This window comes from Pseudonaja textilis, chromosome 4, assembly GCF_049901715.1.
Source record: "Pseudonaja textilis isolate UNSWEBS1 chromosome 4, rPseTex1.2, whole genome shotgun sequence".
Lineage (NCBI taxonomy): Eukaryota > Metazoa > Chordata > Lepidosauria > Squamata > Elapidae > Pseudonaja > Pseudonaja textilis.
In genome coordinates this window covers 73076848-73148936 of record NC_141993.1, presented here as the reverse complement: position 1 = coordinate 73148936, position 72089 = coordinate 73076848, and positions in this window count along the sequence as shown.

The following is a 72089-nucleotide window of genomic DNA, read 5'->3' as shown; positions in this document are numbered from 1 at the left end:
CTGAAGCTGCTTTGGAGGGGCAGCGGAGTAAGGGGAAGCCACAAGCCAGGTTGAGGGGAGCTGCATCTGCCCTCCTGGGCTTGGTCTTTTTCCCCCCAAAGATGACTTCAGCGGTGGTTTAAAATGGCCACCCTGAAGAAGAGGATTCAGCTGGATTAAGCTTTGTGAAGGAGGGAAGAAAAAGGCGGATAACATCTGAACCGGGACAATTGGGCAATACAACTAAACAAAAGTACCCCCGGATTAAGGTAACATGAAATTTTTAAGAAAAGAAAAGTGAGCGGTGAAATTACAAAGGAAAAAAAATAAGAAAATATTTTTGACAGCTAAGCGGGGCTACAAACTGGGAAAGGAAGAAGCTGGAACTAAATATTTAACTAAATTGGACTAAAATATTTTGGCAATAAACAGGCATAAAATAAAGCTGGACTTAAGGTTGTCAAAAAATAATAATAATAAAGTTTACAAATTGGAGACTGGACTGTGCTGGAATGTTGAGGTTCGAAAAACCCTAAATAAAAAAAAATAGGGGAAAAAGGTGAAGACTTTGTATAATGGAGAGTGCCACCTTTTGACAAAAACTTGAGCTCAAACAAAAGGGAAAGCATCCTGTTTCTGAATGAACTTGTGTGGATATAACATTAAAGAAATATTGAATCTAAGAATCTTAGAAAGTGAAAGCAGAACTAGAATAAAGGAAAAAGCAAAGAAAGACTGACTGTGGGATTGATTGATGATTTTGGTATAGACCCTGGGCTGAAATAACTGAGAACTTTAGAAAATTGAAAGAAGAAAGAAGGAAAGTAAAAGTGTTTTTTTGTGGACTTTAATGATCATAAAATACAAGAGTGTGTAATAATGATATCTCTTCAGGAATTAAAACTGGAACTTAAAAATATGAGAGAATTACTACAGGAAAGAGGCAAATCACTTTGTTCTGTTTTAGAAAAATGGAAATGGCGATTGAAGAACAAGAAGAAAGAGCTTCAGAGGAGGAGGAGTCAATTCAAGGAGAAGACATTTTAAATAGACAATTAACACAAAGAACACTACAAAGAAGTGGGGAAAGAAGGAAGGTTAAAAAATTGAGATTTAAGAAGGCAATCAAAAGGGGAAATACCTGTGAAGTCGGGAAAGACAGAAAGACTCAGCAGAAAGGGGGAAAGGAAGATATTAAGAGAGGGATATAAATTGGAATAAGAAAAGATATGGGGAAAAGAGGGGGAGGAGAAGCAGTAAGAAACAGTTGCATGAAATAAAGAAATATGGAAAGAGTAAAATGTTGAAAAGAAATTGTTTTTTCAGAGATAAGAGTTGATGAATTAAAAAGGGGATTCTGCAGGGTGACAAGTGGTAATAAGAATATTTCTGCAATTAAAAATATTTAGAAAATAGGGTAATATAGATACTGATAACTCTTATTAAAAATCAAGGGGGGGGAAATATGCTGCGGAATCCAAATGAAAAGATGTAATGATTATTATTGTAACTTCTTAAAAATAATGGTTTATTGGGAATCAAGATGAGGGAATAAAGATATATTTTAACCATTGAGGTGTCACACTCAAAGCAGTAAAAGGAGGGAAACCTATACTTGTTTTTTTCTTGAGTGTTAAAACTTGTATTAATTTAGAATTTATAAAAAGAATGTGTAATGGAAAGGGAATATGACAGACTAAAGAACCAAATAAATTAATAAGTTAATATAGACTATTAAAAGCAAGGAGAGACATTGGTAACATTATTATTATTATTATTATTATTATTATTATTATTATTATTATTATTATTATTATTATTATTACACATTGTTTATCTTTATTTTTAAAATAAATATTAAAGGATTATATTTGAAATAATTGAAATGAAACAAAAAGATGATTCGATTGAGATTAATGAAAAGGCTAGAATTAATGTGTTTGTTTCTTTCCTTACTGAAAATTTGAAATGGAAAAGGTAATAATAGAATTAAGTATGCATATATGAATGTATATGAATGTATAATTGTCATATTTGTATGTAAAGGTGATGACCCAGAAATATGTTGTCCACTAAAAAGAGATTTTTGTTTTTATGTGGAAAAACTGAATAAAAATTATTTAAAAAAAGAAGAAGCAGCTGTCTGAAGTGTGTGAGGGCTGCCTCACAATCATCCCTTTTTCCAGAGATTTTTTTTTTTTTTTGGTCTGGATCCTAAATCCAGCTACAAATTTAAAGCCATAATGTCATCCCTATTTTTTTTCAGAGAAGATGTTGGGAAACACCCAGCCAGGAAGACAGATATTTCAAGTGGGAAATTAGGCTTTAATTGATGCACAGTCAGAATAGAGATTTCTCTAAAGCTCCATAGAGCTTAACCTTTCTGGTGTTAGACAAAGCTTGACAGTCTTGGGAGATGATAAGCAGAATATAATACAGTAGTTGACTTGAACTTTACACATGTAAATCTAGTTGCTTGCACCCTGATAGACGTCTTTAGTTTGCCATGTCCTCATCAGATGTATACACATTGATTTCTCTTGAGATTTTGATCTTGCAAATAATTTCTTGAATGTTCAAGTATTAATCTACCAAAATTCCATTAATAATGCATTTCTTGGTACTAACAGTTAATGAAAGACCCAAGTCAATCTCATTCTAGTTTCTGCCTAAGGAACCATGCTAGTTCTATTCCCCATCCAATTACTGTTTTTACAAAGTGTTCTATATATGCTAACTGACTGAAGGGTGAACTAGAGTATAAAATTTAATTTAAAAAGTGACTGATTCATATATACACAAAGGCATGCAGTAAAGCTATTTGAAAAGGAATAGCCATATAATGTAACTGCAAGGATTTTTAGAGCTTGTGCAAGGCTTCAGATCAAGGTTTCAAAAAGATCAATCAGTGTAAATGGGAATTAAAATGTAATAGATGTCTGTAACTCTAGAGAGCACCCATATCTTTTGCTGAGATTGGCCGGCTGCTTCAAGGAATTGCTATTGTCACAGTTAGCATCTTTTGGAAACTACTGCAAAGTATTCACAGTCCTAGTGGTTTTTATCATACTATTACAAACTTGATTTGTGCTAGTAGTAGGGTTGATGTTTGATAGAATGAGAATTCCCAAAACTGTATGGAAAATGTTGATCAAATTCAAAGAACCATTTTCTCCTTCGATAGACATGTTTTTTTTAATTCTTTCATTATCAAAAAGTACTCTGAGCAGAATGTAAAACATTATCATATGTCAAAACATGTGCAAACTGCAAAGCCAAACAATAGTATTCGCTATCATAGTTATTTTTGAGAACTGATCCACTATCCAACATGAGGCAAACAAGATTTCAATAGTTCTGGATTATATTACATCCTTTCAGAGCCCAAGATTTTTCTCTCACTTTCAGTATGTTCTTGGCTCCTCTGAGCACATTTGAGACTCCACTCCAATCAGTGGCAACTAGCACTTAAGAGTTAAGTACTTTCTCACCATTGTTTCCTTCATTGCTACTTCAGTCCTTCTCAACAGTATGATGTTAGGTCCCAAGACTCACGAAAGACATATGGGCTTAAAGAGTAGTTTATTTTATTGTTCTTTACCTATAGACAGAATCTTGCCTGACTAAAACAACTATTTGCATAGCTACATTCTAGGAAAAGGGAGAACCTGTTTCAACCATCCTTCTGCTGACCAAACTTTCCAAACTCCACTGCCTCTTTGCCCTCTGGAAAGCAGCACTTCCTTCCTTGGAGCTTCTCTTCTCTTAGTAAATCCTACTCTTTGTTCTGTCATCAAATTTAGTTTATTTATTTATTTTGCTTCTCTGTGTTTGGCAGTCATTTTTCACATTAGAGAACATTGTTCTTTAATTGTGAGGTTCAGGATTTGAATCAGTTTCTGATGGTCTCCTTGAAACTGATTGAGATCATAACACAGAAACTATATGGATTTCTTCTTTATTTTAACTTGGAATTTTCACAAGAGGTGTATGTCACTGTTCTGCAGTCATTATCCAAGCAAATCTTTGATGTTATAATTGAACTCTTCCAGTTCCTTTTAGACATAGTATAGACAATTAGATATTTATCTCCATCTTATGCTGTCCATTTATATAAACATTATTTTGGCTGTTTAAAGATAGTGTTAGCTATGAAGAAATAATTGAACTGGAAAAAAATGACAAGTCCTTCTCCTTTACTATTTTGGCTTCCTAAACCAATAACATCCTCCTCCTTGATATTTCTAACATTGGCATTCTAGTCTCTAATCACAATAATTTTCTGCCAATTTCAAATTAAACTTGACCATCAAGCTTATCAACCTCCTCTTCTTCTGCATCATTGGTTCTAGCATAAACTTGAACGAACATCATATTTAATGATTTATAACAAAATATAAATAATATTACTTGGTCATTGGTTGCATTGTAGCCCAAGTTTCTTGCTATAGTCTTCCTAACAATAAAAGCAATATCTCTCTGTGTGTGTGTTTTGTGTCTCAAGTAATAAGTGTGTAATATTCTGACAGAAAGCATCCAATCCCAATCAATCTCAATTTGCTGAAGCCTAACGTCACAATGATTTATTTGATGTTGTATAGTGTTGTGCTTTCCTATGTTGATGCCACTTACATACCAAGTTCTGTTTTTTTAATTCTGCCTTTGTAGCTTTAGCTCTTCTCTTCCTGCATGGCAACATTAGAAACCAGAAAGGCTTTAATCAAACCACATCATAAATGTCATTAGTACTCCAAAAGATCCTCAACTATGTCTCAGTACATGTTGAGTGACATCTGTCCTGAGGAGCCCCATCATCTAACATGATTCTGTTAATCATTTTATATTTTCTATGGATATTATTTTCCTGTTAAAAATACAAAACTGGTTTACCATTGCCTTCTCTCACACCTTTGTCAGTGTAACTAAAGTGATCAACTACAGCCAGCATCTTTGTGATGGAATGTCTATCTGGAACAGAAGTGAAGGAGAGTTTTGGTCACACAGAGCTTTCTTAAAAAGCTTTGGGCTAAAAAATAACTTTCCCAGATTAAGAGACTACAAACCCCCAAAAGGTAGGAAAGTGAGTAAGAGGTTCAGCATAGCCATACCCTACAATCTGTCAGTATATAACTAAGTTATAGCCTTCATTTGGCAAGGTTCTATCCATTAGGTACAAGCAAGAAAAGGACTGAACTCAATTGGACTTTGCTATGTCACTGCTGATCCAGATTCTGATAACTCTAATGATTCGTTTAATGATTCCTATATTGAAATGACAGAAATAAGAGGCAAGCCTTAGCAGGCTTTTTCAGATTTGTGGAAATCATGATAAAGAAATCACTAGTTTAAAGCTGAACATGTGTTCATTACTTCAGAATATGTGCACAGCTCCTTCCATACCCACAGAATAATATTTGTAAGTGGTTCTTACAATAAGTATTTTAAATCAACATTATTATGTTTATAACTTCTGCATCTTATCTACCATGAGCCGTGTTTCCTGTTATGTTAAGTAAAACTATGTATGCTTGTTTCAAAATGCATTTAAAGTTCTTTCAGCCTTATGGGAAGACACATCTTTGTCCAGATCTGAATAATTGTGTAACTTAGAGAGAGAACTTGGACTCTGTCTCACTGTCCATGCCAAGCCACACCGGCTTTCCTACCTAGAATCATCTCTGGGTTTGGGGCTGACAATTCTCCTACATTGCTGCTGCCCAAGATAAAATGCCTCCAAGCAAGTGTGGGATTCTACCATCTCAGACCGGTTCAGTAGAACTGGTTGTTATGATTCTGCAGAGTTCAGAGAACCAGTATATTGCACCCTTGGCTGGCCCCACCCCTTCCTGCCTGCCAACTTGCCCCACCCCACTTAGACATTCCTAATCTCACTTGCCATTGCTAACCTGCTTTCCACCTGCCTTCAGCTGCATTCTGCCTGCTTTTCACCACAGTCCTGATCTCCCTGATTGAGTGAGCCTACAAGCAAGCCCCGGTCAAGTTGACTCCTGGGCCAGTCTAGGCTGCTATGCTATCCCTCCCCCATCCCCAGGCTTGCCTGGATTGCTTTGTGTGACCTAGCTAGCTAGCTGCCTCTCTCCACTACAAGGCCATGGCTGCACTGCCCGGGACAGAAGGGAACATTCTCCTTCTCCCCCTGGTGCTTCTGGATCCAGCCAGGGGGATGCCCCCAGTGTGCTCTGCTGCCGCTGCTGCCAAAGCTCCCCAAGGAAATTCCCCATGACCAGTAGGTTTCCAGGATGCACTGCCACCTCTCTCTCCCCCTCTCTCTATCTCTCTATGTGTCTCCCTCAAAGCTGAGGCTGAACCAAGCAAGCAAGCTTTCCTTGGCGCTCTTTGCTACTTCTTTCATTTCTTTGTTTTGGAACCCAGACTGGCTCAACAACGATTGCCAGCCACAGTGGAAGTGTGAACGACCTTTCTCCTCCTCCTCCTGTCATGACTGGTGGCTGTGGTGGGGCAGGGGGTTTGCATGTGTGCGGGGACACTTCTCAAGTGAGTGCCAAAGCACAGAAAAACCGGGCACAAGACGGGCGGCCACTTGCTTGACGAGCAGTCCATGTGTGGGAAACCCCCTGCCCCAACACAGCCACTGGTCATGAGAGGAGAAGGAGAAGAAGGGTTGCCCAAAGGGACACTTCCACCACAGCTAGCGATTGTTGTTGAGCCAGTCTGGATTCCAAAATGAAGAAATGAAAGAAGTAGTGAAGAGTGCCAAGGAGACCTTGCTGGCTTGGCCCAGCCATGGCTTTGAGGGAGACATACACACACACACACAGAGAGAGAGAGAGAGAGAGAGAGAGAGAGACAGAGAGAGAGAGACAGAGACAGAGACAGAGAGACAGAGACAGAGACAGAGACAGAGAGACAGAGAGAGAGAGACAGAGAGACAAGGGGAAGAGAGGGGAAGATAGGAAGAGGGGCAGAGAGAGAGAGACAGAGAGAGAGAGAGATGGGGAGAGAGAGCCACAGAGAGCCACAGAGGGGGGGAGAGAAAGAGGGAGAAAGAGAGAAAAAGAGAGAGAAGAAAAAAGAGAAAGAAAGAAAGAAAAAAGAGAAAGGAAGTGAAAGGAAGAAAAGGGATAGACAAAGAAAGGGAGAGATGGATGGAAAGAACAAAGAAAGAAAATGAAAGAAAGAGAAGGAGGAAGGAGGAAGTGAATGAGATACATGAATGGATATATACATGGAGGGAGGGAGGGAGAAAAAAAGGAGAGGAAGGAAGGACACAAACCCTGGCTTCAGAAGACTCTGAAACAGTATAGCAATCTAGGGTTGAAGGGATCTCAGAGGTCAACTTCTAGTCCAATCCCCTGCTCCAGTAGGAGATCCTTACAAAATCATAGAATTGCAGGGTTAGAAGTGTGCGTGTGTGTGAGAGAGAGAGATAGAGAGAGAGAGAGAGAGAGAAGAAAGAGCAAGAAAGAAAGAGGAAGGGAGAGAAACAAAGAAAGAGAGAAAGAAAGGAAAAAAGAAGGAAGGGAGAGAAAGAAAGAAAGAGAAAGGAAAGAAGGAAGGAAGGGAGAGAAAGAGAAAGAGAAAGAAAGAAAGAAAGAAAGAAAGAGAGAGAGAGAGAGAGAGAGAGAGAGAGAGAGAGAGAGAGAGAGAAAGAAAGAAAGAAAGAAAGAAAGAAAGAAAGAAAGAAAGAAAGAAAGAAAGAAAGAAAGAAAGAAAGAAAGAAAGAAAGAAATAGGAAGGAAGGGGGGAGAGAGAAAACTCTGTGCTATTATTTTTAATTGTACCATTTTTATCATATATTAATAGTTTGCACTGTACCTACATGTAGAGTGATTTTACTGCCTTTCTTTTGCCCAGATATTTTTCAGGGTTTACATGTCTATAGTTCAGAGCATAAATACATGTGTGTTTAACAGAGTTGAAAGTGACTATGGAAGTCTTCTAGTCCAAACCCATGCTCATGCAGGAAAACTGAGGATGCTAAACTATGAGTAGAGGTTCTGGAAAAAGTGTCAGAATAACAGAAATACACTTATAAGGGATCTTGGGGAGAACCCTGTACCATTTCAGAGAAAAAACATCCCGTATTGGAGCATCCAGAACTTCTGGTGGCAAGCAGTTCCACTGGTTAATTGTTCTCACTGTCAGGAAGTTTCTCCTTAGTCTTAGTTTGCTTCTCTCTTTGTTCAGTTTCCATCCATTGCTTCTTGCTTGCCTTCTGGTGCTTTGGAAGATACATTCCCCCCCCCTCTTTCTGGCAGCCCCTTAAAAGCCTGTTGCCTATCACACTCTTGAGCAAAGCGTGTGAGCCATTTCCTTTTTTCAGTGGTCCATGAAAGTACATCTATAGTACATAGATAATAAAGTCAAAAAATGGTTGAACAACATTTTTACAGAACTATAAAGTTGAGGCTGGGTATGACAAGGATGGCTGGTAGGGAGGGCCAGGGCAAGGCACTCCTTGACATGAGTGACATTGAGTTAGTCACACCCATAAGGTCACATGACCACCAAGCCATGGCCAAGCCAATCATGTGACCACCAAGTCATGCCCAGCCAGCAAGCCACACCCACAAATTAAGCCATGCCCACAGAACCAGTTGTTAAGAAATTTGAATCCCACCCCTGCCTCCAAACCATGAGAGACCTTGATGAAGATATATATTCTTAGAGTATATTTTTGACATTCTTCACTTCTCAGGAATACTTTCCAAAAATAGATGAAGGAGATGCTTGGTTCAACCTGGCCTTTAAATGCTAACCTAAGAATCTAAAATAGTAGTGGGTGAAAAAACAAAAACTGATTTATTTCATTTAAATATCAATGTGTGATTAATTCACTCAATTAATTGCCTTTTCTGTGAAATTAATTAACTGTCCCTTTTGCCACATTAAAAATTAATTCAGAGGCAACTTTTGGAAGAGGTTGAGGTCTGCACCTAAAGCTTTTAGGAGGTAATATGCAGATTTAGGACTAAATATTGTGGCTCTCAGTGATGAAAGATGAGAAGATTTTGCAACTTTGATATTTTATATATAAACACCAGCACACAGAAATAGCTGGTAAATTAATTAGAGGCCAGTGGAGGGAAAAAAATTACAGGCTGGAATAATATACTATAAAACTGCAGGCATTATTTTAAAAATGCTATCCTCTGTGGGCCTATTTTCAAGGCTGTTTCAGATATATTTAACCATCATTCATTAAAAGATAGGATTTAATTTTAAAAAAATACATTGAAGGGGGAACATGCTCTAAATGTCAGCATTGTGGATATAGATGATGATACATCATTTATACAATGAAATATTAAAATACCCAGCAGGAGCCCTGAAGGTCTTTTCAATTAAAAAACCCTCTGCCTAATTTACAAAGGTAAAAAAAAAAGAATATCTGAAGAGTATAAACTTACTGTTAACTCCTTCCAAATCTACAGCATTATAATATTGTGAATGGTACTTTATAATAATATATTTTAAATCAACATTAGTTGTTGAGTTCTCATGACATCTATTTGATCTTTATCTATTTATATATAGATAACTATATCTATCTATCTATCTATCTATCTATCTATCTATCTATCTATCTAGCAATCTATCAATCATCTATCTATCTAGGATCTTCTGCTTGAGCAGGAGTTTGGACCAGAAAACTTCTAAGGTCTCTTCCAGCTCTATTCTGATTGACATCTTCATGTACATTATTTGTTAGCCATCCAGGGAAGATTAATATCCTATAGATTCTGTTACCTTTACTAGGCTGCAGATGTAATTTTTGACAGCATTATCTCTGAGTGAATTCTGAGAAACATATCAATTATGTGGGAAAAGTGGATAAATAGAAGCAGCACTTCCCTCTCCGTTGGATTATTAGTTTTCTGAACAAAATTAGAATCCTATGAACCACGACATTCTAACTCCAAATTGTCTAATGCAGAAGGAAAATGTCAGCCATTTTTAAGCCTAGAGGACACCAGAGGATAGATATCCAGGCAGCCATCTGGTGTAGGACAACCTGTCTAAAGCCAAAAATAGATGTCTCTGCAGAAATAAAAAAAACTCTTCACGTGTCAGTGTTCTCTGATTTGTTTATTTACATCCAAGCATTTCCAGTGGCAGGAAAGCACATATACCACATCACATATTCAGGTAGGAATCTGATGAAACCTGATTCCATAATATCACACAGTGGTCTCTTGTGCATGTTGAATAGGTGTAAAGAAATCATTGAGATTTCAGTGCCACCCAATAAAGGGGCTTAGGAAGATGGAAAATAATAATACAGTGCCATCCACTGTGAACTCTTAGAGATGGCTTAGGAAATCACTGATTATAAGACAGGTGGTGTTGAATAGTGGCTAGAGATCATGCAGATACCAGGTACATTACACTACGTTATCCTGGTTCTGCCAAAGATCATCCCCATGTTGAGCATGGGCCTAAAATTGGAATGAGATAACCCCAATTTCCTTCACCATCCTCTGCAATTGCAAACCAATTGCTTTCCCCAAAAAGAAATGGTTGTATATATATCAATAATACTCTGTATATCTGGATTGAGTCAGTGGTGGTATGCTACCAGTTCAGCTGAACTGGTAGTAAAAAAAGCCTCCAATGATCAGCCGAGAAGAGAAAGAAGAGAAAAGTGCAGGATCAGCCCTCTCACCCACCCCTATGCTTTTCTTTTCTTTAGCCTTTCAGCTGATTGGCACTGCAGGTCTCAGCTGGTATGTGGAAAGCTGCATGCGTGCATTAGGTGTGTCCATGTTAGATGCATCTGTGCCACTGGTGGGATTCAAATTCTTTTACTACCGGTTCTGTGGGCATGACTTGGCGAGCGTGGCAGGGGAAGGATAGTGTAAAATCTCCAGTCAGAGGTAGGATTTGCCGATTCTTTGAACTACTCAAAATTTCCGCTACCAGTTCTCCAGAACTGGTCAGAACCTGCTGAATACCACCACTGGTGTGTGTGATCACCAAATTGGTAGTGGAACGGGTAGGATCCCACTGCTGGATACTCTTGATTACATCAGTATTTGTCAACTTTAGCAATGTTAAGGTATGTGGAATTCAACTCCCAGAATTCTCCAGCCAGATAGGAATTTTGTGAATTGTAACCTACGTATCTTAAAGTTGCTAAGGTTGAGAAATCCTGGGCTAGAAAATTTTCAAAGTATAAAACTTATTGCTCCTAAATAATTTTATTCTTGAGGGACTGTGTACAATTATATCTAAATGCAAAAACATTTTGGGGTGCATCTTTAATTAAAGTGAAATGCATGCCAGCTTGTTGACTATCACTTTCAAGTTCCTTAAACAAATGGAACCAGCTCCTTCTATGGCTGAGAATTGCAGGAGGTTAATAAAGAAAAGCAAGCTGTCTTGAGGAATAGCAATAGCATTTAGATTTATACAACGCTTTATAGTGCTTTACAGTCCTAAGTGATTTATAGAGTCAGCTTATTGCCCTCAATAATCTGGGTATTCATTTTATTGTCCTTGGAAAGATGGAAGGCTGAGTCAACCTTGAGTCATTCAAGATCGAATTGCTGGCAGCCGGCAGAATTAGCCTGCAATATTGCATTCTAACCACTGCGGCACCACAATTCTTAAGGAAACTTGAATCACCATTTTAAATTATTTAATGCTATTCTACTGCATGGATTTGCAGGATCAAAAATCGGTTTTTACATTTGGAACTCGTCTCTGCCTTGTGGTGCAAGCTGCTCATCTGTATGTCTATGGTGCAACTTGTTTGTCTTTTGTACCCAGGCAGGCTTTTACAGCCAAGTAACTTTTTGTAATATTAACACTTCTCTCTTCACAACTGGGACTGATGAATATATCCATTGAATGTCTGGTTTTAAATATACATATGGGGGTGGGGGGGGAAATGACAGCATTCTACTTCTACCTCTACCTTGAAGCTTTTGTATATACAGCAGGGAAGTCCCAAAGTCACTGTCTTGAGTCTTTAAAAACTTTTGCTTCATTGATTGCTTTAAAATGGGTCAGTTTTTGCCTCCATTACCCATGTACACATGGAGTCCCAGCTGTATCAGCCTGTGAATAGGTAATTAAAGTTTCGCTGTGATATAGCCCTTTAGGTTTATTCGAATCGATCCTCAAGGTCCTTAGGCAATGTACTGCCATGACACAGTGGGAGTCTATTATTTTCTTTTTATATCTAGTATGTTCACTGGGGACACAGCCAGAAGCTTTACTGAGGCAATAACAATGCTGCCACTTTAAAATTCTAATGGACTCAGAGATCCCACTGGATCTAGTCTCTCTTATATCCACCCAGTGAGAGAATTAATTATATTGTCTTCTTTAAAAGCTTCTCAAAGGGTGCACCTGAATTTCACCTTATTTTTGTTTTTCACTTTCCACTCTGGGATGATGTTTATTTTACATCAGGAATACAGGGAAAAGTTCTTATAGTGCTGTAGCAAAAGGACAATATGTAAACTAAGTAAAAGATTAATCAAAGATGCACTCAAGGCTTTGTTGTTGTCTTTTCATATTCTGATGGTAGTGGAGCTCTACCACTAAACATCAAACTCTGAATGCTTGAGGCAACTTTTCCCCTAAACTATGCTTCCCTTTGAAATATAAAACTATGGAAAATGCAGGGCACCACTGGAGTTCATTTCAGACTCTCCTTTGTGAAATATCTTGTTTGGTGAAATTCTGCATAGCATGTGAAAAGTGGCAGCTGTTTGCTTTTATTCTGTGCAGTGAGACAATGGGAATCCAAAATAGAGAGATAAAAGGGCCAGGATAGAAATATAACATTAAAATTCTTCAAAAACAAAAAAAGCAATATATTAATCATCAGAATTAGGAAAAGACCAAAATGGTTGACCACTTCATAGGCAAACTGAATTTTCTCATCTGGTGCTACTATCTATTACAGAGGTGAACAACTATGGCAACTTTATGACCAGTGGACTTCAACTCCCAGAATTCCTAAATTTGGCTGGCTCAGGAATTCTGGGAGTTGAAGTCCACAGGTTATGAAGTTATTATAGTTCCTTTCCACTTCTGTTTATTGTGTAGCATTAATTTAGAAAATGGGCCTCTTTATTTCATAGCAAACCATCTATGAAGGCTAATGATTCTTTAATTGGAAAATATACCCCTTCTTCTTCTTATTTCCACACTATGGCAAGGTCTTCTGGAAAATGCACCTGCTCAGAGAGAATATCAATTGATACCTTGTAAAGCATATATGAGCAGATAATCACATATCTTACAAGTACCTTACATGCATTTTGAATAAATTCTGTCCATTACTTAATGTACCCTTCAGGACATTCGGTTATTCAGTGATGTAATACATGATTCTCACACAAGTACTGGATTTAGTACAAAATAACTAATGATATTTAATTATCATTTTTAGACACTTTCAAAAGTAAAGTTTCAAAAGTGCATCTTTCTATCTTTAGTGATGTCACTGGTATTGCTTTATTTTCTAGACATGTTCTATTCTTGGATTTCCAGAATGAAAACTATTCCCACTGCTACTGAAGTTTGAGGAGTACAAACAGGCAATGCAATAACATTACTGTAATACTATTTCCACAGCAGAGTTTTTGGACGTATAATGAATATCTGATACTTGCAGTTTACCCAGAGGCATATTTGGATAGCCTACTGCTAATGGAGTTGTGATGAGTACACCAGCCAAAACCAAACTGAACTGCAAACTTAGCTTTCTTATCTCTCCATTTAGAAATCTTTTACTATAGAAATAGGAATGGATGAGTAATTTGAAATCTGGTATCATTTTTTTCCCCTGTCACTGTGGTAGTTTTCTTCAGACCTAGAATGCAGGATCATTCTTTGCAGCAACACGACAGGAAAAATAAACCATAACCTTCAAAACAAACACTAAAGAAACGGTGAAGTTTATGGTCCCCAGTCGAGACGAAAGCAGTGACAAAGCTGTGAGCAATTTTCACAAATTACTAGCAAGTAATTCTTATTAGTCTTCAAGCATGTTAGCTCAATTGTATTAACAAATTCCTGTCTTCAACAACAGTGACATCCCACAAAAGGGACCCCTCAGAAAATCCATGTCATATGAAGAAGCTGTTCAAAAATAAAAGTAATAAAAATAAGGTACTCCCTTGTGATTGATTGCTCTTCATCAGGTACAGACACTCTGACATGCTTAGTTATCTGTCAGATGCACTTCTTTGTTTCCCTCACTCCTTTTTATTTCATCTCATTGTTCCCACATAGCTTGAAAGAATTTCATATGCTTCGCTTCCTTTATGAATACAGCTAAACTGGAGCTTGCCTAATAGCACTAACTTAACACAAGGATGGTTATCTTCTAAAGGTTGTACCACAACCCCCATAATTAGCATTATTGATTATTATTGTTAGATTAATGGAACTAAGTCTAAAATATCTGGACATACCTAATTGTACATCCTTGAGATAAATTAATTAATGGTAATGTAATATGATGAGAGGCAGTTTGGTATAGTAGTTAAGTAGACCATGAGTTTTGCCCCTGCCTAAGGCATTAAGCCAGCTGGGTGGTCTTGGGCCAGTAACTTTTCTCCATGCTAAAAAGGAGGGAATGGCAAAACACTTCTGAAAAGCCTTGCCAGGAAAATCTCAGGGACCTGTCCAGGTATTATATGAGAATTGGACACAACTGAATGGGGGAAAATATGTAATATGGCTTTGTAAAATTTGAAATCACTTCAGTTCAATAAATCTTCAACCAAAGCAACTTTTGAAGCAAAGTGCTAAATTTCTGAAATGAAAAGTTGCAACTCAACTTGCAACTCAATTCAAACAGTTGTATTGTTTTATTCTGGACAATACAGAGCCTTTTTTACAAATACATGTAAATTACATTTACATCTTTTTTAAAAAATCTGGATCATAGTGCTCATTGAAACAAATCAAAATGACTCACTTTTTCAAAATGAAGCTCTGCTTTAAAATGGATTGTTACTGATCTGCACAACTGTATAATGTAACAAAACTGAATTCTATAAACAGCAAGATATCAACTGAATTGTCTTTTAGACCCAGAGGAAAAGATAGTAACAGCAAGAACTCCAGAGGAGTTCAGACTCAAACAGTGTCACACAAACACTCCTGAAATAACATATTTAATTGAAATTAAAAGCAGGAGGAAAAGAGCTAAACTACCTAAGGCATGAACAAAGTTATATCACATATAGAATATATTGATTCTAAGTTAGAGATATTACTAGGCCTTTACAGAAAACTGAAATTGTTTTTATTAAAGTAAGCAAAATGAATATTTTAGCTAAAATGTTGAGTGTGCCCCTGAAGGAAAATTTGAACTAAGAATTTCTTGAGTTAAACTTCTATCAATTAAGCTGCTGTACACCACGTGGACTTCCAGTTCGCTTGTATTTTTTAAAAAAGGCATTCTCAGAGCCTATTTATAAACAACATTTATTAATAATATTAGCTCCTTTCTTGTTTTTCTTTTCTGTCTGATTTGTAAATGTAGGATATTAAGCTCCATGTTCCATAGGAAGATAGAAATGTTTCCCAACACAAATATATAATGTTGTGTGTACAATATAGTGGAAACCAAATGTTACTGAACTCTTAGTCACAGTGTATAGGACTGCAGAGAGTTATAATTTAGCACCATCTAAATAGAATACATATTTGTGAATCTGTATGTTATAACTTGTACATACAAAGTACAATATAGTACATAGATTAATTACTGTGTACTTAATTAAAGTACATAGTATTTGGACTATTTATTTTGTTGGATATGTTATACCATAATAGCAAATTACGGTTCCGATAGTGACTTGGAAATGATATCTTTGATAAGACCATGCTATCTGAGGGACTGCCTCTTTCTGATTACATCAATCTGCCCTGTTAGATCTGATAGAGAAGGCATGCTGCAGTACCATCAGCTAGAATATTTGGAAGGTTTCAGGAGATATGCCTTTTCTGCTGTGGGTTTTGCCTTATTAAGCCTTCCCTCCCCCCCCAAATTAGATTAGCCCCGTTCTTTTGAAGTTGGAAGGTCTTCAAGATTTGGTTAATCATCAGGCCTGGTGATCCCAGGACAGTAAAGACACACTTAGGTGGTTGTTAAGGTGGCAATTTTTATTCTCCCTTTCCTTGGAGTTTGTATATTTGTTTTTTACAATATATATATTTTTTTAATATGGATTTTTTTATATACATCTGTTGCTGTCTCTGACTGTAGTGTGCCACCCAGAGTCACCTTTTGTGACATGGGTAGCTGTATAAACCTGATTAGTAAATAAATACATAAAGAAATAAAAATGTAAGGAAATATTTGTTGCAAAAAAGATTCTTGATAATAAGGGCTGAACTTATAAATCAGTTGGACAATCCTAGGACTGGGTGCCCAAGCGGAATTCAAAATGGGCAAGACTTCTTTATGGATTCTGCTTCAGGGTCTGAATTAGTCAAATATAGGAGGGTTTGCATGCCACTTCAATTTGCATAGCTATATTCCTGCTTTATGGAAGTTATATGAAGGGCTTTCAAGGGACAGTCCTCTATTTCAAATTGGGATGATTTAGGACAGAGAAAGAAAATACTTTTCAGATATAGTTGAATGAAATAATTTACTGCCAAAAGATGTAGTGCTTTATGTAGTGCATATATCATTCTATATGACTTTAACAGTGGATCATGGACTATAATGTTGTTAATTGCTACTAGTCTTGATGGCTGCATGATGCTTTCAAAACCTTTCTATATCAGTTGCTGGATCTGTAGCAGGAAGGAACTATTGTCCTCATTTGGCTGGACAATATGGAAAAGAATGACGGACTACATAGCCACCTGATCTAATCAATAACAACCCTAATGTTCTTGGTATATTCCATGTCATCCTGATATTCTATTTCAGGAATGTCCAAATGATTCCATGGACTTACAAAATTTCTAGAAAGAGACTTCAAAGAGTTTAGAGTAGGCTACAGAGACTAAGAAGACTTGCTTTAGTCTTGCATTATAGCTTTTTTTGTAACACTGTAAGCAATAATGTTCAGTAAATGTATAAGTACATTGTTAAAACAATGTTCTGGCAAATTCCTCATTTAGATCCCAATAGAAAAGTATTGAAACCCAATGATGGAGAAAGTAGTGTAAATAAAGTCAATTCCATCTTGATCTTGACTGCGTAGCAAGATCAAGTTTATTACAAAATACATTTACTAAATATATTCAGACGGACAAATGGCACTGCATTTGGAGCATTTGAATTCTAGCATATTCTATAAATGTGGTTTAATTTATTTAAAAATAGGATTGTTAATCCTAAAAATAGGATTGTTGTCTACGAACATGATATACACTAACAGTGGTTGCTGAAGAAACTTTTAGGATTTCTATAGATGTCTCAAGAACAGTATTGGACCAATACCACAGAGGTCCACATTCCTGGAAGTAGAGAATAGTTTGTGAAACACAGTGTAAAGAAACAATATGGAATTCTTAAGCAGATTTTCCTGGATGATTCATAGCCAAAGTTATTTTTAATAATGTGATTTTAAAGTACTTAGCATCCATTTTTTTTATTCTTATAAATAGTTTTGTTCAGTGCACACTACACTCAAAGAACCATAAATATTAACTGTAAATCCTTGCCTTCAAGGCATAAAGGGATATTTCTTGTCACAGGAGATTATCTCATAGTTTCTCCATTTGTTATACTGTCAAAACATATGCCTTATTCTACAGTTCATTTCTGCAGTACTTTAGAATTTCCACAAGGCTGACTAATATGATCAAACTGAAATTTAAAGAGAATTGTCATTTAAAAATCTCCGCTACAAAAAAGGACTTTTGAAGTCCTAGTTAAGAAATGTGTTCTTTAAAGAGAGCAAGAGGGAAAAGAGAATTAATTCAGAAAGGCATCCAGCTTTTTACAACAAAGTGAACCAAACAACAGTCAATGCAATTAATTAATTCATCTCAACATTTACTTGCAGATAATTTCCATTCAGTGAAACATCCACACTACTTCTTTGATCAGTATTCAGAACTGAGAATGTAGGAAACCTAAACCAGATTAGAAAACCCATAGAATTCTCTCTTATTTAGTTTGAGGATATGTTACACTCTAGCCAACTTGCAAAATAGGACAGCTGCTTTATTCTTTTTCACTGTCCATGTATCTGACGAGATGAAGCATATCCACAAAAAAGAAAACTCTGTATTGTATAATGAAATGCCTTTAGGACTTCTGCTTCTATTGCACGTGCAAAAGATTAAAACATCTGATTTCTAAATGAGTCAGTTTTCCTCGTTTTTGAAGTTGTGCAGCATACTGTATATAAAAAGGTAATTGGACATATATGCATTTTGTTTAATGCAACAATATATTTGATTTTGCATCCTAATGTATCCATCTAAATTTCTGAAATTTGTCCACTGGGATGTATTTTTCTCTTTTCCCATTCTTTCTTTATGAGTTTATTCTCCTTTCTCCAGAATCACAATAAGGATGTAAGTACAATTGAGCTTTTTGAGCTTTTATGGACCCACAGATACACCCCTAGAGAGCCATTTTCTTTCTTTTGTTCTCTAGACAGCTTAGTACAGGTTTTCTTTAAAAACAACAACAATCAGATTAGATTTCTTAAAATATATAGTTTTTTAATGTATAGTAACAATTGTTTTATATTTGGCTATTTGATGTATACTTAATTCCACAAATCAGTAAACATTTTTAACATAAATGTTAAAAAAATAAGATTTTTTTAAAATAAATCAACAACACAATTTACATTAAGGAGAAAAATCTGTGCTGAAGTACAACTCCTAGCATTCTTCCCCTTTAGCTGTCTAGGCTGGAGTGAATTTCAGCAATAAACCAAAAAACGTTCCTAGCCTTGACATCAATTAGGCCAGGTACCTTCCTGCACTGGAAAACAAATTAGAAATTGGCTTTATGATAATGCCACAATTTTTTTCCTCGGATTGAACTGACATAAAGGAAGTGACAGAGGCCCACCTATTTTAAGAAGTCTATTCATCAGAATTTAATGCAACTCTTAAAACAGTGCCATCTTTTTCTTTTGTCATACTCACATGGGAGTTTCAGAAAAGTCAGCCTGCTTTAAAGAAAATCAGAAAGAAGTTGTACTTATATGAGGTCTGTCCAAACCACTTTTTCTGAATAATTTTTGAAGTCTTCACTGCTTTAATATATATCAGTAGGACAGCCTTCAACTATGAATGCCCAGAAGACAGGACCTTTCTCTAATGCACAAAGCCTCTTTGTATTGTATAAATAACACAGCCTAACAAGAATATTATTCTGCAAACCTTTTCTTCTAAAATATGCCATTCAGCAGCTCTTGGGAGTTTATGACAGTCAAGCATTCTGTATCCTAGATTAAAAGAGGAAAAGCTTTGCAATCTACAATATAGAAGAGACCTTTACAGGAAAGCACTGTGTTTACTCAGAGACATTTGCCCAGTCTGAGAAAAAATTATACTCAAGGTTTTTGTTCCTCTAAGAATCACCTTTTATATATCCTCCACTGTTCCATTTTCCAGCAATCAATACTGTATGTGAAAGGTTTCTTAAAATATGATCACGTCAATTATTATTAGCATATGGCGTTGTTACAGTAGCCAGGACACCGCAATGTTATTGCAGAGTAATTGTTTGGCTTGCCAAGATCCAAGCCCTGCTACAGGAAGTGCTCTCATACTTCTCAAGGTGCATCAACAAGAGGCCAAACTGGCTTTTCAACAGAGAGAAAGACAAGTGGCTCTTCCTGCAATGTCATCCAATTCTCTCTCCCTTCCCAGAGCTGCCTCTCAAGTGGGTGCTAATCAGGAAGGTTCAGAACTGACAGGAATCTGACTGACTGCACAGAGCAGCAATTCATCTCTCCACCAAAGTGATATCTTTGGTGGAGGTGGATAGAAGCTAAGGTGAATGACAGGAGCTCATCCTGCCATCCAAAGGTAGGGCTTGAACTACTAGAGCTGAAACCATCTCCAGTATCATTAAGCCACTGAGCCACCGTGGCTCATCATTTCAGTTTGACAGACCTTATTTTCCATATTGTAGGAACCAGCTCAGAATCCACAACATTATGAGCCACGGTGGCAGAGTGGTTAGAGTGCACTTACTGCAGGCTTCTTCTGCTGACTGCAGGCTGCCTGCAATTTGGCAGTTAAAAACTCACCAGGCTCAAGGTTGATTCAGCCTTCCATCCTTCCAAGATGGGTAAAATGAGGACCCAAATTGTTTGGGGCAATATGCTGACTCTGTAAACTACTTAGCTGTAAAGCACTGTAAAGCGGTATATAATTCTAAGCGCTAAGTGCTATTGCTATTATGGTAATAGATTGCTGTGTTGATCAGCGATACTACTCATATACAATTTAAGTTCAAAACATATCCAAATAACTTTGTGCAGCTTTTTAAATGGGTCTACATTTATTGTTTCTGGGTAACCTCATCTTGCTATCATGCTGATTTACAGGCTTCCAACTTCTTGATTCAATTCCTTTAGTTCCTTCAGAAATAAAAAAAATAACTGCTTTTAAATGCTCTGTTTAAATTATGAATGCCAGTATAGATTCTTCTGATCTTCTTTTGCATTCTTTGCAAGTGTATTTTTTAAATCACTTATATCCTTCATCTCATAAATCGTCTCTTCACTGTTTGCTGATAACTCTAGAGATTCTGAAAATGAGAAGTTATCAGTCATGCTTCTCTGGTTATGCTTCCCACAAGAAACTTGCCCCAAGGAAATGTTTGCTCAACTCTCTTATTCCCAAATTCAGACAGATGGACATACACAAACAGATTGCTATGTGCAGTTTAGGTGGTCAACTTTCAAGGAGGCTTTTTTTAATATAAATTTAAGAAAAATATTTGAAATGTATATTGCAACTTAAAAAAACCTCTTGCCTCTGTTATGAGATTCCAGGCTATAATGTTGTATTTATAATCTTCTTCACCTAGAAGTCTATAGAGTATGATATGTTTGTGCAATTCAAAGGATCTCAAAGTCAAATAGAAGACAAACAGGAAACATTTTTAAAGATGAGCGGTTTATATCCTATGCATTCCAAAGGAAAAAAAAATTAAATGCCTAGATTTTTTTTCCATAAACACATTTAAATCACAGCTTGGTTATATCCTAATTGTTTACTCTGCATCTGAATGAAACTTAGTTCTGGAAGCTGCTATAACCTTCTTCTTCTAATGAGTTTTTCCATTAAATTTCACTGATTAAATCTTAGTTTCTTATGGGTACTCTGACCAACAGATGTAAGTACAAGTTCAGAGCCATTACATTAAAGAAAGATTAAAAGCTATATATTTTAGGGCAAATTTATAAATTTACCTATGTTAAACAAAAAAAATTACAATATACATTTTATTAAGCTACTTCTATCATTGCAAAGCAAATTTCTGTTCCCCAACATTCTTGAATAATTTCAAAAAGCTAAGCCAATCAATCATAATTATTTATTACTGATATAAGTTGTGCAATCATTTCTTGAGGGACAAGAAAGAAATTGCAAATGTATGGAAAAGACAGAGTTACCTGGAGGTGACTTTTTCCCCTAAAGGGTAATTAATTTAATATAGAATTATTTCTCCCTAAAGGAAAATTAAAGTTACCTTATTACCTTTGTCCTTTTCCATTTCCTTCATTTTTCTCTGTTTTATGAATGGTAGATCCCAACTGTGCACAAAAGAACTTCTTTGAAATAGAAAAATGTTACAGACAACCATCAAGGTTAATTCTACTCATAGTGGTCTATTGGGCGCACACTTTAGGCACATAGCCAGTTGCAAAAATTAAAAAAAATCCTTAGGTTCATCGGCAAGTGAGTACATAGGCTTTGTAAGGAAAAAAGAATAAAAGAAGCCAGACCAGATAAACAGGGTGGGTGGGTGGGGAAGAAGGTTTTACATTTAGCAGGAAATGCTACTGGAGTGACAAGGAAAGGCATGAAGTGACGAGGAGAGCCAAGGGCCAGATGATCCATCTTATGGGAGAAAAGTCAGAAAAAAGCCCGAGGCAGATAAAGTGAAAGAAGGAATCTGCAAAAAGTGAGCAGAAAAGAAAACAGAGCCTTGGGCTATAGATGGTTCACAGAAAACTCCAAGTAGTTTAGCTGCTGGATACTTGGACACAGATGTGCTAAGGAGATAAGTGATTAGCTTTGCCAAGGCCATGTTGTACAGTTCATGCATTCATGCAAATGTTTTCTGCTAACTTCTCAATTAAAAAAAATATGAAAGCAAAGCACAATGTAGTTTCCCTTATGAAAATATTCCATAGGGAGTAGGTGCTGAGCTGGGCAATAGGTACCCTTTCCCTCCTGCCCTACTACATTCCATCACAGAATTCAGAGAAGCCAGTCACATACAGATTTGGATCCACTCTAGAAGCACAAAGCAACCACTATTCAACAGAGTAAAGGAAAGGAATAATTTAATTACAATTAAAAACTAACAAACTAATCAAATAAAGAATAAAAATAAAAGCTGCAGAAAAGAAAAACTAGAGAAATTTGAAAGAAAGAAAAATAGGAATTTAGTAAATAAAAATAAATATGATTTCATCATAAGTATAAACAACTTTAATAAGATAGCACCTTCTCTTAAATACAACAAATGATTTATGCCTTCCAGTTCCATATCCCAGTTCTTTTTAAGGAACATTTCCATAAATCCTGATTTCAGATAAAGTGTATTAATGGTTATCAGATAATTTTTAATCACATCAATGTTGCAGAACTTTATTTCTTTTCATTTTTTTTCTTTGTTCCCCAAGTTCGTCCAAAATTTAACAAATCTCTTTTGTAAATCCAATGAAATATATTCAGGTTATTCTCTTGGTTTATTGTTTGCATATCCATTTTAAGTATCAAATCATTCAACATTTACTTTGATATGTCCATGTGATGACCCCGGGTGTGGCACAAAGGCAACACAGCCAGATAATAAGTAGGAATCCTTTGCCCTAACGTAGTGGTTACCTTCTGGTCTGGAGAAAAGCTCTCCAGGAACAGACTTTGGCTGCAGAGATTCAAGTCCAAAACATTGTCAATAGAAAACTTTAACTATAAGCCCAATCAAGGCAAGATGAGGTAATTAATCCAGCAGGACAAGATAAGAAGTTCCAGAAGGGAAATAGCACAACAGTAAATCCAATCCAGTTGGGAGGACGCCAGGAATGCAAATAACCACAATCAACACAAGATAAATTCATGTTTGTTCCCAGCAAATGCAGCTCTCAGCTGCCTCTCATTTAAACGCTTTTCCCAGGTGTGCCTAGTGAAGGGAATCAGGGCCCTTTCCTCCCCTGTAAGCCACACAATCCACATTGCTCTCTTCTCCATTCTTCCCTGTATGCCCTAGGATGAAGAGGGGGTGGGCCCAGGTCTTCCTCTAAACTCCCTCTCCCTTGTTCTACCTCTATCCTGCTCTGCCCAGTCTGACTTTGCCCTTCCCCAGTTTTCTCCACAGCCAATGGAGCCACATATCCCATTACCTGTCAGCTCTTCGTCTTCCTCCTCGGGTTCAGACTTCAACATGGTCATGACAGTCCAGTATAATATATTTTCCATATAATTCTTGTAAATATTACACCTAATTTAAATATTTTATTTTGCTTTAAACTAATTGTCCCTTTTCTCTCTTTAAATAATCGAACTACAATCCTACTCAAACAACATTTAAACAATACCAGAAATATTTATGGAGATTTTCAATTATCCAGGTCATTGTTGTCCCAAACATACTTTTTCAACAGGCAACTGAACTTCCTTTGTTTTCCCTTGAACATATTTTACTACTTATCCCAAAACCTTTTTCAACTTCTGATTGAATGGTGGAGAATGGAAGGAATTGTATGCTTGCAGTCATCTCATCATTAGCACACTCCCTGAGAATCGTTGAGGCCACTTGGAGGTTTATCTCTACCCTCAGAGTCAATGGGGATAGTGAATAGTGCAAATGGGTGTGAAACCTTCCTGGAAGTGCTGAAAGGACTGTTGTCCATATCTGTTGTGAGAGGCTGTTAGATTTTAATGTAGATGTGCTCTTTGATTCCTCTTTCAAATAAGTGGTCCTCTCTGTCCAGAATGTGGACTTTATTTATTTATTTTTACTTGCTGTCTTCAGTTGTTCCTTTTATAGACCCTCTTCCTAAATTCAGTTATTCAAAGGAAATTGAAAATGTTGCACACTCATGTGTATTTCTCTTAAAATCCAAATCCCACCAATTGCATTAGATACAGTTGCACTAGAAGCTAAAAGAAAAAAATAATAATACAAGCAAGCAAAGATAAACAGTACCCAGAGAAGCTGTATTCCTTTCAATATTATGCAAAAGACCTTGGAATGATCTTCTAAGAATGTTGCCAGAAACAGTGAAAATTAGGCTGCAAAAACAAATCTCAATGGATCAGAAGTTGTATTGCCAAGTAATAGTTCCCTATCTTTTCTATCTTCTCATTTCATTATCAAACAATGGGGGTTGTTGACTTCAAAGAAAATTGTTTAGGGGAGTTTTGCTCAGACGTCATTCTCTTTTTCTTAGAGATACTCTATGTGATGAAAACAACCACTTGTAGTTGTTGGATTTGTGGTATAAAAACTCACATTTGAAGGGAAAAGTTTTCATATTATCCTCAGCACATGATATATGCAAAGGTGACAGGTGAATTATAATGTCAGAAAAGAATCTAAGTAAAAAAACTACCTTTTTGTATGATACCTGGTTTCTACAAGAAAGAATGAATTTATTCCAAATAAATATTTTATAAAGCTGACAGCCTACTATTTTGCTGTAATATTTTATTTATAGAAATATTTTGTTTATTTTAATGCCATTATTATTTAAATATGATTTTTTTGCAATTATAAGAGATTTAATTTCTGTCATGAGTACATGATCTACTGAATTTACTAATTTACTGAAGCAATTGCAAATGAAAAGAGGATAAGAAAGAAAATAATGGCAATAGTATGAAATATGACATTAAGATTACTTAATTTCCTTAGTTGGCATTAAGCATAAGATAACTAATGAGTTTACTTTTGAATATACATTTATTTTATTGTGAGCACAGTTTCAATATAGGTAGTCCTCAATTTACAATCACAGCTGAGCGCAAAATGTGAGTTGCTAAGCAAACCATTTGTTAAATGAGTTTGTCCCATTTTATGACTTTTCTTGCAACAGTTGTTAAGTGAATCATTGCATTTGTTAAGTTAGTAGCAATAGCTATGACCAGGTCTTTGCTTCCATACGGTGAGCTTGTACATGCTAATAGCAATAACACTTATATTTATATACCACTTTGCAGTGCTTTATAGGTCTCTTTAAGTGGTTTACAGAGTCAGCATATTTTCCCCAACAATTTGGGTACTCATTTTACCCATCTTGGAAAGATGGAAGGCTCAGTCAACCCTGAGCCTGATGAGATTTGAACTGCCAAATTGCAGGCAGCTGGCAGTCAGCAGAAGTAGCCTGCAGTACTGTACTATAACCATTGTACCACTGTGGCCCATAGTAACATGGTTGTTAAGTGAATCTGGCTTCCGCATTGACTTTGCTTGTCAGAAACTGATCACTTGACTCCTGGATACTGCAACCATAATAAATATGAACCAGTTGCCAAGCATTGCAATTTTGATCATATGACAATGGACATGCTGCAATGGTTGTAAGTGTGAAAAACGAGCATGTCACTTTTTTTCAGTCCAGTTGTAACTTTGAACTAAATGAACTATTGCAGGTCAAAAATTAGCTGTATAGGGATTTAAAAAAAGAATTGTGTCAATGGCATAGCAGAAGAAATGGATGCATAGTAAGATTTTTAGATGGGATTGGTTTTCTTAATTTTTTTCTGAATGTCCTTTGAAAACTCATAACATATCCACTTTCCAAGAATTTGGTCAATGAAGAGAATGGTCAAATTGTAAAATATACATGTCTAGATCCCAACAAAATCTGATATTTTTGATATATTGACAATATATTGTTATTAATAATAGTGTCTCAGACTAATCATAGTTATTTTCATTGTTAAAATGAAATTATTAGACTTACTGTCAATCACAGTTCCCTAGAACTTGATAATATTTCATTTTGTAGAGAGATTAGTGTCTGCAAGCAGCTCAGGCTGTAGTTACTGCAGGATTAAAATGAAGCTCTCAGAAAAGGCAACCTACAATTTTTAGATATAAATCTTCACCAGCACTAAGCTGGTATCAATGTGTTTTCCAGATGAGCCTTCTTAATGTCAGATTGTATATTGAGACCACAATCATTACATCTCTAATTGTTGGAATATATACTCATTGATACTCTGGAAAAATGTCTCTAAAGGAGATCTAATAAATCTTTAGTAGCAAAATATTTCAGTTAGATATATTGTTAATTTGAAAAATCTTGCTTTTTTCCAGATTTTTAATTGATTAAATGTAGTCCTTCAAAAGTGTTTGTAAGGTCCTTCATTAATGAACTGACCCTGTCTATTCAACTGTTCATATACTTAATGTTATAGGACAAGCAGGAGAAACAACCAGATCTTTGGCAAGGACTGCTAGAATGTGTTGCAATTAATTTGTTCAGCATATTCCAGCCTATTTCCTGATTAAATCCTCTGTAGCATACCAAGTTAGGGCTGGTTATGATGATCTTTTGTCAGAGACATCTGTCAACCAAAAACTGGCTTGAGACAACCAATATTTTAGTCAGGTTGCTGAACAGCACACATACTGTAATGAATTTCACACAGCTGCTTAGAGCTTTGACTTCATATGGTATATTGAATTTAATATTCCCTTATGTAGTCATATAATCAATTTTGAGACTCCAAAATTTATTACCTCCTGTCACCGGAGTAATTTTCCTGTGTGGTGAGGAACACAGAGATAGAATTTAGACACTGCTTTCAACATTCCACTCCCCAGCTGTTATTTTTTTGGTTCAGAATGCTAAATTTCTCTTATGTAAAGAGCTCTAGATTGAAAGACATTCCCAGAGAAAAAGTGAAAAAGGAATCCTTGTTGTACAACATTGAAATGCCATTAAGGGCCCCTAAATAGTGAAAATAATATTTACATGCCTAGTGCAATACTGTGGAACACCTCAAGAAAGGAAGTTCATATGTTTGTAGGATGAAATTTTATTTAAGGTGGGAAATTTTTCTGAAACCTGAAACACAGATTACCAATTTAAACAACAGCCAATAATCAGTGGAGAAAAAACAAATGTCAACTTTCCCCAAAATAACATTTGAAACGTATGCAAAGGTCTATCTACTCTTTTTAAATGAATATATTTTGTTGCAACAGGTAGTATCAGTTAGTCAATCTTCTCTCAACTTATCCCTTGACCAGGATCATGACTAGTTAATACTTGAATACCAAGGAATACAAGAGCTATAAGCAAGATTAGAAAATAATAATAATAAAAAAACCTCCTAGAAGGGCCATAGCAAATCACTTTCAGACTGTTGCCAAGAAAACATTATGGATGTATACATTACTCATGAAATCAAGAGCTTGTCTCAGAGGAGATTTAATGTTTTTATATATTTGTCAGGTAGCTGAACAAATTTAATTCCTCAAACATTGAATTTGTTTTTAGTTGCATTGACTCATAAAGAGACCTTAAGCTTCCAGCCCCCTTTTTCCATATGAAGGTGGAATGTGGGGGTGCCAACTACATCAGTAAAATCTTTCAAACCTTTTTTCACCCAGTTGCCTTTAACAAGAAATTAAGAATGATTCTGCCCTTCATCTTAGCCAGATAGATGATCCAATAAATTGCCATGAGATACATTGAAAGCTAACTGAAATATATCATTATGAAAAAGCAAAAAGTTGTGAATTGATGTTAATGCCTTATTTACTGCAACAGAAAGAGTTGAAAATCAATGCTTCTTATTCTTTCTTTTTTTCTTATCCTTCCTCACTTCTCTTCCCCCTCTTCCTCCCCACTGCGTTTCTAATTACTTTTGTCTTTTACAATATTTTATAACTCAATAAAATGTTAAATTGGAAGGAATAATAGAGGAGTACTTTTTGCTAGTTTTCATCACTTTCTGTTGCCATGGCTGGTGTCATTCCCTGACAAGCTGGCCCCAGAAGATTAAAGAGAAGCTGGAGGTATGGGAAGAGGACAAAAACTAAAGTAACTAGAGGAAAGAAAACAGTTGATGGATGAGGTAGTGGATGTGACCAAAAAAAGGACAGTTTTGTGGAGCACTTAGAAAGAAAGTAATGATAAATTGAAGAACCAGTAAAAGGAATCCCAAGGGAGAGTTCAACCATCAAAAGGAAAATGGGTGACAAGTTATTTTCCCCAAACCTTTCTTCCTATATACAAACTAAGCAAGTAAGATGCAAGATGGGGAAATTAACTTTTATAGCAGAGATTACTAGACATCATTTTAATTATTTATTTTATTTATTTATTTGATTGATTTGTCAATTGCTTTCAAGATAATTGGTATAAGGATAAACAATAGTTATGAATACAAGAAATGAGTACATATAAGAAAAATAAAAGAAAAGAAACAATAGGACAGGGAGGGTAGGCACTTTGGTGTGCTCATACACGCCCCTTACAGACCTCTTAGGAAAGGGGTGAGGTCAATAGTAGAAAGTCTAAGGTTAAAGTTTTTAGGGTTTGGGGAAGAAACCACAGAGTCAGGTAGAGTATTCCATTAGCTGAAACATGTAAGCCATTTAAGAAATAAAATATAGAATCAATGCAAATAATACTTCATCATTTGTCCTTATATGTACTAATTTTGAGAAAATGTAAAAGGAGAACCTATTTCATGCTGGCGTTCACACAGAAACCTGTCTCCCTCTCTTACACACACAAATACACATATAAAGTCTCACCAAAAGTCTCTGCTACTGTATCAGGTTGAACAATAGAAACAGCTGTCTTATTCTTGATCTTCAAATAGTGTTGATAGAACAGGACATCCATTGCTAACAAATTATATTGAACAGATGGTTTGCAGTTCTTCCTGTCTACAACAACTAAAAATGTAAGTCCTTCTGGGACATAAACCAATAAAAGAATCCAGTTTGGAAATCAGTTCTTAGTGATTATCGTTGTCCATATGGGCAATACTGGAAAACTTGTTGAATGAAAGGGGAAAAAATGATGCTGCATGGCTGCATATTGCTATATATTTAAAATGGCAATAACAATATTTCCTGTGAAAATCAGAGAGTAGTAGAGGGCTCCATTACTCCTGTTATAGCAAATGTTGGAAAACAGTATTTCATAGTTAGGACCCTGGACAAAATTTGTGTCAATCTAATAGAAATCTGCAGAAGACCTAAGATGTCTATCATTGTATCCACAAACTTATCTATTTATTTGAATTACTGGGATTTGACTGCAGGACTATATCATGAAACTAACAAAGCATGAATATAAAATACACTGTATTTATTCAGCACTATGACAGTGGAAACATTTCATTCCTATTTACACTCTTGCATTCTAAATGGAATCACCAAAATATTTTTTATTAATACAACTCCAAAGTATTCCTCAATAAATCTTTAGTACCTATGAACAGAGCTTTTCTTATATGAAATTTGGCCAAAGAAACATTTCTGTCTCTATGTGGTTTATTAAAAGGCAGTAGCAGTAGCTTTCTGCTCAGTATGTAAGACACCAGTTCCATACCTGAGTTAAATTTAACAACTAATGCAGTGAAGTAGCAGTATATACACATTTCTCAAATCATTGGGAAACTATCCAAATATTTCCCCAAAGTGTAAAACAAATGTATTGCTTAAAACTTTTTCTCCCCAATAAACTCCAGTTAGATTATTTACTGGTTAGAAGATTTCATGAGCAACATCAACTATAAATAAAGCAGATTGAAAATTGACTTCTTTTGAAATTGCATGAGATCACAGATTATAAAATGAGGAAAGTAAGGAAAGATGTCAGCAGTCTCCATCTTTACTAAAAGAATTATGGAAGAATTATCGGAGATTTCAAAATCCTTAGAATGGCAAAGGATATGCTTCCTTCACTTGAATTTGCCATTTAACCTCATAACATTCTCATCAACAAGAGCATTTTAATTATCTCTCTGATTAATATCCCATTTTTTTTTTTGTTCTTAAAGCCCAAGATGGCATTCTTCCACCAATTATTTCTCACAACAACTGGTAAAGCAGATGAATTCAGGATTAATGAATGACCCAAAGTCATACAACTGAGATTTCATGGAAGAAGGTGATGTTCAGTTTGGTTCTCATTAACTTGTAGACCTCTTGTGTGATACTGCTGCTCCTAGAAAATCAGATTTCACACAGCTGCAACTACATCAACAGGGTGCCTTGCACGCAGTCCTTTCAATTTTGTGTTTCTGTTCTAATGTTTTATTTTCAATTGAATGAAATGTTTTCACTTTCAAATTTAGAACATCATTGCTGTATTTGGCAATATTCACGTTTACCATAATAGTATGAATGTCTTTACAATTAATAAAACATACCCCAAGTGATATCATGTTTTTCTTTATCTAAATCGTAGATAAATAAAGATACTTATTCCTACCATGTATTTTTTTCTGTTATGTCACACCCACTCAAAATGCATTTTGAAATCTATAACTTGGTAAAAATTGTTCAAATGCTCCTGAGAAATTATTACTATTACTATTTAGATTGCTAATTATTCACCCATGGTGACTCAAGGTAGCTTACAGAATGTAAAACCATATTTAAAATGAAAAAAATACAAAACAATAAAAATTAACAAAAAGAATTAAATAAATTAATAAAGTACAATAGAACAAAATCTGGGGAAAATAAATAAATAAATCAACCCCGCCAACTCCCCCCACCCTGACAACAGCAGATGACACAAGCCATTTGATGGGCTTTATCCCGCTCTGGGTTCCCCATGCCCACTGGCAGAACCAGGTCTTCAATGTCTTCTGGAAGAGTATTAGTAAGGGGGGCATTCTAATATTTGGGGGAATGATATTCCAGAGAGAGGGAGCCACCACAAAGAAGACCCTTCTTCTGGGTCCCACCAGGTGTATCTCCCTCAGGGATAGGATCCACAACATTCCCTGCCTCCCTACTCTAATGGGTCAGGTAGATGTGACCGGCAAGAAACGTTCTCTCAGATAACCTTGTCCCAAGCCATGAAGGGCTTTAAAGGTGACAACCAGCACCTTGAATTGCACCCGATGTCAGGTTTCCAAGTGATGAAATCCATTTAAAAAGAAAAATACAAAGTCCATCTTCAAAAAAGATTTCTTTTATATAGGAAAGCATCAAATTGGCAAAGTCCATGATAATTCCGGATCTGACACAACCCGGAATTACTCCACCATATTACAAGTTAGAAACAACCCCAAAAGTCACATTCTCCAATAGAAATAATTCAATGATGCTTGATGTCATAAATCTCCACCTCAAGAGGCCCAAACAAGGACAGATCATTTCCCATGGAAGGAAGATCACCTAACCAAAACACTCTCTTTATCTCCACTCCTCCCCCCTTAGGAATGTGGCAAGCCTGAAACCCTTTCCCCATGACTGCCACAGAGAAAGTAAGGAAAAGAATATATATTAAGCCTAACTAAAATGGCTACACATATGTCAATTTCAGGCTTGACAGGCTGCCCTCCCTTATTCAAAAAGAAATCCCTGCAACGACATAAAATACACAAAGAATGAAATTAGGTTAAACACAATCATACAACGCACATTTTAACCTCCTCTGCCACCTACAGAATTCAGTTTTGGATTGTGTGGATATTTTTCATGCAATTTCCCCACCAATCTATCAGCATTTACTTTCCAGCTATTAATTCAAGTTGCTTGTGATAGCCTTTCCAATAAATTAAATATTGTAACTTCTCCCTGAAAATCCTAGAATCCAAAATTTTCATAACTTCATCATGTTCATGCCCTGCAATAACCAAATGCAGTAATGAATCAGCCTCAAATGGTCTTGGCATATGCCAGACCTCACGTAGGCAATGTCTTCGATACATGCCAGGCCTCACATAGGCTGAAAGCAGGTATCAGAACAAAAGAACATCACCCAGGTAAAACAGGTATCAGGAACAAAAGAACGTTACCCGGCTACACGACACCAGAAGCTACTAACTGGACTGCAGGTGCTGATTGGTTACTTTGTATCCATTAAACACTGTGATTGGATGCTACAATGTATCCACTAAAACTTTTACTCTTATGTTATGTTGATGAAATGAAACTTTCTCCTTTGTGACGTATCCCCATGTGTATTCAATAAAAGAGCTTCCCCGAGAGCGTGGTCGGGGCAGTTCACCTGAGATAGAACCAGCCTGGTGTCTTTCTTGATGCATTTGATGACTCAGTGAGAAGCCCTCCAAATGCGGAGAAAAGCCGCAACCAAAGGCTTCATTAGTGCATATTCTGCTGGCCTCAAGGAAGAATCGACAACTGGCTTTAATAAACTACTATGAAACACCAGATATACCTTCCCCAATAACCTAGGGAGATTTAGTTTTACAGTTACTGGGTTTATTACTTTAATCATCTGAAAGGCCCTATAAATTTTGGACTTAATTTTCTAGAAGGTAAATGTAACTTTAAATATTTAGTTGACAAATAAACTTTATCCCCCACTTTAAATTGTGGCTGCTGGGAACGGCGTTTAAATTCGGTTCCTGTGCGCAATGCCTTTTTAACAATTCAAATGGCTGGATCTATTTCTATCCCCTGAGTTGAAATGTGGTAGCCAAGATAACCCAAAGACTCTTTATGGAATTTGCATTTGGATAGCTTTACATACAGTTTTGCATCTAACAGTCTTTTTAATACTTTTCTCACTGACGTGATGTGTTCTTCTAGAGTTTCATTGTAAATGAGAATGTCACCAAGTAGACCAGGACCCCTTTATACAAACATTGATGTAACACTTCATTTATGAGCTGCATGAAGACCCCTGGGGCTCCTTGTAGTCCAAATGGAATGACTCTGAACTGAAAGCTGCCTAAGGGGGTGTTGACAGCAGTCTTCCATTCATCTCCTCATCCGATGCGGATTCTGTAATATGCTTCATGGAGATCTAATTTGGTAAACATTTTCCCTTTCACTAGGTGCCCTATCATGTCTTTCATGAGTGGTAGGGGGTACGTGTTGTGAATACTCACGCAATTAAGCCCCTTGAAATCAATACAAAGATGAAAAAGCCCGTCTTTTTTTCTTTAAATAGTACAGCCACTCTGGATTTTGCAGGTTGGATGAAGCGTCTGGCTAGGTTTATGTCTATATAGTTTCGTAGCTCCTTCATTTCCTTGGGAATCATGGAGTACATTTTTGGTTTTGGTAATTTCGTCCTTTCTATAAACTCTATGGCACAGTCAGTGTTGCGAGTGGGGGTAGCACATTGTATTCTCCCTCAATGAAAACTTGAACCAGATCATGGTACTGGATTGGGATTTTGGGAATCCCTGGGGATTGATCAGCCAATGATACTGTTCTATCCTCCTGGCTTTTTTGTATTTCCAGTCTGACAATTTGGCTGTTATCTTGTTCAGGAGATGGCTTAGGACCAAGTGCTAATTTGATTCTCCTAACCAGGTGAGACCCAGGTTTACTGATTGGGTCATCTTTGGGACTACTATGAATCAGATTATTTCCCAGTGTTCCTCTATGGTTAGTTTTACTTTTTTCAGTGACTTGCATAGCTGGACTTCCCCCTATCATGGATCCATCTACTTGTTGGAATCCAATGGGGGTAGTTAACATTTTAGTTTCCATACCTAACCTATACACAATCTCAGACCTGATAAGGCACTGTGAACTACCGGTGTCAATGATAATGTCTATGGGCCCTTTTAAACCCGTGTGTGTAACAGTCAATGTCCCTTCAATTTTAAAAGGTAGAATGGTTCCACTTACCATCAGGTAATCTTCTTCACTGTCTGCATCTTGCACAATGGGTACTCCTGCTGCCAGAGTTCCCTCTCCTGTTGTTTTTTGGGGGTTGGGGACCTCGATGGCTTGGCATACAAATTTGCTTTTTCAGGAGGTTTTCTAGGTGCCTTTTTCCATTTGGGGGAGTGGGTGCTCTCCCTTGAGGTACTGGGGCTGGTGCTAAGCATTCTGATGCTTGATGCCCTTGCTGAGCACAATGGAAACATTTTATGGAGGTTGGAGGGGCTCCTGTTTGACATCCTTCCCCTTGGCGTGGAAATGAGTGTTGTGTGAATTGCCTTTTTGGTTGTCTCTCAGCATGGCTCTTCCTATGCTGTCTAAGTGCATTGTCCATTTTTATGGCCATCCTGTACCACTCATAGGTTCTATCTTCAGGTAACCCACAGCACAGACAGATTTTAACAACTCCTCATCCAGGCTTTCTTGGAAATAGTGCACAAGTAATCTTTGAGACCAGTGCCTGAGATTAGTGGCCAGGCATCTGAAGCCAAGCACTAAATCTTTAGTGGGTCTACCCTTCTGCCTGATGCTTTTTATTTCAGCTTCTGCTTCTTGTGCTAGGGAAGAATCCTCAAAATGTGAGCGGAGCTCTCTTAGGAAGTCATCCACATTATTTAGTTCAGGGGCTCCTTCATCACTGAGTTGGGTGAACCATTCAGATGCCTCTTCCTCCAAATTATCTCCAAGGAATGTTGGGGCATTCGCATGTGGAGCTGGTTGTGGTGGAGGAGGTGGGAGGGGCAGGGCTGCAGCATGGGCTGGCCTCATTTGAGCTTGCTGCCGAACCCATCCTCTGCCTGGATAAAATGCCCATCCCAGGGGGATTTTGTCAGCTGGAGGTAAACAAGGGGGAGGCTTGTTCCTTGATGGATTCTTTGTGGACTCCCCCTCCTATTCACCCCTCTGTGTTCGACTCTCGGAGGCAAATGATATATTGGTGGAAGGTCTCCTGCAGCTGTAGATTGCCCTCTTCTGGGAAGAGATTATTTTGTCAACAACTGGGTTAAACCAAAAGTTGATGGGCTGGAAGCTCTTGTTTCACGATCTCCCTGAGTGGGAATTTGCCTTCTTTGCTGGCCCCTGCCTTCGCATCCGATCACAAGCTGTTCCAGCTGATCAAGTAGATCCTCGAAGGTTTGGCTGCACATTTCCATTTGCTATTGCCATTCAGCTGGATTATTGTGGTCTCCCATAGGTCCTAAGGGTCCTGTTGCAGCTCTCCACTCTAAGATTGTGGCTCAAGACTCTCTGGCTGCCATTAATGGCTGATCGATGAGTGGGTCTGGAAGGGTTGCTTGGCCAAGTAGGTCTCTTTCCATATGCTGGATACTTGTGCTTCCAGACCACTCACTCAGAGATTTTGGACGGGCCTTAGTTGGCATGTAATATCCCCCACAACTGCCATTACTCTGATGATCTCCTAGGGAATTCTTTGGGAGGCTTGCTGCTCAACTGGCAACTTAATACAAGCCCCCCGAGTTTGCATTCACATTCTGGTACCCCTGGATCCCATCCTTCTGCCATCTTCCCTGAGTCTTTACTGTTACCCAAATTGCCAGGTAAGCACCCAGGGCTTACCATAACTACCCCTTTATGGTTTTTGTGAGATCTAGAATAATGTCAGGTTTCCAAGTGATGAAATCCATTTTAAAAGAAAAATACAAAGTCCATCTTCAAAAAAGATTTCTTTTATTTCGGAAAGCATCAAATTGGCAAAGTCCATGGTAATTCCAGATCTGACCAACCCGGAATTACCCCACAATATTACAAGTTAAAAACAACCCCAAAAGTCACATTCTCCAATAGAAATAATTCAACAATGCTGGATGTCATAAATCTCCACCTCAAGGGGCCCAAGCAAGGACATCTCATTTCCCATAGGAAGGAAGATCACCTAGCCAAAACACTCTCTTTTTCTCCACTCCTTCCCCTCATGGGAATGTGGCGAGCCCAAAACCCTTCCTCCATGACTGCCACAGAGAAAGTAAGGAAAAGAATATATATTAAGCCTAACTAAAATGGCTACAAATATGTCAATTTCAGGATTGAAAACTGGAAGCAAATCAGCAACCAATGCAGCTCCCACAGGAGAGGTGAAACATGTACACACTGGGACTGCACAAAACCATGTGGGCTGCTGAATTTTGCACCAATTGGAGCTTCTGGATGTTCTTCAAGGGCAGCCCCATGTACAGTGCATTGCAATCATCAAGATGGGAAGTGACTAGGACATGAGTGAATGTGGGTAGGGATCGTTGGTCCAGGAAAGGGAGTAACTGGTGCACAACTCTTAAATAGAAAATGCAAATCAATAAATTGAACATTTATATAAAGAAACAAATCATAATTAATTTAGTATGATTATTTATAAAGACCAATGCAATATTCACAAGTGTTTCTTCAGCTGCTTAAAACAATATCTCTAATTACTTTAATTGTTATATAATTCTATTTTTATGTGCCAGGATATGCTACAATTCCCAATCATTCTGTGATTGAAATAGTGAAGGAAAACAGATAAACAATAATTTATCTTGCATTGTTTATGTAAATACATTACTCTATCTGCTAGAGACATTCTTTCTAAACAATGTCTTATTCTGATCACTTAGTGGAAATTACCAGAGTTTTGCAGAAATTCTATCAAAGCTTTGTCTTAGTCTTACTTCTCAGCAATGTGTTCTACTGATGGCAACAGATTCCAGAAGGTAAATGGCATGGCAACATTCAGATCATGAATTTCTTCCATATATCCCCATCTTGAACTAATTTATTAAAATAATTGGACCACCAGCATCTAGCATCCTTAGGCTGGAGAATTAGTTTTCAAACTTTGACCACACTTATATTTCTTTAAAAAAATAGATCCTGTTATTTCCTTTCAGCTGGCTGATACTTTTCCCCCTTTTCTTTTTATAAATATTATTCTGTTCTTACTTTTACTTAGGAAGAAAAAGCTGGACTCTAAAGACATCTTTCCCAAGTTTTTTCTTAATCACTCTCCACTGTAAAGGAGAATAATGCACAACAGAAAACCTTATAGATACAAAGTTAAAAGTGTATGGCTTGCTGTGATGATACCTATCATACAGGAAAGCTTATGCATCACTTCTAAGTCACCTTCCTCTTCTTTAATCAATTGGATCATATACATGAATTTAATCCTTATAAGTCAATTAAGGGTCTCAACTGTAGCACTGGCACGGATCCAAATGATTACATAGTCCAACCTCCTAATATTCCATCCAATCTTTTCTTAGAAACCATCTACAAGAATCTTTCATATTTTGAAAGCCACTCTTACAGTTCAAGAGTCATAATCCATCAAAAGTTAATCACACTATGTTCCACTGAGTGCTGCAGAATGGGTCTCAGTTATGATGAAGATTAAATAAATTACTCTACTCAAACTCAAAGATCATCTTAAAAAGGTACTGCTATTCATATCAGGTCTACTAAATTGAATGGACCTCAATCCCAGAGTAAGTTTAGGATACACCAACTATTTGGAGCTCATTGGCCTGTTTGATTTTTTGAAAAATGTTATCACTTTGCTCCCATGGCAATATAGTTAATTAGAAAACTGTACAGAACTCATTTTCTCCCTCCCCCCCCCTCTCTATGTGTGTCTCTGTCTCTCTGTCTATGTCTCTCTCTTTCTCTATCTCTGTCTCTCTCTCTCTCTCACAGACACACACATACACACACACACACACACACAGACAGAGATTAGCTTGGATTATAGCAATTATCATTTTATTGTACTACTAATGCCTCATTGTTTTTTGTCAGTGTCAAAGCATATTGGAGCAAATGTTTATCATCAGGAAATTTCTTAGCAACATTTTTGGAAGTGGTTTACCATCACCTAAGAAAGAGTCAGTAGCCCAAAATCAATTAGCTGATTTCATGTCTAAGGCAGGATTAGCATTTCTATTCTATTTGCCATTTTAGTCCAGTTCCCTTAATCACTACACCAATGTCAGCATTCCAGGAAAACAAACTCACAACACCAAAACTCTGAGACAGGCATTCCTGTGCCTGGGAAATTGGGACGGGGAATTTTGTACAGTGCTTGTAGTTACACATAATAGCATTCCTCTTTACAGTCAAGGTCATGTTATTCCTGCACCTGGATGGGGTGGTTTAAGGAATGTCTCAAGTTGGAACTGAGGGTGATTGGGCCATGTGATGAAGTGATGTTCCATTTTATTAGAGTTGTCTGAGGAAACCCAAATCTAAGAGTTCTCAGTTTTCATCCAATAATTAAAAATAAAAAAATCCATCCCCTGCACCCATCACTTCATCACATGGCCCAATCACCCTCAGTTCCAACTTGAGACATTCCTTAAACCACCCCATCCAGGTGCAGGAATAACATGACCTTGACTGTAAAGAGGAATGCTATTATGTGTAACTACAATCACTGTACAAAATTCCCCGTCCCAATTTCCCAGGCACAGGAATGTAGCAACCTAGAAGCTTCTGGTGTTAATATAGCTTCCAAAGCTGACAACCAAATTGTCTCTGTATTGCCAATTTTAATATTCTTCAAGATTCTTCTGCTTTAAAGATAAAACGTACTTAAAATGTAAAAAAAAAAAAGAAACTTAAAAGTCAAAATTATGCTTATAAAAATGGTCACTTTAAATCTTACTGGTGCTTTTGAGGCTGCAGTTAGGGTGTTAGGGACTCCATGACTGTCACAGAAAACACAAAAAATGTTTGGTTCATTTCTGTTATGTATTGAATATGTATAGTTGTGTTAAGCCCTGATAAAGTGAAGCTAACCTAGTTAACTCCAACTGTTGTGGAGGGAAACTTAGAACAAACATATTTGGGTGGGCTTTTTCAAGTATTATGATTGGCTAAGGTTTTGTGTGCCTAGAGTATAAATTACATGCATTTGCCTGCTGTTCCTTAGTTCCAGATTTGAGTCAATAAATTCTGTAGTAGCTATGCTGATCTGCTTCTTGCCTACTGAAGCCCACTGCACAATAATTTCTTTATACTGTGATATATATAATTTAGACAAAAATACTTGGCTTGCCTCACCTTTCTAAATCCTCTGAAAAGAGAAGTAGACATGAAATAATGGCAGAATTGTTGTTAATATTAGTTTCTTCCTCAAAAGATCTCAAAACCTGCTTGAATAATCACACTGTTGAATGAAAAATATGTTCTAAACAGACAAAGACAATAGAGACCAAACAATCAGGCTTTGAATTTAGGAGAAATAATAAAAAGACAGGTAACAAGAAAACTTCTTGATTTTACTACCAAAAGGAAGAAAGCTGATATATTCATAAAGACACTTTCATTAATTCTAACTCTGCCATTAGTAGACTTTCCAGGAGAAATATAAGTTGCTGCTAAATACCCAGACATACAGATACAAATTGTTTTTCTGAAAGTATGTTCTAGGATCTACATTATAGGTAATTCTTGATATATGGCCATTCATTCAGTGATCTGTTTAAATTACAATAGCAGCAAACAGGGATTTACAGCTGGTGCTTTCGAAGTTACAACTGTTGCAGCACTCCACAGTCACATAATTGTGATCTGAGTTCTTGGCTATCAATTTGCTCTTAAGTTGTGTTTCCAAGCCCTTTGGGATCATATGACCATCCCTTGCAATCTTCTTTTCCTCAGAAAGTCAACAGGGAAGGTGGGAGGAAAAGTCACAAGCCACTTCCTTTGTCCATAAAGACCTCTAATCTATGTCAGGGAGGGGAACCAGCATGCTGTGTCAGAGAAAGGAAGATCAAAATACAGGATACTGGTTCTCTCTTGCACATGGAGAGGTGAGGAAGGCCTACAGTGGGACAACAAAATAAACATTTCTCTGGTCCATTGAAAGAATCCCCTTTTGTGCATGGAGGGGAACCACCTGCCATTTTTGGGTAGGCAGCTCTTTTACTCCATTTGTTTAATAACTTCATCTGGGAGAGCTGGGATAGTGGTAGTTACGTGAGCAATCATGTGGACGCCTCACCTAATTTATCTATTTATTTGATTTGTCAATCGCTTACAAGATAATAGGTATAAGTATAAACAAAGTTATGAATACATGAAATGGATACATATAAGAAAAAATAAAAGAAACAATAGGACAGGGACAGTAGGCACATTGGTGCGCTTATGCACTCTCCCTACAAACCTCTTAGGAAAGGGATGAAGTCAATAGTAGACAGTCTAAGGTTAAAGTTTTTGGGGTTTAGGGAAGAAACCACAGAGTCAGGTAGAGCATTCCAAACATTGACCACTCTGTTGCTGAAGTCGTATTTCCTGCAATCAAGTTTGGTGCAGTTACCCTTGAGTTTTTATCTTTTGTTTGCTCTTGTATTGTTATGGTTGAAGCTGAAGTATTCATTGACAGGTAGGACATTGCAATATATGGTTTTATATACTATACTTAGATCGGACCAAAGGACGCATAGTTCTAGGTTTTCTAGGTCTAGAGTTTTGAGTCTGGTGGCATAAAGTATTCTGCAATGATTACCTAATGACTGTAACAACTTACAACTGTAATGAACAGGTTCCATTATGGTCATAAGTCAATGACTACCGTATACCTTTATTTATGTATTTAGACAGTTTATATGGCCAACAACTCACTCTCAGTGACTCTGGGGTGGCTTACAAAAAATAAGATCCCAATATGCAACAGTAAAAACAATAACAGTTTGTTGTTGTACTGTTTTAAGTACCATTAGTTGCTCAGAATTGTATGTCACAAAACAGGGCAGCCATTTAACTTTTAAATAAAGTAATAAATAAAGTAGATAGGTACAAGTATAGATAGATGAGCCATGATATGTTTACAGCATTAAAAATATCATCATGTGACCAGACCAGATTTAACAACCATTATCATGTTGAGTGAATTGCCATGGCCCTTAGACAAATCATGTGGTCATTAAGTGAATCCAGCTTTAGACGAATTTATCCAGATTTTTCTTTATATTGTATACAGTTTTGGTAATCATACCTGGGAAAAATTATTACCGTTTTCAAAATGATAAGATGTATTGATTGATCTCACAAAGCTTAGTATAATCCAACTTTGTTAGCACTTGGAATAGAGTACTAGTGAATAGACATTTTTTATTCTAGAAAGTATTTTTCTAAAAAGAACAAGAAAACTACAGTAAAGGCAATGGCAAACCATTTCCATTTTGTTGCTAAGAAAATACACAGATCCTTTAATTGAGTTATTAGATGTTGACATCACCTCAAAGATTTTTACTGTATTACCATGACATAATATTAAATTATTGCTATCAACAACAGGTCTTAATATCAATCATAGATTAATATTGGTTGGCAAACATCAGGTCCTTGAGACACCAATCATTCCCCAGCCCAATTTTAAATACTGTCCTGAATCACTTTAAGGAAATACTCAAAAACCATAACATAAACCTTAAGCTAAGCAGGCACGCAAGCAGACAGGACCCAACTAATCCATTAAAATGCAGGGAAAAAAAATCCTGAATCTACCCACATATGGAAGATGCTCTTGCATCTTGTAATTGCTTTGATGCCTACAGCACTATCATCCCCAGTGGCTCAACCAGTAAACTTATAAATTGACATCCCCGGTCAATACAATCTTAGACACTATCAAAGAAAGAGGAAGACCTCATTGATTATATCGAGATGTACTGCCAAAGATTAGTATAATCTGACTTTTTTTTTAGCACTTAGAAGAGTACTAGTGAATAGACTTCCATCAGTTGACCTTGTAAGAAGCTGCCAGAAGGCAAAGTGTAAGGAAAAATACATATGGCTGATTGTATAAACAATAATAAGATTTGTTCTCAGTGTTCTTAATTAGGTTTTAACTCATACAAGTTTGACATTTGAAGAAAAGTAGCACTGCTTTTGGCATGTAATTAAATAAGTCACAATTAAATGTTAATTGTGGGCAAAAATTAAGTGAAGTAGAAATCAGGACTTCAGTAGCCTGTCCTTGTTTGTAATGCTTATTTCCAGGTAACCTTGATTTTAATAAGCTTTCTTAGATAGCAATTTCTAATAAACATTCCAATTAATATCCAATAATACTATTTCTGTGATTAATGCAGTTGTCAATCACCTAAACTCAACTATACAATAATGATTTCATCCAACATGGTAGCATAAAATTGTTTCCTCTTGTTCTCTAATCATACCATTTGTTTCGAATTGAAAAATCATGACCTGACAAAATCCAACTTCAAACCTACACTCATTGCCACTGATGATTATGTATAGTTGGGTAATGAAATCTCTGCATGCAAATAATCAAACTCAGAGAGCACCAAGAACTTTACAGGGAGCCAATGACAGCATATATTATCTCCATTTGAAAATATAGCTGTATAGTATATATCTAGAAAATGTTATCAATTATTTGGGGTGCCATACCAAAAAACATCTTAAACAGTATGTAGTAGACTCTGAACTCATTGTTGTGGTCTGCCAGCAGCCTGGGGAGCTGGCAGCAGAGTCAGACAGTGGGGAGGAACATGAGCCAGTTCTGGAGTCTGGGGAGAGCTCAGATGAGGGGTCTGCATCCAACACAGAGATGGGGCCAGGGTCATCTGAGAGTTATGTGCGGATTTCAGAGCCTCCAGTATCTGACACCAGCAAGGCAGAGGAACAGGGGGAACCGGTTCCCAGTGTGCGCTTGCACAGAGCTGCCAGAAGGCAAGAACAATTAAGACAAAAGGGGTGACTCGGGAATAAGGCTTGGAGGTGATTGGCCCCTCCCATAAGACATAAAGGAGGAGCAAAGGGACATGAGCCTTTGCAGGAAGCAATTTTGTTCATTGTGGTTGGTTTAAATTCTGAAACTCTGTGTTGCCTTTGTGCTCCGATGGCCTTGTACAGGTAATTGGCCATTTAGACATTGGCAGGCTTTCAAGGGAGATAAGGTGGGTGCTTATCAGCCTTATCCCAAAAGACTGTGGCAGACTTCTGTTGGACTATTCATAAATTTTTTTGGGACTCATTATGGGCTGTGAATGCATATAACTCACTGCCTTTGAAATAAAACAAAAGGGTTTGGGAACAGCATGTGATTGTTATTGTCTCAGGAAGTCTTGGTCAGAACACTCATAGGCTTCTGGTTTCCAGGTCAGCAGCTTCACCAACATAACAAAGTGGCTCTATTTTAGCATCTTGTACAATATTTTTTAATATTTAAACCTTCAGCTCTTGCATTTATATTCTGTTTCAGCTATGTCTTTATATTTAAAAATTTATATTCTGAATTTTAATATTTTATAGATTTAGCAGGTTAGCAATCAAATCATTTAAGGGTGAAGGTTCATTCTCTGAGCTTATGGGTTGGTTTCTGAACATTTTGTTACCAGGCTAAGTAGTATCAACAGTTTACTTTGCATTTTGGGTGACCTTAAACCAATGTAAATAGACTTAATTTTTGCTTTCCCAATTTCTTCAATAAACCAAACTTTCTTTTCTTTTCTTTTCTTTTCTTTTCTTTTCTTTTCTTTTCTTTTTCTTTTCTTTTCTCTTTTCTTTCTTTCCTTCTATATCTTTCCTTCCTTCCTTCTTTTTTCTTTTTTCTCCTTCCTTCCTTCTCCCTTCCTTCCTTCCATCCTTCCTTCCTCATTTCTATTGCTCATCTCCTTTATTCAGTTTTAGCATAAGCCATGTGGACATAAAATTGTATGAATATTTAATCTGTATGTGTCTTAATAGGATATGTGTAAATGACCAGTTACTGTGACATAGCAATGGAAGCGTAATGGGGGTGGTGGTAGAACAAATTACCCACAACTTTTGGCCTTGTCTACTATTTTTGTTCATTTTATAATGTTTTCAATACTGTGCAAACCAACTCAAGAACATTTCTTGATGAGAATGACATGACTATTCCAAACAAAATCAGTGATCCTATTAAGGAACCCCTTCATTTATTTCTAAAAAACAATTATTTAAAGAGATACACTTTATCAGTTTTCATTGAAGACATCACTTTAGTAGCAATAAATCTGACATGGAATTTATAGTGGTCAGATTCAAAATATGGCAATCCCAGCTATAAATTCTATATTGTTTAGTCTGGTTAAAAATAAAAGAGTAGGCATCTGAAAGAAAAGAGAAGGAGAGGCAAGCGAAAGAGACATTTTGTGTGTGTTTTAAATGAAAATGTTATTTCTCCCACTTCTCCTGCTAATGGAAGGAATTTGCTTAATTTTTCCCTAATTAAGTTTTTCCAGATAGTAGGATATATTATTTAAGGACAGAAATAAACCGACTTGCTTTTTAATGAGAACTTGTCTCATTTACACTTCTCAAGCCTATATATAAAACTCAGTTGCAATTATATCTCATTATCTACATTTTTCTGGCTTCTGTGATGCATTTTTTCAAGCACAATTTTCATTAAAACAACATGTTAGGGAAACTAATAAAAAAAACACAAATAAGGAAAATATGTGTAAAAATATGTCGGTTAATGAAATTAGTATACATAATGGCGAAAATGCTTTATATATTATAAAAGTCTCATAGAAGAGCAGTAGCACTTTCATTAAAGCAACATGTTAGGGAAACTAATATAAAACAAACAAATAAGGAAAATATGTGTAAAAATATGTCTGCTAATGAAATTAATATATATAAAATGGTGAAAATGTTTGCAGTAAGTGTACATTTTAAAAATCTCATAGAAAAGCAATAGAATTTTCATTAAAACACCATGTTAGGGAAACTAATATAAAACACAAATAAGGAAATTATATGCAAAAATATGTCTGTTAATGAAATTGGTATATTTAATGGTGAAAATGCTTACAGCAGTGGTGGGATTCAGTTTTTTTTACTACTGGTTCTGTGGCCGTGGCTTGGTGGGTGTGGCTGGGAAAGGATACTGTAAGAGGTGGTATTTGCTGGTTCTCTGAACTACTCAAAATTTCCACTACAGGTTTATTTATTTTATTTATTTTATTTTATTTGGTATGTCAATTGCTTACAAGATAATAGGTATAAGTAAAACCATAGTTATGAATACAATTTCAGTTTAGGTACATATAACATAGATAAATGCTCATTTACACATGAACAATATGCAGTACCTTCACCAGACACTTTCATCTTCCATCCATTTGCTAATGATACATGTTGCTTACTTCTGGACATCATTACAAACCTCTCTCTATTTCTAGTAATGCACTGTGATGTTCCACTATCAACAACCCACAAATCATGGTTTACAGTTGAATTGCTAGACATAGCTAAACTTACATTCTTTTTAGCCTTCTGGTGATTACCAGTATTCTGTCGTTTTCCCTCTAGCCTCACAAGAAAAACATTTCCTAACAGTATAGGCAGTTGAACAGAAATCCTCTTCTTGGGTTGTTCCTTTCTCAGTTGGTCCCTATCCAGCCATCTTCTTGCCTCTTCTAACAACCTTCCAGTTATGTCAGTCAATGTCAGTTTATCTCTGGGCAGGACTTCCAGTGAAGATACATAATCATCATAAATTTCGTCCAATGAGGAAAGAATGATGCAGCTCTGAAAATATCAGTTCCTTTTCATGTAGCTCTTGAAAAGTTATTTTCGTGAAGTTCAAATGAGCTAACATATCCCCACCTTTCAGAAAACGTGCTCTAAACAGTTTACGTGTAAGATGTATGTGTCACGAACATAAATCCTCTTCAAATTCTCCCAACACCTAGCAGCAGACTCTTCTCCATGAATATGGACTAGCTGCTGGTCACTCAGTGTTAGTCCAATTATACAAAGAGCTCGTTGATTGTTCTATTTAAACTCAGCAAGCTTCTTGACATCGTCCTCATTTTCTGGATCCCAAGCATTTACATCTGGTGGGTCTTAAACTACATGAACAAATGGGATGATACCTCCTGCCTACCAGACATCTGGAAACTAGCCCTCACCAACAAATCAGTCCCAGCCATAAAAACCAACACCAGACCCAAAACAACACGGGACACCACCGCCAATCCCCTTCATCAGACCCAGGCCCAAACCCATCCTATAAATGAAGGACATCCACCATCCAGATACCAGATCATGGCTGCTTCACCAGCTGTCACACACCCTGACCCCAAAACCGAACAGGCTGACATACGCCAAGAACACAGTCCCAGACCCCAAACTCGAAGCAAGACCAAAACCCAGAATGCTACCTCACAGCCACCCACTCAGGATATCACATCAGAAAACTCAGGAAATTATATCACAAGAACTCAAGAAGTTGCAACACAGCAAACGACTCAGGAAATCACAGCACAAGCCCAAGGATACCACAGCAATAAATCTCACAAGGTCACCACACAATCCATTACCCAAGCTGTTACAACACAGGAGGCTAATGGAAAAGAGATCAAAACACAAACGACCCAGGAGATTAACACACAAGATCCAGGATATCTCCAGAACAAAACTCACAAGGCCATCACACAGCCCATTATACCAACATCAACTCCATCAACCAATCAAGAGACAGCAGCACAGCCAACCAGCCCTGCACATCAGTCCCCCCACCACCAGTATTTATAGAGAGATAGTAGCTTGATAACTGCTTGAATTGGCACAAAGCCGAAAGTACCAGCCTGAGGATGGCGAGTGGGACCTTGCCAAAACGTCACCAAGATAGTCTTAATCTTACACAGGAAAAGACCCAAACACACCTAAACCTACATATCTGTACCTGTGAAAACCTATGAATATATATGTATATGTATGTATGTATGTATGTATGTCTATATCTATCTATCTATCTATCTATCTATTTATCTATCTATCTATCTATCTATCTATCTCTATCTATCTATCTATCTATCTATCTATCTATCTATCTATCTTTCTATATGTTATTCAGCTTTGTGCAGGTATTTTCCTACGTCATTATAGTTGTGCTTTTAAAGTTGTAGCAATGTTTCGGCAGAATCTCATCTGCCATCATCAGGCTTCTGTATTGTGTTCATCTGTGAGTCAGACTTTTACAGTTGTTGACTCACAGTTGCTGATTCACAGATGAGCACAATACAGAAGCCTGATGATGGCAGATGAGATTCTGCCGAAACGTTGCTACAACTTTAAAAGCACAACTATAATGACGTGGGAAAATACCTGAACAAAGATGAATAACATACATGTAAGTACCCACGAAAACTTAAGAAGAGGTCTGTAGGGGGCGTGCATAAGCGCACCAACGTGCCTACCATCCCGGTCCTATTGTTTCTTTTATTTTTATTTTATTTTTCTTATATGTACCCATTTCATGTATTCATAACTATGTATACACTTATACTTATTATCTTGTAAACAATTGACAAATAAATAAAATAAATAAATAAAAATAAATATATATATATGCTTCACCACCATCGAAGTTATTTTTTCTCTTATATTCCATATAATTAGGATATGATTTCAAAGAGAGAAGAAGTTGCTAAAAGCTATAATTCTGAATCAGTTAAGAATACCAGGATGTTAGCTGATGATTTAAAAAGATCCTTGTTTAATTTTCTGCAAGGTAGCAAAGATGCAAGGAGATAAATTATAATCTTTATCAAGCTATTTGTCAAAATCAAGCACAATACTGATATGGAATACAAGGACCTTAGCAAAAAAAAAAAAAAGTAATTTTAGCCTTCCATGAACTTCAATAGAAATGTTCACTATATCTAATATTTGCTGATCCAATATATTTATGTTTCAAAAATGGCTAGAGAAGCAGTGAAGGAGATTTTTTTTCTTTAGAAATTGTGAGATAATTTAGTCTCCTCCCAAAGAAATTTCGAGAAATTTCACTGGCCCTAAATTTGGTGGGACAATTATTCTTCTATTTACACATTTCTCTACATTCTAAGCTACAGTTCCCAGTCAGCATGCTCCAAAGTCAATTGCAGAAAATACGACTTCTGCAACAGAGTGTTCAATGCCTGGAACACCCTACCTGACTGCATTGTTACAGCCTCAACCCCTTAGAGCTTCAGCCTCAAACTGTCTACCATGGACCTTACCCCATTCCTAAGAGGTTCTTAAAGAGGGCATGCATAAGTGCACCAAAGTGCCTATCATCCATATCTTAATGTCCCTATTTATCTCTATTTACTCCTTGTTCTTGTTTATGTTCATATTTATACTTGTTATCTTGCACATGCTTGACAAACAAATAAATAAAATAAAAATAAATAAATAAACATTTTTCCATGTTAAACTTTAATTTGTTAGAAAGGAAAATTATTAAATATCAGCCATAATCATAGCTATATATAATTATTTTGGCTAATTTAGCTAATCTCAGAAGCTAAGTAGGGATAACCAATTGGTTAAAATAGAAACAAAATAATTCTGGGATAAGATAAGTAGCAAGTCAATTTTCATAATGCATAGATACAAATACAAATCTAGACCTGGACCTGGTTTATCTTATTCCCCCCATTTATTTATCAACAGCCCCATGTCTAATCTTGAACTAAGCTTCTTGAGTTTGATACAATTAGTATTTGGAAATACTAATAGCTTATGAATAATATATGTATAGCCTACATATGAGGCAAGTATCCACATTTCTGAATATGATTATAACATATTGGCAGTAATTCAAAGAACTAAACTGACAGATGTGACCTATTAAGAATCTTATGTCCAATGTTGACATCAGCCACATAAACAAACAAGTGGATCATCAAATAAATTACAGTTCTCACTCAAGTTGTAAATAACTAGGCTCAAAGTATTCTATTTTGAACATATTATGCAAAGAACTATTTTCTGGAAAATGACATAAAGATGGGAATGGTGAAAAAGAAATTTGGATAGACACAGCAGTGATATAATTCATCACTGGAAAACCTGAAGGAACAAATTTGAGAGTTATAGTCATGGAGAAAATTTATCTATGGAGAAACTATATTTGGTTGCTAAGAGTTAACGCTGATCTTCTGGCATATAATAAATTAATTAATGTTGAGATATGATAGAATGCAGCTGTGAAAATTATTTTGATCCCAAAAATATGGATGAATGGATTCAAATACGGGAAGGTAGGAAGCACCACTAAGTGCAACTTAGAAATTAAAGATGGCAGGGGAGCTTTACCACTATGGACAAATAATAAAAGAACTAGATACTTTGCTAACATTATACTATCCTGCATGATATTTTTCTAGGTTAGTTCAGACAAGTTCTCATTAGTATTTTTTGCTTCTTTGAAAAAGCAGCCTTTTTTTAAAATTCTGAGTCATGACTTCCTTTTAAATCAAATTTAAGATTTGTGTTCAAATACACATGTTTCTGTGTATGAACATTTTTTAATCCTGCCAAGGCACCTGTACATGTAATTTGGATGGCAAAATATAGGAAAGATAACTATATTGGTCATTTAATGATGGTATGCCTAGAACCATATAATATACTTCATCATGAAACACAGTGGCCTCATAGCTGATTCCCCAGAATTTAATCGTTAAAATTAAAATTAACAACAGAATGGTTAATCTGATGTTAATACATGGATGATTCAAAAGTAATCATATCTGATTCCAGATTATTAAAATAACCTCTTGCAAAAATCAAGAAATAATTGAAAAATATCCATTTGATGGCATACACACATACACACACACACACACACACACACACACACACACACACTTTTCTGATACTTTAAGGAAGAAAAGAGCAGCTTGACGCATTAGGAGGTTTTCTGGAAAATGGTCATAAATTATAATCAACAGTATTATTGACAAGAAATGTTCTGAAACATATGCCAACAATATATCTACTAATGCTTTAGTTGATTATACATTAAATCCATGGCAATCAATCTGGATAGATGTGTACATGAAACCTTAACTGAATATGCTTATCTATTAAAAGAATCATAATTAATTATTAAATAATGAATGATAAAGGAATCATAAAGCAGAAAGTCTGAAAGAAAATGGTTGTTTGGGGGGACAATTATAAGCTTCCTCCTCTGTATTGTTAACAAGCAACTAAAAGTCATGGTCCCCTATTGCTTTGTAATTCACTCTGCAGAAGCTCTACAGAGAAATAAAATTTCTCTCTTCTGTTGCTAATATTTCCACTTGCCTTTCTCTCATATACCATGAAAAAGCTCATCATTCTAAGAGTGCAAATATTTGAACATCAATCAAATGACTACATTTCAATAGATTGAAGTGCTCCTTCCCTTATTCACAAAATGCATGACTTTAGATCTAGGAAGGCATCAAATAACTTATTCTGTGCAATCAAAGGGATTCAAGAATAATCATTTGCAGGTATGTACCTCAATCAATATCACTAAGATTAACGGGAAAGCAGTGAAAAGCTGCCATCTCTCTTCTCTTTGAAATGCATGTTCATTCTGTCATTGGTATCGTTCCAAATAAACTTAAGGCCAAGCTAAACAAATGTACAAAATAATTCCAGCAAATGTGAGGAGGTGGAGCATTATACTTAAGTACTGAAAGTGTTTGTACTACTGGTAAAGTTGAGAATGCAGTTGAAAAAGTCAATTATTATCTTGTTTGGGCTGTCATTTTTATTTGCCATACATCTGTTTAACTAGCACAATATAAAGTAACCATTTATCCATCTGTTCCTGGGTCAGCTATAAATGCACACTATGAGCCTTTTTTTATTCATTTGTATAAGCAAGCCTGCTCAACATGAATATATCCAAGTTTTAACATGTGCTATCAAAATATGAGCTGATTCTCACAGAATGGAGAGATTGAGTCTGATGAACTTATTGAAGAAGAAAAAAAAACCAGTGAGCATCTGAATGCCTGGAACAGACCTGATTTTCTTAAAATGATGCTTTCTAAATGAAATTTTTGTATACAATTCCTATGAAGCATAGCCTCGGAATAAAGGATGGCAATGAAGGGTAAGAATTTGCTTTAAGGACTATACATAGAATTTTATGGTTAGCAAACTCTAAAACCACCCTATATGGGATATCTAAAAAGGCTAATAATGAGAGGAAGTCCCTTTTCACTCCAACTTAAATTGATGCTAATACACAATATTTTTTCTAATATTTAACTAAAACTTCATCTGCTGACCTTTTTCATGCCGTATGAGATCAAATGCACTTTGGATCTTAACAATATTTGGAAACCTTAAAGCAGTGTGTCCAACCCTTGGCCTGTGAGCTTCCCTGGGTAGCTATTAATGGGACCCCAGAGGATTGTAAACTTTTAACATTATGTGATTTTATTGTCAACTCGTAAAACATTCCTATGCCTGTTTTCGAATTGCCATAAACAAGGAGGGGAATTGAAGGACCAGTATGACAGTTTAAAACCAGAAGTACATTCCACACTTATATTACAAAGATTTTAGCTAAGCTACTGGATCTTCTGCCCGCAAAAATCCTTCATTGGAGAACGTGATTGATGACACCCAGCCTGTGAACATGCTTCATTGGAAAATCTGATTTATGAAACACCCCCGGGGGGGAGGGGAAGTGTCACAGGTGACTGTAAATTATGTATGCCAGAGTTGGCTTCATATAGGTTAATGCCGACATGTTGCTCCTAATAAATATTTTGGATTCTTTTGAAGCTTGGCTCTAGGCTCATGATTAAAATAGGGCAATCTCCAGATCCCTGACATTTATACTATAAAACTATATTATGTATTTTATGTGTGGCCCACGGCAATTTCTCCTTAATCAATGCAGCCAGATAAGCCAAAATGTTGGATACCCAGGCCTTAAAATGAAGTCTACAAGCTTAGTGTCTAACACTAATACTAATTGTGATAAAGCATCATAGTATCTTCGTCTTTCCATTATTTTTTTATGGCTACTTTACTTCCAGCAGAAAATCCTGCCCTCTTCCTTTCCCATTATGTTTTTTGCCTTTTTGTGACACAATCATTGCAAATCTGATTTTTATGCAAAGCACACTGTTACAGTACCTTATTATTGCTAGATGTGGAATATAACTTTGTTATTCTTTTGTTTAATTTTATTGAATGATGAATGTACATAAAGATGATCTTCTACTTTGATACTCTTTCAGCCCTAACTGAATTTTAGGAATGATGGAAGTTTTAATCCAAATATATGTTGAGAATCACACATTACTAATCCTATTTTAAAATGAATGCATGTATTTCCCTTCATTATCATGAATAGTGAACCTTTGACAACCAATAAATTATATAGAAAACCAAAGTACGCATTGGTGGCAGTGATACAGAAACTAAATTAGGCTACTCGTATGTAGAAATAAAATACATTTTGAACTGAAAAAATGCAAATTATTTATCCAGCAACACTACTATAAATAGATAGTCAAGGAATCTGTGACTGACTGGGTTTAAAATAAAATTAATCTCATAGTGTTATTGGGGGTTGTATTCTTATGGTTTTCATGGATCAAGATGATAGAATGAAGCCATGCAGGAATAGCAATAGGACTTAGACTCGCAGTGCTTTACAGCCCTCTCTAAGCAGTTTACAGAGTCAGCATATTGCCCCCGACAATTTGGCTCCTCATTTTATACACTTCTGAAGGATGGAAGACTGAGTCAACCAGAAGCAAACAGAAGATGTTGTGTTGTCTTGAATGCACCAAATAATATATCAACAAGGGCAATGTACAATGAATAAGGTACAAGGAAATCTCCATTTAGTTTGACCTGGTTGCATTTCTCAGCCTAAATTTAACGAGAATAGGATAAAAATACAATAACAGATGATAAACTGCTTTTTATCTAGATTAGCATGATGTAATTTCTAAGCATTTATTTTCTTAATTTAGATTGCTGCATCCAGAGTCAGGAATTGGAAAATTGGAAGGACTCTGAGCACTTGCAAAAGTTCGATTTCTATTTTATCAAAATTCTTGTTCTTAGGATGGAATGCCACAAGAGAACTTGCCTAAAACAGCCTGTGCCTAGTTCCAAACTCCTTTTTGTACAAAATTTATCAACAAAAATTATAAAAAAATAATTAACACTCATTTCTGATCCGTATTACTTTTAAACATACAGAAATGTATTTTGCTCTGCTCCAGCATTCAATTTATTAATCTACATGCATACATAAATTCTTATTAAGACTGTCTCCAAAATAGTTGCAGAAATTCATTTTTTAAGCTAAGTGCACCTGAGCATTTGGATAATACAAAGAAAATATTACCCTGAGCCAAACTTGATATCTGATGACTATATGGGCATGACTATTTAATTTTTTAGCACTCCATGGAAGTGGTTTGCATCTGACTTCTTCCTAGAAGTTTGTTTGGTTTTTAACTATTTACTGTGATAGCAGGGAAAAATGGTAGAAAATTAAGTAGTGAGTTCCCTTTAGTCCCAAAAGAACTGATCAGATCAATCTGCACCAGAAATCCCAAATATTAGATTCCTTAATAGCTTTAGAAATAAGCAAGGATTAGAGGAAAAAGGTTCCCATTTTAATATACACTGATTAACATTACATTTTCCTAGGTGACCGAAACATAATTTAGCTTTCCATTTTTTGTACTCAGTGGGGATGTGGTTGATTTTAAAAAGTACATTAATTGGTGTACAAAAGAATATAGGGAGAAGTAACCACGAATATGCTTAAAATTGAAAAAAAAATATACAAAGAAAAATGTAAATGAAGTTTTGATTGAATTATTTATACATGACTGCAAACTGATGTGGAATCAGTGGAAATAAAAAATGGCTTGAAAGAATGACAGAGTTAAAAGAAGCTCAGTAGATAAATTAATCAATCCCTTTGTATTACATATATCCAAGTATTTTTCTTTAGAGTTCGAATCTGAAGTCAAAATTTGAATTTGAGGACCAAAATTTGGAAGTAAGTTTCCATCCTGAAACCATATTGACTACTTCGTTTATTTGCAGAGAAGCCTCTTTGCAGGAAAAACAATAATTGTTATTCATATTCTTTTTCACAACAATACAGCAAATAATTAACTTCTACGTTTGGAATTAAATATTGTGAAGTACAACTATCATCCATGCAAACTAGTTTATGCTTTTTGCAACAATGTTGCATTTTAAACATTACATAAATTTTGCAGGTGGACATACACTTTCCTCCTCCCCATTTTTGCATAAGGTAGACTTCAATTGTATTGATTGTGGGAGGGTAAGTTTTTGAAATTTTCTTCCCAATAAAGAGCTTATTTATGGCAATTGAGACTGTGGCACAAGAACTACTAATGTGTAAGAAATGTGATAAGTATGGCTCTCACTTGTATTACGCCTAGTAAGGGGCTGTAATCCTTTTCATAGACAAGCTAGCCTAAGGAATTCAGAAAGTTGGCAGAGTGGAGGAATGAAAGGTCTTTCAAGTAAGTAGGAAAATAAAATAAAACTGTTCTATCTGAAGAGTGTGGGCAGCAAGATTTTAACTTGAAAAAAGTTTTAAATTGTTTGATAAGATTTTGGAATGACTAAGACAGAAATATATATCTGGAATTACAGTATAATATAGCTAAATCAATCTTGGGGGGGAAATGTCTGGAAGGAAAACACAAGTATTGTACTCTGGAATAAGAAATTTTAATTATAGTAACAGTGATTTTAAAAAATCAAATGTTGTAAAAAATATACCCTAAAAACAGAAGTTCTGATAAAGAAAATTGTGAGCAACTCTGTAACCATATGTCTTAAAGAAAGAAAATAATATTATTTATTGTCACTTTGATTAATTTTAATAAAGGCAACTTTGGTGGGAGATCCGATTATTGGTCTTTGATTAATAAGTTCACACCTAGTTCTCTTACTACTTGACAAAATAATATCCCTCATATGGAACTAAAGTATTTCTAAGTAGGCAAGTTATAAAAATAAAATGGATATCTATTTAGCTAACAAGGAAAACTGATCTAAAAGAACGAAAACTGTTCTGAAGGAACAATTTGATTAAAGGGGCGTCTGATTGCCTCATTTTTCACATTAATACAGTTTTACCACATATACAAGGGATATAAATTTAACAAAAAATAGCAAATTTCACAAGAAAGTAAATGGATACCTCTTTATTAATGTTACATTTTTTATGTGCCGCCATATAGTATCAAGCTAGAAAAAAAGTGGAATAGATAGCACCACCATTAGATGGACTCACAACTGGCTGGCAAACCATACTCAATGAGTAGTCTTTAATGGGTCTAAGTCTACATGGAGGGAAGTAAACAGTGGGGTGCTACAAGGTTCTGTCTTAGGCCCAGTACTCTTCAATATCTTCATTAATGACTTAGATGAGGGAATAGAAGGGGAACTTACCAAATTTGCAGATGATACTAAGCTGGCAGGAATAGCTAACACCCAAGAAGATAGGCTCAAGATCCAGATGGATCTTGACAGACTAGAATACCTGGCCATATCTAATGAAATTCAATATAGAGAAAAGTAAAGTCCTATACCTAGGCAAGAAAAACCAAAAGTACACATATAGACTGGGTGAAACCAGGCTCAATAGCAGTAACTGTGAGAGGGATCTTGGAGTCTTAGTGGACAACCAGCTAAATATGAGCCAGCAGTGTGCAGCAGCAGCCAAAAAAGCTAATGCAATCCTAAATTGTATTAACAGAGGGATACAGTCAAGATCAAGGGAAGTACTAATACCACTCTATAAAGCCTTAGTAAGACCACACCTAGAGTACTGCATCTAGTTTTGTTCACCACACTATAAAAAGGATGTTGAGACTCTAGAAAAAGTACAGAGAAGAGCAACCAGGATGATTAAGGGGACTGGAGGCTAAAACATACAAAGAACGGTTGCAGGAACTGGGCTTGGCTAGTCTAGTGAAGAGAAGGACCAGGGGAGACGTGATAGCGGTCTTACAATATTTGAGGGGCTGCCACAGGGAGAAAGGGGTCAAGCTATTTTCTAAAGCACCTGTAGGCCAGACAAGGAATAATGGATGGAAACTGAACAAGGAGAAATTTAACCTGGACAGTCAAAGAATGGAACAGCTTGCTCACAGAAGTTGTGGGAGCACCATCACTTGAGACTTTCAAGAAGAGATTAGACTGCCATTTGTCAGAAATGGTGTAGGGTCTCCCACTTGGGCAGGGGGTTGGATTAGATGACCTACAAGGTGCCTTCCAACTCTGATTATCTGTTAAATCTGTTAAGTATACATATTGCAGTAAATCTTGAGATTTTGAGGAAGTTTATCTAAAATATAGATGGCTTTTTATACTGATAAAAAATCCAAAGCATCTACTGGCTCTCCTTTGCTCTGAACAAAGAAAATGTCCACCGATAAGGCTAGGAACAGCAGTCTATTGGAATACATTTTTTTGGATTGAAAAGAAGTTAAGTCTCTTTCCAGGAGTTTATTTAACAGCTTCTGCAAATTAAAAACAAAAACATTCTTTCAAAAGTGTGTTCATAGTTGGCAAAGTATGAGAAATAGTGGTTCAAAGTACCTCTGACATTTTAAATGTTCTATATAATTACTTCTTTTTAACTTGCAGCCTGTGGCTATAAATACATGCATACTTTTCAAAATTGAAAAGACCTACTAGGTCACCTCAAGTTCCTGACAGAAAATTATGCTGTTGAGACAGTCCAATATACAGTTTCATTGACATTGGACAAGGTTTGGAGGGCTGAAAGCTTGTAATAGAAATTTAATTTCTTGATTTCTCGTCAGGAAGAAATATTTTTGGCATAATCTTCAATCCAATATTTTTTGCCAATGGAGAGAGAGAAAGCACAGGAACACAGAAAGTACAGTTGAACTCAGTGAAAAACTCAAGACTGCTTCCACATTTTTTTTTCAATCAGCATATATCTTAAGCAGTCTGCATCAAAGTTTTACAGTATGTCCTATGATTTTCTTTTGAAACTACTTGAGAATGAATGACAGGTAGGTGATTTAAGCATCCTATCTCCATTTAATAGAGCATGGGTATATAACCAAGAACTTTGGCTTTTTGATCATCATGCTTGATCATCAAGTGGCATGTCAGGAATCATGCTCTGAAAGGTGAAGGGACTATTTCAAAGAAGTAGATATTTGGGATACTAAGAATTTAATTTAATTTCATTTAAATGTTATTTTTCAATATAACAACTGTAGGAGGTGTCCAGACTGAGCCTGACAGAGTGGTCCAACACATCATCACTCTCAAGTCTCTTCATACCCACAAGAGATCTAAGTCCAGACCACCTTGAATTCCTTTGATTTTTATCTGTTAGTAGTTCAGATTCTTGTAGACAGCTTAATCTTACAATAAATCTTTACACACATGAACTGTTCATGCATCTTAAATTTCCTTTCATCAAACATTTTAATTAGCATAAATGTAGCTTTTGTTTCAACTACTGAAACTTAATTTATTAATATAAACTTAATATATATCCATATTGCATTTATCTGAAAAGAACTGGTCCTTAATATAGGATAATTCTATATTAGAAGGAAGAAAAAAGAAGAAAATTATAAATAGAAAAAAATCCTGTGTAGCTTAGCTTCCTCACCTTGTTATCTCAAGTTACCATTTCCAAGTCAATTCCAAGACTTTACTTCAAGGACAAGACAAATAAATCCCATATTAATTATGAATATTTCTGTAAAATTAAGATTTATAACATTTACAAAATAATTTGATTCCCAAATGTCAACCTTTCTGAATCCAATATGAGCCAATCTTGCACTCAGAAACACACAAATAGACACATTTCCTTCCCCTTTTCTAACAGATACAGCATATAAAGAGAAACACAACAGAAATGGCAGGAGTAAATAATAATGGAAACAAATAAAGGCAATTGGAAGAAACTCGCCTAGGAAACTTAGAAAAAAGGAAGTCTGTTTAGGGCTTACAATTAAGAATTATAATCACTATACAAACAGTCTTTCCTTGGTTTCCAAAATAATTTTCAAAGGCAGGCATGCTTTTCAGCAGCAATGTTTGCCATCACATCAATTAATACCTACTAACTTATTTTAATGTTTTCCATTGCTCTGAAGGATATTAAGTTACTTGTAGGAGAAGAGCAGCCACAGGTAGAAAGTGGAGTAAAATGTGTCATCAGTTTGGAATCATTGCTTGTCACAAGAAACCAAAGTCCCTTGTGAATTCTACTGACTTTTAGTTGGCTATTATATAGATAGTAACAATAAATTTTAAACCCTATGAATGCTCCTAGTTATTTGTGTCTGACAAGATTCATCCTATGCACACGTACTTATTTATAGAATATAAATTTGTCTTCCTTTTGGATAAATACAGTGTATAAAAAATAAACTAAAGGCCTTGGAATCCTAAGCAATAGCACTTGGTCCCTTGGTGTGCTAGTCACCTCTGAATGAACAAAGTCAAGCTTATTCCCATCTTGTGCACTTTGTAGTTTATCATTGTATTGCTGCATGTATCTTTGCAAAAATTATCATTTCCATTCCATTGAGAAGTGCAATTATGCATAGACTGACTTTAATTTCAGTAACTATTTCTGTTTCCACTTCTTTAAAGGCCAGAAAGCAAGAATTTATGAGAATCTGCATGGCAGAATGGGGCTGGGGGCTGAGATTGCCTGGGTTATCATTCCTCAGAATGGATTTTTCTAAATTTAGACAGGTGTGAGGCAAAAGGTTGAGCTTTGAAGGACACTAGGGTATAATCTGATGAAATGTCTTCTAATACTCATTACTTATAGTAATGATTTCAAATAAGCATAATTCTACCTATTATTATAAGAATGGAAAATTATTATTTCAGTATTTGTAATAATTGTACTGTTATTCTACATCTAGGTTTGTAAACATATTGAAAGCATAATTTTCTCAGCATTTGGTGGTATCTCAATCAGAACATTGCTCTCAGGACTCCAGACAATATCCTGATTTAATATTTGGTAATAAGCTTTTATATTATTTATTTCAACAGATCAATAACTGAAGAATCAAGAGGGGTAAAAAGAAGTAAAAATAGATTTTTTTTATATGTAGCAATTTTAAGTTTTAATTAGACATATAATTATCTGAAATTGTTATCTTTGAAATCTATTTATTAAAGAGAAAATTAGAAATAGAGGTCCAAAATTCATATAATTAATTTTACATGTATATGCTGTTCAAAAAGGGGTTTATGCAGCACATATGTGGAAGGAACTTCATTAGAATTAAATTGTATTTTAATTTTTAAAAATCTGCATTGTCTTAATTTACAATAACTTAAAGTACATGGCAGTTCATTCAGAATTCTAGAAAGCAGATTGGCTTATGTGATTTTTTCATTATACATTCTGATCATTCTATGATGCCAGAAGCTAAAATTCATTGGTGGGGTGAAAAAGAGAGGGGAAAAAGGATTGCTATAAAATATAAGTTTTTTGAGCTGACACAAAATAATGTTTTCACTAATCTCATTTTCGGTCTCTTTTTCTCATTGCCTTTAAAACTTATCTTCACTAACATAATATAGATATTACTCCCAGAGGGTTTTCCTTCCCATTTTTTAACCTCTTAAATGCATTGTTTATAACATAGTTCTTTCAAAAACAGACATATACAACACAGAATGAAAAAACCTAATTAAAAAAGGAAGCTAAGGTAACTTATCAAAATAAACAATGATGGGAAGGAAATGTATAGGGGACAATCCTGTTTAAGGAGAATCATTGTGCAAATGTTTTTCATGAGTACAGTTAAATTTAGTTATTGCAGCTAGTTATGATGGAAGACACAGGTATCATAAGTGGAAAAGATTTCAGCTTAAATCTTGGAGGAGTACCATACACCAGGATAAAATGTGTTATTAAAGATGGGTTAGAAATATTTTGAGATCACCTTTTAATGAGAATCTACCTGATTTGCACATTCATAACCAAAATGCTGACTGAAACCCATGTTTTTAGAGAAGTACAAGTGGCTCTCCAAACATTTGTCATATTTAGATTTTAGAAAAAGAAACTCAGACAAAAATGGTAGGGTAAAGGAGAGTGCATACTTAAATGTACACAACATAGAAGAAAATGCTAGCAAAACAACAATAGTGCAATATAGGCCTTGCTTTTACTGCTTATTGGGAAAAAAACCCCTTTAAATCCAGTCAGTCACAATAAATCTCCAAGTGCCATAAAAATAGCTGCATGAGATGTAAAACAGCCTTTTAAATTACTCTGTCACAGAGTAAAGTTGTTAAAGGAACTCAAACATTCATCTCTGAGCCCCTGTAGCAGCAGGCCCCATCATTATCATAATCCAGACTAAAAGAACAATTGTTCAGTTGCCTTTTCTATTCTACAAACAATATATATTCTAGTTCAGCAAGGAACATGTCTTCTGCGGCAGCCTTATTCAGGGCACTTCCCACCTAGGCACAGCTGAGGCTAAGCTATATGTATTTTGCTAAGATATAATAATGTAAAACTTTAAACCTCATCAAGAATTTTCCTGAGAGCAGCCACTTTTTCACCAAACCGATTTCTGAGTTTCCACTATTCCACATGTTGAGAGAAAAATACATCTGGTTCAGTTCCAAGCTGGGAGAAAGAAACTGAAACATGGAGGCTGATTGGAAAGAAAGGCTTATTGATGAAGCAGAACCACATGTGATTCTGGACAGCTGACAAAATAGAATTGAGAGTGGGTGGGTTTTAATACCTTCTTTATTTTTATTTTTTAAAATTTTATTTATTTTGTCAAGCGATTATAAGATAACAGGTATAAGTACAACATAGTTATGAATACATGGAATGGGTGCATATAAGAAAAATAAAAGAAACAATAGGACAGGGACGGTAGGCACGTTGGTGCGCTTATGCACGCCCCCTACAGACCTCTTAGGAAAGGGGTGAGGTCAATAGTAGACAGTCTAAGGTTAAAGTTTTTGGGGTTTGGGGAAAAAACCAAAGAGTCAGGTAGAGTATTCCAGACATTGACCACTGTGTTGCTGAAGTTGTATTTCCTGCAATCAAGTTTGGTGTGGTTTACCTTGAGTTTCTATCTATTGTTTGCTCTTGTACTGTTATGGTTGAAACTGAAGTATTCATTGACAGGTAGGACATTGCAATATATAATTTTATATACTATATTTAGATCGGACCAAAGGCGGCATAGTTCTAGATTTTCTAGGTCTAGAATTTCAAGTCTGGTGGCATAAGGTATTCTACAATGAATAGAGGAGTAGAGGACTCTTCTTGTGAAATATTTCTGGACTTTCTCATCTGTGCTAATATCAGATATGTAATGTGGGTTCCAGACTGATGAACTGTATTCAAGTATTGATCTAGCTAATGTTTTGTATGCTCTAGTTAGTAGTGTGATATTACCAGAGAAAAAGCTACATAAGACTAGGTTAACAACTCTTAATGCCTTTTTGGCTATGTAGTTACAGTGGGCTCTAGCTCTTAGATCATTAGAGATGAGTACTCCAAGGTCCTTGACAGAGTTTGGATCATCAACAGGGTCTTGACTATTCAGCTTGTATTTTATTTTTTGATTTTTTTTGCCAATATGTAAGACAGAGCATTTATTTGTTCAGATTTGTAGTTGCCATTTGTTTGATCATTCTGATACATAGTCAAGGTCTTTTTGAAGGGTAGCAGTACTGTCTGTGATGTTGAATAGCTTTACATCATCAGTGCAGAGAACACAGTTGCTCTTAATATGATCACAGAGGTCATTTATGTAGAGTATGAAAAGAGTTGGTCCGAGAACACTGCCTTGGGGGACACCACTATTGACAGGTACAGAATTTGATAGGACACTCCCAATTTTGACCATTCGTTGACCATGAATGCTTCTATCCAGTTATGCAGGTATCCAGAGATACCATAAGATTTTAGTTTCAGGAGTAGTTTGTCGTGTGCCACTGAATCAAAGGCTTTACAGAAGTCTATGTACATTGCATCTATTGCTTTGCCCTGATTGAGTTCTGTAGTCCATATGTTTTTGCAGTGCAAGAGTTGCAGATTACAGGATAGTTTTTTCCTGAAACCAAATTGTTTATTAGAGAGTAGGTTGTTTGTCTCCAAGTGGAAGATAATGGATTGGTTAACAATTGATTCCATGACTTTACAGGTGTCACAGCATAAAGAGATTGGTCTGTAATTTTCAACTAGGCTGGGGTCTCCGTTTTTGAAGATGGGTATGACCGTGGCTAGTGACCATAGTTTTGGCAAGGAGCTGGTCCTGGAAGATTTTTCAAAGATTATGCTTAGAGGTTCGGCTATAGCAGTGGATGGCCTTTTTTAAGAAGTAGGCACGTATTCCATCCAGTCCAATAGACAGAGATGGTTTTAGATTGCATAGTGCTTTTTCAACATTGTTTTCTGTAAAATCAGTATGTATTAGATCATTGTAGCTGTCTATGGTTCGACTAGGAAATACTGATGTTTACAAATACTGAGCCAAAGAATGTGTTAAAGATGTTGGATTTAATGGTGTCATTGTTGCAGTCTTTACCATTAGGTCCTTTCAGGGGTGGGATGGACCCTGAGTCTTTCAGTTTGTTGTTTACAAAATTGTAGAAAGTGCAGGTAGAATTGGTGCGTAGAAGGTTTTCCTCTTGTTTAATGTGATGATTGGTGCATTCAGTCTTTATCTGGTGGCATAAACTTTTGTATCGGCTTTTGAGGTTGGCAACGTGACCAGATTTGTTTTTCCACCAAAGTGATTTCTTTTTGGATTGAAGCTTCCTTATTGTTATGGGTAATTTGTTTTTTTCTGGTTTTGGGAGTTGTTATTGGTACATATAGTTTGATGACTTTTTCAAGTAAAAATATGTTGTAATGGTCTTCAACAGTATTGGTCTTCAACAGTATTGCATCCAGTGAATAGAAATTGCCAATCAAGAGATGAAAGATTGTTGTCTATAGTTTCCTTTTTTGAAGTTATAATTGGGGATCCCGTTGTTGTGTTGATTTTTATGTAGATGTATGTTGAGACAAAAGTCAATCAGATTGTGGTCACTGTTGGAAAGAGATTCTTTAGTTTGTATTCTATAAATTGAATTCAAACTATTGCAGAAGATGAGATCGAGCAAGTTGTTAACTCTAGTATCGTTGGTTACTAGTTGTTCCAGTCTCAGGTTTGTTACAGCATTGTAGAAGGTTGCATGAATGGGTTCAGTTTTACATTCATTTAGGGTCCAGTTAATGTGAGGTAGATTGAAGTTACCAAGAAATATAAAAGTGTGTGGGCAGGATGTTGCCGATGTTAGTAGTGAATTTAGCTTGTTTACATGTTCAATGTCATAATCAGTGAGTCGGTTGGTTCATCAGTTTTGTGCATTCATTTCGTAGTCACAATTACAATTACCTTACATAATAACTCTTATTATCAATCCAAACTTATATATCCTCATATCATTATTAAAGAAAAAAAGATTTGACTATACTTTTATTCAATCATGCCTTATGAGATAACTATAATTTAAGTAATTTATTCTATAACAAATCATATAATCCTACCAATTCTATCCTAAATAAAAGAAAAAACATTTTATAAATATAATATCAAATACCAAAAGAAAAAAGAAAAGTGAAATCAATATTATTCCTTATTGTCTAACATTCTAAATATTCTATTTTTGTATTTCATCATTCAGCCATTGATAGAAAAGATCCCAAATTATATAAAATTGTTTATCTTCTTGCTCTCTAATTTCAAAAGTCAATCTACTCATCTCAGCACATTCCAATATTTTCTTTATAACTTCTTCCTGCAATGGAATTTTCTCATTTTTCCAATTTTTTGCAAATACAATCCTAGCTGCAGTTAATACATTTACAATCAAATATTTCAAATCTTTACTATAAACATCTGGTAAGATTCCCAATAAGAAAAGCTCCGGTTTCAAATCTATATGCTTCTTTGTCATTTTTTCCAACCACATGCGGATTTTAGTCCAATATTTTCTAGCATCCTCACAAGTCCACCACATATGGTAGTATGAACCAGGTTTCTGATGACATTTCCAACATTTTTCCGATTTGTTCTTGAACATTCTCGCTATCCTTGTCGGGGGAAAATGCCACCTGTAAAACATCTTATACAAGTTTTCTTTATAAGCTGTGGACATTGTCATTTTATAGTTTTGCAACCATAATTTCTGCCATTTCTCTAAGTCAATCCCGTATCCAAAATTCCTCCCCCAAGCAATCATAGTTTCTTTAACTTGTTCTTCCTCTAGCTTAATTTCCAATAAGTAACCATATAGCTTTTTTTTTAATATAAAATTTTTATTGTTTTTTAACACACAAACAAACAGACAAAACCTAAAAACATCAGCTCTCCCGTATTTATATACAAACAGTGAGTCGGTTGGTTCATCAGTTTTGTGCATTCATTTCATAGTCACAATTACAATTACCTTATATAATAACTCTTATTGTCAATACAAACTTATATATCATCATATCATTATTAAAGAAAAAGAAATTTGACTATACTTTTATTCAATCATGCCTTTATGAGATAACTATATTTTAAGTAATTTATTCTAAAACAAATCATATAATCGTACCAGTTCTATCCTAAATAAAAAAAAAAGGAAAAAAGAAACCATTATATAAATATAATATCCAATACCAAAAAGAAAAAGAAAAGTAAAATCAATTATATAAAATTCTATTTTTATTTCATATCTTCCCTTGTTTATCTTCTTCTCTGATTTCAAAAGTCAATCTACTCATCTCAGCACATTCCAATATTTTCTTTATAACTTCTTCCTGCAATGGAATTTTCTCATTTTTCCAATTTTTTGCAAATACAATCCTAGCCGCAGTCAATACATTTACAATCAAATATTTCAACTCTTTACTATAAACATCTGGTAAGATTCCCAATAAGAAAAGCTCCGGTTTCAAGTCTATGTGCTTCTTTGTCATTTTTTCCAACCACATGTGGATTTTAGTCCAATATTTTCTAGCATCCTCACAAGTCCACCACATATGGTAGTATGAACCAGGTTTCTGATGACATTTCCAGCATTTTTCCGATTTGTTCTTGAACATTCTTGCTATCCTTGTCGGGGGAAAATGCCACCTGTAAAACATCTTATACAAGTTTTCTTTATAGGCTGTAGACATTGTCATTTTGTAGTTTTGCAACCATAATTTCTGCCATTTCTCTAAGTCAATCCCATATCCAAAATTCCTCCCCCAAGCAATCATAGTTTCTTTAACTTGTTCTTCCTCCAGCTTAATTTCCAATAAGTAACCATATAATTTTTTAATCACCTTTTCATCAGTACCCATCAAAATCTTATCTAAATCAGTTTGTTTATCATAAAATCCCTCTGTTTTGGAATCCTCATCATAGCTTGAGTGTATTTGCAGATATGATAACCAATTCATCTGTATACCTTGTTCCTCTAATTTTGGTATCGATTTAAGTTCACCCTTTTCATCTAGTAATTCCCCATAGCTAACTGTTTGTTCCTTTTTATAAATTATAGGGTAAGAAAACACTTCTATCGTCGATAACCAAACTGGAATTTTCAAATAACATTGTTTTTTTGTCTTCTCCCAATTTAACCACAGAGACTCCCGTATATAATGTCTTCTAAAATACCCCTGTGTTTTGGTTCCCTTATACCATAAAAAAGCATGCCAACCCAACAACAAATCATGACCTTCTAATGTCAACAATCTAGTTTTCCTTAATGTTATCCATTCTTTAACCCACATCAAATTTGCAGCTTGATAGTATAACTCCCAATTAGGCAGGCCAAACCCTCCTCTAGTTCTAGCATCCTGTAAGAGCTTTAGCTTTATCCTTGCTTTCTTGCCTTGCCATATATACTTCAACACAATTTTATTTAAGTCCTCAAAATAGTCTTTTCCAAGCCTAATTGGTATTGTTTGAAACAAAAATAAAATTCTGGGTAGAATATTCATCTTAATTGTTGAAATCCTCCCTATTAATGACAATTGTAAGTTTTCCCATTTCTTCAAATCTTGGGCTATCTGTTGTTTAAGTTTAATGTAATTGTTCTCTTTTAATGTACTACATCTTGGCGTCAAATATATCCCCAAATACTTAACCTTGTTTGTAACTTGGATTTTCAACAATTCTGCCAATTCTTCTCTTTGTCTTAGTAACATATTCTTTGACAAAATCTTTGTTTTATCTTTATTTATTTTCAGACCGGCCACCTCACCATATGTCTCTATCTTTTCCAGCAGCTTCAAGGCTGTTTCTATAGGATCTTCTAAGATAAAGACTAGGTCATCTGCAAAAGCTTGTAATTTAAATTCTTCCTTTTTAATTTTCATTCCTTTTATAGTTTTATCTTCTCTGATATTTCTGTTCAACACTTCCAAAGTCAATACAAATAGCAAGGGAGAAAAGGGACAACCTTGTCTTGTGCCTTTTCTTATATTAATAGAATCTGTAAATTCTCCCTCCATCATTACCTTAGCTGTTTGTTCATTGTAAATTGCTTCTATTGCCTGGATAAATCTTCTAGCAAAGCCCATCTGTTCCATTAAAAGTAACATAAATCTCCAATTCACATTATCGAATGCCTTTTGGGAGTCTAAAAATATCAAAGCCATTTGCTTTTCAGGATGCGCCTCATAGTATTCCAAAGTATCCAGAATTACTCTCATATTGTTTCTAATTTGCCGCTTTGGCAAAAACCCATTTTGGTCTGGATGAATAAAATTATTCAAATATTTTTTAAGTCTTTCTGCTAGTATTGAAGCAAAAATTTTATAATCTGCATTTAATAAAGAGATCGGTCTGTAATTCTTAATTTGAAGTGGATCCGCCTCCTCTTTTGGAATAAGTGTAATATAGGCCTCTGACCATGTTTTAGGTATCATCTTCTTTGACATAGCTTCATTCATAACTTCTAACAATGGAATACTCAGTGATTCTTGAAAAGTTTTATAAAATTCTACAGGAAGCCCGTCTGGACCTGGTGCTTTTCCGTTATTTTGTTTCTTAAGTGCTTGACTTAATTCCATCATTGTTATATTACTTTCTAGCATTTCTTCAATCTCTTTAGGTATCTTAGGTAAATTTGCATTCTGCAGGTACTGTTTAACTTTCTCCTCATCAATATCTTCTTTCTTATATAAATGTCTATAAAAGTCTTAAATAATTTCTTTTTTCTCTTTGCTTCCATGACAAATTTGACCTTGGTCATCTATTAACTGCAATATTTTCCTCGACTCTTTCTCCTTTCTCAACTTATATGCTAGCCATCTACCTGGCTTATTTGCATCTTCAAAATAATTCTGTTTAGCATTCCTAATTTTCTGTGCCAGTTCTTCTTTCTCTATTAAGTCCATTTTATGTTTAGTTATATCCAGTTTCAGTTTAACGTCTTTTTTCTGTGGCATTTTCTGCAATTCTTTTTCAAGTCTTTTATACTCATCCTCCAAGGCTTTAAGAGCTTGCCTTTTCCTAATATTCTTTTTTCTTGTATAGTCTATTATCAAGCCTCTGGCATATGCCTTCATTGTATCCCAAACATTCTTTATTGAAGTGTCTTCTTTTCTATTTTCTTTAAAAAAAAAGGCCAGTTCTTTCTCCATCCATTGTATAAATTCTTTCTCCTTTAAAATAGTATTATTTAACGTCCATCTCGATCTTTTTTTTTGTCCCTTCCATTTAATTGTCAATGGGTTATGATCAGCCCAAGTACTTGTTTCAATATTTACTTCTTGAACGCTAGATATTAAATCTGTTGAGATCCAAATCATATCAAGTCTGGACCATGATAAATGTCTATTTGAATAGAAAGTATATTGCTTAAGTTTAGCATTTCTTTCTCTCCATATGTCTTTTAAAGTTAATTCATCTATCATTTTTAAAAAAGATTTAGGAAGAATTTTTCTATTATACTTTGCTGTTGTTGCAATATAATCCAGTTTATTGTCCACGATTCCATTAAAATCTCCCATCATAATTATATTAACATAGTCCAGTCCAGCCATTTTGATATGTAATTTTTTATAAAATTCTTCCTGTTTATCATTCGGGGCATAAATTGCAGTCAAAAGTATCTTTCTATTGTTGTCCATTATTTCCACCATTAATATTCTCCCATCTTCATCAGCGTAAATCAGTTTTGCTGGGGTAGCCTCTTTAATATATAAAACCACCCCTCTTTTCTTAAATTGAGTCAAAGAAGTAAACAGTTTCCCTAATTCTGGTTGTACTAACAGTTGTTCATGTTGCTTTTTAATGTGTACTTCTTGTAAGCAAATTATATCAAACTTTAATTTCCCTAATTTATGAAAAATCTTCCTTCTCTTAGCCGCTGAATTCAGTCCATTTATATTTATTGTAATCAGTTTTTTCTCTTCCATGGTTATATTTTATATTTAGATTTAGCCACTCTCGTGGATCTTAATTCACGCTGATCTTTAATATCCACCTGTCCACCTACTGCGCCTTCTTCTTTTCCAATCTCCATTTGTTCCTCTTGAAATTCAGTTAATGAAATCTCTTTTTCTGCCTCTTCTTCTCTCCCTCCAAAAAATTCTGCGTAGAAAAGTTCTGCTTTCTCAATTGAATCAATTCTATGTCTCTGTTCTTGCCATGTAAACATCAATCCTTCTGGGATCAGCCATCTGTAAGTCACCTCCTTTTTCAATAACATTTTGGTCAGAAATCGATATTCTCTTCTCATCTCTCTCACTCTTCTAGGTATTTGTTTTAAGACCAAAATTTCTTTGCCTTTATATTTCAACGTCTTCTCTCTTGCCGCTTGTAAAATTTGTGTCTTCATGGATTTTTTAGTAAATCTAATATGGACTTCTCTGGGCAAATTATTTCTCATCGCGTATCTTGTAAAGACTCGATAAATCTCATCTATTCCATCCATCATCTTCTCTTCTGTTATTTCCAAGGCGTCCGCCAAGATTCCTATCATTATCGCAGCCAAATCTTGCCCTTTTTCTTCTTCTATATTTTGAAATCTAAGATAAAATTCTGACCTCTCCATCTCCCACTTCAGCATCCCACTTTTTCTTGTTCAATCACTGTTAATCTGTTATCAATATTTCCAATCTTCTCCTCTCTTCGTTTACCCCCTTCTTCAACTTTTTGGAGTCTCTCTCGTACTTTGCCATCATCTGTTGGATATTTTCCACTTTTTCCTCCATCCTCCCTGTTCTTTGTTCAATGGTATCTGTTTTTATCTTAAGGTCTTGAATTCCTTGCATAATCATCTGTAAGGTTACTTTTTCTTGTTCTTTTTCTTTATCTTGCTTTAACATTGCCTGAATTGAACGTTGTCCAGATGGTCGGGAGGCAGAGGTGGACACAGAGGCACCCGAAAGTATAAGTTTCCTACTCATTTTAGATGGTTCCAGATCTTCAAATTCTTTCAAATTTTAATCCAATTAAAAAAAAGTGGCCAATTATAATCCAAAATGAAAAAAGCCAATAATAAAAAACCCAATAATAAGGGAAAAAGAAGAAAAAAGAGAAAGAGAAAAAAAATAAGAAGAAATTCTTCAGGTTCTTCCTGACCTTAATCCAATTATAGAGTAATCCACAAGAAAAAATAAAAATAATAATAATAATAAAACCCAATAATAATAATAATAATAAGCAAGACTAAAGCCAAAAAGAAGAAAAAGAACAAAGAACAAATAGAATAAATTTCTTCAAATTCCACACCTTAATCCAGCCAAAAAAATCTCAGTTGAGAAAAGAAAAAAAAAGATAGTCCAAAAGTATGCATTAAAAAGAAAAGCAAAAATCCCAATGGAAAAGAAAAAAAAATAAAAATAAAATAAAAATGAAGAATTCAAAGGCTTCCCCTTGAAAATAAATAAAAGTTAAAAATAAAGACCTTACTAGAATAAAAATATACAATAATGCTGGTGGAGGGGCTAGCGGAACTAAAAAAAAGATTAGAAAAGGAAAGTAGAAAGCAATACACTGCACTCTGCTTAATTGTCCAAGGCTCTAATTATGACTCCCTTCTCTTTCCCACAAGCTTCAAAGCTAAACCATAAATATTTAATTATAGACAGAAATCCAGAAAAGCACCTGTAATAATATTCTACAGCGCTCTTCCCTCTATCTTATCAAGAAATGTCCTTGAGAAGGAGTCTTTCACATCTCTCTCCAGTTCAAGTAGAATATTTCCGAGCCTCTAGTTGGCAGTGTTACAAAGTTTCTTAGTTCTCACTTTCCCACCTCCTCTCAGGACAGCATAATTAAAATAAAAAAAAGCCCGCAGGAAATATATACATATATATATAAAAAGCAAAAAAGGAGAAAAAAAGAAAAAATAACCAAAGGGAGCCTCTAGCCTTAAAAAAAATTAGAATATAAAAAATCCAAAGGGAGAATAGAAAATATATATATAAAAAGGAACAGTCCGGTTATCCAGTAAATAACAATGAAGTCCGGTAGCAAAAAAAACAAAAAACAAATAAAGCCTCGCTTTGACGTCTCCCTTAAAAAAACGCCGCTTAATCAGTTTTGTCAAAAATCACACAGATTTCTTCTGATCATCAAAGTGTCCTTTCAAACCTCAAAAAATTAGAAAAAAAAAGTTTCTCACCCAACCGACAGACTTTCTTTCAGACTCTTTCTTTCTGGAGCTGCCCCAACTTCAGCAGCATGGGGGCTGCCTCTCCGCTGCCAGCAAAAAGAGCTTCTCCCAGGTCATCCAGGGACTTTGCGGTGTCCCCGGAGTCCACAGGGTACGCTCTTCACAATAGCCATCCCTATGGGACGGTTTAGGTCCGTTTGGACCGGCCGGAAACGAAGATATCGGCTGCAATCGAAGAGCTCGATTGCAAGCCGTATCGTCACGGCGCCAGCTCCTCCCAACTCCGTGAATTTAGCTTGTTTACATGTTCAATGTCATAATCAGGGGCTCTGTAACATAATAAGAATTGAAATGTGATATTTAACAACAGTTCACAGATGATGGTCTCAGGAAGAGCAAGCTCCTGGGTAACTTGGATGTTTTTTAGGTGTAGGGAACTTTTTATAGAAGATAGCAACACCATGTCTTTCGCAATCTGATCGGAAAATATGATAGTCTCTTACTGTGGTAATGGAGTCAGGGAGAGATGTGTTGAGCCATGTTTCACAGACAAATATGATGTCGAATTTAGCCATATTTAATAAGAGGAGAAATTTGGGTATTTTATTTACAAGGCTTCTTGCATTGAGTAGTTTGCATTTAAGGCTAGTTGGAATTGAGGTAGTTAGGGAGCATGCATGCCTAGTTTTGAGTGATGGTGGGTTGGATGAGGTAGGGTTGGATGTCGAGTTGTGGGTTGTGTGACTTACTTTTAATACAATCAGCACTGTAGTCAATGTATAGTACCTTCTCTCCATTGTCTAGATATCTTTTGAGTTCTGTGCGGAATTCACAGGAGCGGATTCTTTGCAGTATGGATAAGTCTGGTCTTGAGTGAAGTTTTTTATGGTTGGGATTGATTTTTGCAATGGCATTTATTGTATGAATGAATCTACATTAGTTGGACTCATTTTTGCAAACAAGTCTACAAAATCTTGGGGCCACTGAGCTGTCATTGTATTTGAACTCAGGCCATCTCTGGTTATTTCAATGATATCTTCAGGAAAGATGTTTGTTGTATTTGAGTTGCTTATGATATTGCAAACTTTGGTGATGTTGCTTTATTCGTTGGTGTCTTCAAGACCAAATAAGATGGCATTTGGACGTTTCTGATCATGTTCCATGATGTCTCTGATGAGTAAGGGGATATCATTTGTGGAATCATTTGATGGGATAGTAATTATTTGTGGATGTGGTTTGGTGGTTATTTTTGGTTATAGTAGTTATTATAGTTGAGGTAGGCATTGTGGTAGTGGTTCTTGAGTTGGCATTTGATTTTGAGCTGATCGGTATTCGCTTATCTGTGCTGTATTTTTTTTTTTCAAGAGAGATTAGGCTTGCTTGTATAGTTGTTTCAAAACCTGTTGCTAAGCATTCTTCTATTGAGTGAATGAGTGATTCTATGTTATCAACACTATCAGGCAGGGTACTTAGTTTGTTTAGCTTAGGAAAACATGGTGGACATAGGCAATGTGGGCTTGATTGTCACAAAGGTGGCATTTGATGTTATTTTCTTTGGGCTTTGTATTTAAGCTTCCTACTCCTGTGCAAGAACATATCTTTTAATATTCTATTGGCTGTTGTCAGATTCCTATGGAGTCTTGTAGGGTCATGTAGGGGTTATAGCTGGCTC